The sequence below is a fragment of the Mixophyes fleayi genome, chromosome 9 (genome assembly GCF_038048845.1).
Source record: "Mixophyes fleayi isolate aMixFle1 chromosome 9, aMixFle1.hap1, whole genome shotgun sequence".
Classification (NCBI taxonomy): domain Eukaryota; kingdom Metazoa; phylum Chordata; class Amphibia; order Anura; family Limnodynastidae; genus Mixophyes; species Mixophyes fleayi.
The window spans coordinates 126,370,986-126,443,074 of record NC_134410.1 but is presented as its reverse complement, the minus strand read 5'-3'; the positions used below and the strand labels follow the sequence as shown (position 1 = coordinate 126,443,074).

Here is a 72,089-nt window from a genome sequence, read left to right as displayed (position 1 = left end):
AATAAATTTATTTCATGAAAACAATATTTTGAACTGTTTTATCATTAATTCCTTTATTATACCATGTGACATTAATTCAATATTTTATTTTTCCCTGAGTGTTCTTTTGAGAATTTATAATCCACATGCTTCAGTGCATTCTGTTTGATTTGTTTTTGGTATATATTTATTCAAGGCTTGTGACATAGATATTGTTTAGTTTTATTTTTTTGATTTTTTTTTTTCCTCAAACAAATCTATAATGAGACTGATGAGGCCACTTGTACCTTTTTTTAGTATGTTATAACTCTTTAGTGTACACACAAACTACAAAGGTTAAAGGCTGTTTCAGGCAGTATGTGTTATCCACCTACTTTTAATGTAAGTAATTGTTATAATCTGGTATAAATGTGACTTTTAAAGTCTTGGTTTTGTGAAGAATCCAAACAAGTGTATATTAAAAATAAAAAATAAAATAAAAATCCAAGCATCATAGATAATAAACAAAATTAGGAAATTATCATTTTTTTCTTTTCCGCTTGCCCCGCGGCTCTGTGATCTGCTTTTTAACCTGGCTTCTGGTTACCCATGACGTGGAAGGTTCTGTAGAAGAAGCAATGGTCATTGGGTCAGCAGAGAGTGAGCAAGGCTGGGCAGAGTGGGCTGGTGGGCGAGATGTGGCTGGTAGGGATGCCGAGTGGGCTGGTGGGCGAGATGTGGCTGGTGGGGATGCCGAGTGGGTTAGGGGTCCAATATATGTGGCTGGTGTGGAAGCCGATTTGGGTTAGGGGTCCAAGGTGGGGATCTGTGGTGGTTTGGGGACAGATTGATGATGATGCACTCTGGCTTTTTGGCTAACTTAAAGCATGCAGAAGAATAATTTTGCAAAAGTAATGAGAAAGGAATTAAACAATGAGCCTTCATACAAACCAAAAATCCTTCTTTACTTATATACATTCTAAAATTACTGTGAAAAATAACCTGACCTGTAATAGGGTTGTAGATAACAATATATGAATTTGTGGGCCAAACAACAAAAAATACAATTTTTTAATCATCTGTCATTGTGCGATGACCTGCATTGTTCTCATCCCAGAGTAAGAATACTCTGCCACTGTCCAAGTCTCACAAACCTGAAAGACCAACTAGCAGGTCAAATATGAAATTGGAGGGAGATAACTGCCAAGCATTAATAATGTGTGTTGGAGTAATGTCTGTGCTGAGGTCTACTATACAGTTGTCTCCTTCTGGTACTGCTTTAGGTCTTTTGATACATTGTAAATTTTTCTTCCTGTTGTTCATAGAATTTTCCCTTTATAGAGTATTTGGAGATACTCTATGAAAAACTTCATTGGAGCCTTGTGTAGTGTATCTATGCCGAGTTATCTTCTATCATACATTCACAATATGACAATAAAAAATAACAATATAGTAGAGGCAATCTTTACTTAGTCATGCTTTGATCAACTCCTGGATGCTGAAGATGCTTTAGAACCAACAATGCTTGAAGATAATACTAAATTTCTAAGTTTTTTGCATTTGTATCAAGAAACCTTTTTCCTTTGGCAACTGTCATGGCTCTCAGGAAAGCTATTATTGCCACATCTAGCAGTCTGCGACGTTATTGTGGTGTCTCCTAGTTGTCAATGCTATATACCTGTAAAACCGAAATTGTAAATGTTCCTGGTCAAACAGCCTTAGATACACAATAGTTTGAGGTTCATTTTGATAAGACACCATGTAAAATTCCAATAACTGTCAGCTCACACATTGGTATTACCTTTTTGCCGACAACTTCCCTGGATATTTCTGTACATATTCTCTTTTAAATGTCTTTAGTGACCTGAATGAAAAAGGTGCCGGAACCTTGTATTCTTTAGAGAGATTGATTGTCATTTGATAGGCGAGAGCGCACCGAGTAAGTTGGTCACTAATGTCTTTTTAAAATTCGGAGCTTATATATACAATATCAGGCTATTCAGGTAAGTAATTTGTGAGAACCTCATCTTTTTGGACAATGTGCCAATGTTTCTTTATAATATGACGTAAAGCTTGTGCCTGATCTGAATATTGAGCTCTAAAATAGATCTTATTGTGGTTTTCATCTTTGTCTCTCATTCTATATTTTAATAAATCGTTTCTATCTGACTTTTCAATTAATTCAAAGTCTGTTAATTATATGTTGGTTGTATTTCTTGTCAATACACTGTTTCATATAATTCTCTTGTATTCTATAGTCCTCTATATGAGTGCAGTTTCTTCTGACACGAGTAAATTGACCTAACGGGATGTTATTAATCCAATTGGGATGAAGGTGACTATCGGTTAAAATGTAACACTTTGCATCAACGACTTTCTAAAAGTCCTAGTAGCTAAAACCTGTTCTTTAATAAAAAATTCTGAATCTAAAAATTCAGCCCTGGTTTGACTAAAAGTGGATTTAATGATGTGAAGGCCACTTTTGTTGTTGTTCAAATACACTAAAAAATCATTTAAATCGTCCTGTTTGCCTTTCCAAATAAAATATTGTCAATATATCTTTTCCATAGCACCAGATTTGCTCCCCAGTTATGATGAGACATATGTACTTATTCTCCCAATGGCTCATAAATAGGTTTGCATAACTGGGGGCAAATCTGGTGCCCGTGGCTGTACTGTGTTGCTGTAAATAAAATTTATCCTCAAACCAAAAATAATTATGTGAGTATAAAGAGAATGTTGGTTAGAATTAATTAAATTTGGTCACAGTGTGATCACCATCTTCTTAAAAGGACCTGACACTATTTAAACCTAACTGGTGATCAATGACAGTATAAAGTGAAGTAGCGTCACATGTCATGAGCCAATAATCTGCATACCATACTAATTCTACTAAACATTGTAGCACCTGTGTGGTGTCCTGTAAATAGGATCGTTGTTATTGACAAACGGTTGTAGAAAGAAGTCTAAGTAATGAGAGAGGTTGGATGTAATGGCGTTTATTCCAGAAATAATAGGCCTACCTGGAGGATTGGTCATGCTTTTTGTATATTTTTGGTAAGTGATATATCACAGCGATATATCACAGGGATGACTGGATGTTTATTGAGAATGTAATTGTATTCTTGTAAATTTAGAGTGCCAAGATCTTGTTCTTTCTGTAAATTATCTTTAAGTTCTTGTTGGAATTGATTTGTTTTATGTAGTCTTGTTTGTCTAGAATGACTATTCCCCTGCCCTTGTCAGCTAGTTTGATTTACAATGTTGTCCTGATTTCTAAGGTTAGACAATGCTTGCTATTCTGCTTTGCTGAGATTACTTCTGGTGTATTTAAATTTTCTGTTCTCAATATTCTCTAAAACTAATTGTTCAAAAGTGTCAATAAGGTGGCCCTTAAAATATCTCTGGTAGAAGTTAGATTTTGGTTTTAAAACTGTGTTTTTGAAACTGTCCAAATTCTACCTTGTGTGGGGGCATGTACTGTTTAGTTTGTGTCTCCAACAATCTTATGTTATACTTTTTCAAGGTAAGTTTGCAGACAAACCTATGTACATCTATAAATGTTTCAAATTTATTGAGTTTATTGGTGGGGGCATATTTCCTCCCTTTATTTAACAGTGTGATATCAGCATTAATTAATGGTTAATATTCAAATTAAATATCCCTAGTGGTTCAACTGTATTATCGGAGGATTGTGGTTGTCCTTGGTTCTTTTTATCACCTCTTCTTTTTTCTCTTCTGATATGTTTAATTTTCGTTTGTTTGACCTTGGTGGTGTTGCTGTTGAGATCAGATTTGGTCCTAAAAAATTATCCTGAGTATGATCTGGTGATATTGTGATGTTGGTACTTCTCAATATCAAGGGTGTGGAGTAGATGGTGTTAGTGTGTGTTAATTAACCAGGAGTATTGGTGTCGGCTATTCCTGGGTGTGCTTCAGCAATTATGTTCCTATCATCATTAGGTGTGTCGGATTCTAGATTTATGCTAAAATCATGCGTTGTAATGTCTAATAAATTAGACCAACCTTGTTCAAAGGATTTAGGGGCCAGTGTGTTGTATTCAAAACTTGTGTCCTGATAAGGTGATTCTTCCTCACTACTCGAGTAAGGATCTACATGTTCTAATGTTGGCTCTTTGTGAACAGAATGAGGTACTCCTTACGTATGTATCTTTTTCATGAACTGTTGGTAGGTAAGTGTAAGTCCCATCTTTTTTTATATATGGGATATTTATATATATCCTATATCTATATATATATATATATATATATATAATATATATATATATATATATATATATATATATATATATATATATATATATCTCTATATATATATATCTCTATATATATATCTCTATATATATATATCTCTATATATATATCTATATATCTATATATCTATATCTTATCCTAAGTGCCATGAAGTTAATTTTGTTTTTAGATTTGGGTTGGTCTTTTTGGTCTAATGCCAACCAGGATTGTGGTTTTGTTTTTGTTTACGTTGGTCATTCTTGTATGTAACTTGTATGTATACCATATTTGTCTCAAATATTTGGATCTTTTTCTTTCTATACTGCGATTTTTCTTTTTTTGTAATCCTATTCTTGATCAGTGTTGTAAGGTTCTTGAAATTGTCCTAGTGCTTATATGGTGAGACTACCTCATCTATTGTGCAAATTTCGAATTTCAAGTTTCATCAATCTGGTAAGAGTAGTTATCTAAAATGTCCTGCCATTTTTATAAAAATTCCTTATTCTCCCTTTTATGAGTGGGATGTTAATTTTAAGTCATTTGGGGATGAGTTTCTCAGATAAATACTGATCTTGGTGGTAGTCACTTAAACGACTATCTAAACCTCGACACCAATTAGGCCTACATGAGAACACCGATGGAGGACTTACCGATACCGTTTACCCTCGACAGCTTGTAAAAGAGACTAGAGAAAAATGCGGCGCATCAAGAGGCCGTCCGGCCGAAATGACGTTAGAGAGCACGATACTGTCATTCCTGCCATTACGGTGGTTATTTAAAGAGGCGGCCGGTGTACCGGCGGTACAATCTACAATGCTTTCTAAAAAAAACCATTGTAGTCTCTGGTCAAAAGTTGTTTTTACAACTGGTATTTAGTGCAAAGATAAAATAGGCTGAATGATTTGCCCACAGAAAATGATCAGATGTTAACGGACATACAACAAGTAAATAAGTTATCTATCTAATATCTCCATAATATTTAAACGGCAAAAAAATAAGACACTTTCAATGTGTTACTAATGCTATCACCATTAGAATTTACGGCATAAAGGAAGCCGGTAATAACATTTACAAAGTAACCGGTTTCTTAATTGAACAACTGCAGCGTGCTTTGCTGTAAAGCATCAGCCAGTACTTTTCTATCAAAACACAGCAGATAAATTAAGAACAGGCAGAGCGTTTTAATATATCAAACATCTGATATTTACTATTGTTGAAGTCGTATAATTGGATGAACGAAAGTATATTGGTTTACTATTGGTTTGCCGTGCGTATTGCGAAGCGTACGCCAGGTAACACGTGGCGTGATGCGATCGCACGGTAAAATACGCACGCACACACTCGCATTACAACATTTAGTTATTTATACAATTCATATTGGTTCCGTTAAACTGTAATTTATGAGCAGATAGCATTTGGTTTATTATTAGTTTATATAATATGATTATATGTACATTCTAGTGTTATTAAAGGTTTAGGTTATAGGAAAGGTGTCATGCCTGATATCATATTGAAGCCCTAATCATCAGCAGCTGTCCGGTGCAGTCGGCGAAGAGATCGCACATTGCATACTTTAGTTATTGATATTAGGGAATAAACCTTTGTATGATGCTGGCTATGAAAGGAGCAGACCCCCTGGAGAGACGACCCCCTCCTTTGGATTCCTTAGATTGAATCAGCCTATGAACTGTTTACCCTGAAGCCACCCTGTGCCTGGACCTATGGAAGCAAGCTACGTCATCTCTATTGTTCACAATGAAACACTGACTGTATATATTAGCTGCATCCCCCATCAGGGTCAGTCAACTCTGACCACAGTTATCTAACAGATACACTGTTCCATTGGGACCCATGGAAGCGCAGCGGTATGTATGTATGTAACTTTTGGTATTGGCTGTGCTGTACTGTACTGTATTATAATATGTTAACGTATTGAATTGTTGCTTTAATCAGAAGCGTTTGCCTAATACATTAACAATGATGGCAATTTGATTTAACTGCAGCGAAAGGGCTCTATGAGAAGAGGGCACTTATGAACACAGTATACCATTATTTATGTAGCAACAGCCTCTCTAATTGAATTGCTCACAGCACATCTTGCTGTAATGCTTTAGTCAGCATGTCTTATCTAAACACAGTAGATTAATGAAGAAGAGGCATAACGTCTCAGCACAGTGAACATCTGATGTTTAATATAATAATGAAGTGTTTTAAATAACAGTTGCTTTAACAAGAGCCATTTGAGTATTAATATATAAACAATGAAGGCAATCTGATTTGTCTGTAGCGAACGGCTTTACAGATAGTCAGTATATTGTATTAATAGGTGTCCTCTGTCTAAATAATGGTACAGTCTTTAACTAACAGACGTGACAATAAATCTGCCCGTATTTAGAATATAACTTATATATGTGATGCTGGTCGCATGTGGGCATTCTACGATCGCTGTATTTTCTTTCATCATTGCAGGGCAAAATGAGACAATGTCTATATAAACAATTTTAATCAATTGTTGAATCTTAGAGTACATCCACCATCCACATGGGAGAGTCTTTATTTTTTTTTTATTTTTTTTACATATACCTTATTAAATTGCCAGCAGCTCTACAAGTTTAGGTGTTCGTTGGGTTCTTGAGCACAGTGATCCCTATTATATGGCTTGTCCTATATGCAGAACATTTGTTGCAGTAGAAGAATCCATTTGTATTAGTATTCAGCCAGGTATTTTTTGTCACTATCTCTTATTTGGGGTTAGTGATTTTCACCAATCTGTTCTTTAGATTATCTGCTCTATTATAGATAAATCTGGGTTTAAGGGGGATGGATGTCCCTAAGTTTATCATCCCCCACTAAGATATCCCAATGTTTCTTAATGATACCTTCGATTTTTTGAGTTCTTGCTGAATCTTGAATGGGAGATCCATATGGTTGGTTTGAGTTCCCTCTGCCAATTCTTACCAATTCTTTCTTTTCTTTAAAAAAGATCTTCTCTCCTTATATCCTAAATCTCAGTATAAGCCTCTTCAATTAGTTCCTCGATGTAGTCCCTGTTCAGGAATCTTTCTTTTTTTAAAATGTTCGCTTGTTCATTATACTGTCCTGAGTCTGAACACTTTCGTCTTAGCCTTGTGAACTGCGCCTTGGGGATATTTTCAGCCAGGTTTTATGATGGCTGCTGGATGTGGGTATGTTAGAATAAGTCTACTTTCTTTAGGAAAGTTTTTGTTGCTAGCTGGTGATTCTTAATGCAGATTTCCAAGAATTCTGCTCTGTGCTGATGCATGTAAATGAAAGGTTACTAATGTATCCCTAGAATTGTATGAGCTCCTCTTTGTCTCCTGACCATATACAGAGCACATCATTAATATGCCATTTATGTATTTTGTTAATGAAAGGATTATTCTGTATGTGTAGATCCTCCCAGTAGGCCATAAACAGGTTTGCGTAACTTGGAGCGAATTTCGTGCCCATTGCAGTTCCGCAAACCAGTCTATAATAGTTCCCACTGGACCAGAAGTAATTGTGCTCCATCACAAAGATGATACTCTAAGAGGAAGTCAGTTTGTGCAGTTGGGAGATGTGATTCCCTATCTAGTATAACCTTTACTTGCTAACAGCCTGCCTGATGTTCAATTATGGTGTAGAGGGACACTACATCACACGTCATTAAGATGTAATCTGCTTTCCAGTCGGTATCTTTAAGGATATCCAGTACATGCTCTGTCTCTTAGATAACTTTTGCTTTACCACAATGGGTTCTAAGTAGTAATCAATATAACTAGACAAATTAGTTGTCAATCCTATAGAGACAATAGGCCTTCCCGTTGGGTCAATCAGTGTTTTGTGAATTTTTGGTAGCTGATATATGAGTGACAGTCATGTTTTACTTATACATGAGAATACTCTACCTCATGGAGAACTCCTTTAGTAGCAGCCTTGTTGAGCAACGTTTCGAGATCCTTCTAATAACTTTATGTGGAGTCCCCCATGGGGTGCTCATATGTAGTTGTATCCTTCAATTGTCTCTTAAGCTCAGCCAGATGGTCTGTTTTGCTTAAAATTGTGATTCCTCCACCCATATCGGCTGGTTTGATTACCAGGTCTTGGATACTCGTTATATTTTTACTGCAGTTTTTTGGGTGGGGATTTGTTCCGAATTCCTTTCAACTAATTTCAACTAATGAAAAGTATTAATGAAGGGGTCTTTCAGGTGGGTGGGATAGAATGTAGACATGTTTTTAAGGTTCGTATGCCTAAAGCTATTTTAGTTCCTCCCTCTGTGTTGCTTTTTGTGGCATCCTCTTTGAGGGATTGCCAAAAAATCCTTTAAGATCATTTTCCTTAACTTGTGCAGATCTATAAAGGTTTCAAATTTATTCAGTAGTTTTTCTGGGGCAAATTTAGGAACTTCTCTAAAATGTTAATTTGAGGGGCTGTGAGGTCAACCTTACTGAAGTTGAAGATGCCTTTTACTTTTTGTACTTTTGTCTCGCCCTTAACTTCTCAGTCCTGTGCATCTTCTCCCCAAGATGGCTAAATCTTCCCTGGAGCCTTGTGAAGAATATTTCTGCTGAGTTCTTTTCTACCATATGTTTACCTAGGGATATCATGATAAAATGTCAGCATGGAGATCATGTTGTAAAATAGCAATATGGTAAAGGCAATCTGTTCTTAGTCATGGTTTTAACAACGCCTTGTTGCTGAAGATGGTTTAGAAGGTGCAATGTTTGAAGGTCATATCCAATTTCAAGTTTTGTATCAAGAAACCTTTTTCTTGTTGGCAGTTGAAATGGCTCTGAGGAAAGATCAATTTGCATCAAGCAACCTGCAACATTATTGTGATGTCTTTGTGCTAGTTGTCAATCAGAAATGTTTTTGAATAAAGATATCGTTTGAGGTTCATAGTAAAAAGACTCAATGTTTCCTGTTGCTGATAAGTTCCCTGAATATTTCTGTACTTTTCTTTTTTTTTTTTTTTAATGTTTTCAGTAACCTGAAAGGAGGAGGTGTCGGCTCCTTCGATCCTTGAAAGAGGTGGTGGTTGTTGTTTGACAGGAGAGCGAGCACCGTATAGGCGTTCTATACATATGTTATAAATAGTTTTTTAGCTTGCGTATAGTTTGGTTCAGTAGTTCTACAATTAAGTAGTTTACAATTCTTACAGGTTACACAACAAACCTTTAATATGGTTTGAAACTAAGGCTTTTTTGATGTTAGGGTTTTCTAAAAATGATGTCTGGATAGGTAACGTGTGCTAATATAGCTTCCCTTTTCAGTATGTGCAAACGTTTCATTATTCTGCTTAGCTTATATGATTTATTTGAACAACGCTAAGCAAAGTACATTGTCTCTGGGCGCATACTTACAATTACACCTTAACAGCAACCAGAGGAGCGCCGCGGTCGGCAGTGACGTCATGCAGAGTGGCCGGATTCTTCATTGGTCGCGATCCCTGCCAGTGGGCGGTCGCAGCAGTCACATGGTGGCCACAGGATTCTTCATTTATTTTCAGAACTTTGGAAAGCCAGATCACCGGGTACGAAACCGCGCGGACTCTGCTTTGTCCTCGATTACTGCTGCTTCACAGATACAAAGGGAGGAGGAGGCCGCCATCTTGGACATCCCCACTACCACGGACCACACATTAGCAGGCTGGCTAGCCCTGAGGAAGCCCCTGCTGCTGTCCTCTCTGCTCGGCTCAACAAGTCAAGCCTGTGGCCCTACACAGCAGCGATGCAACAACATCTGACATTTGACTCCTAGCTTCTGACTCCCGAAGTGGAGGGTAAGCAACATCCTCCCTCAGTAACTCGGTAACCCTTCCAACATAGGGAGTGAGATCCCCCTGACCCACAGAGACCTTGAGAAAACGGGAGTTACAGACCTGGGAGCAGGTGCACCTCTATAACTTTACAATAGTGGGATAGGCGTTCTTCCTTAGCCACCTACAATACTGATACTTGTTGGCTACAGTGACCCGAGTGGCAGAGATTATACTTCTTTTTCTACAGTTCATAACTCCTACTCCCACACTGACAGTGCTGTAACCAGTAGATATTAGAGGAGAAGCACTAGAATGTACTTAAGACTCACATATGCACACAGCAAACCAATCAACCCAAACCCCACGTAACAATTTCCTAAAAGAGAACTTGCAAAAACTGCTCAACAAAAACACTGACAAAATTGGAGCAATACCCCTGTCATGATTTATGTCCTATACCCCAATCTCTGAATTAAGACACATATTTTATTAGAAAATGATTGATTTTAAAAAGCAAACTATAGTTCTATTATTTTTATACTACTACTGCTTGCTTTGTTCAAAAAATAAATATCATGTTATACAAACTTTGACAAAACCCTACAGGTGTCTCTCCTAAGAATCATTGTGTAATAATTTATATTTGATACTGTGAGTAAAACAAATACATTAATCAAGTTGATTGGAAATTCTGACATGGGAATTAAAATGTATAATATTTCTAAAGTCTAAATAGAATCACATTGTTTTCCAATTCTCTAGAAAGTTGATTTTTTTTCAGAGACAAAACATAAAATATCTATAAATATTTATAAAGCTGTCCTCTTGCCGTTTTCGTCACATGCTTCCCATCGAGACATTTTCCCATGTCTAACCATTGTCTTGAGAAATATCCAATCATTTATTTATTTTTGGGTAAGAAAAGCTGCACAAAACTAACTTTTTGTACCACCGGGGTCATTTAGACTGGGGCGATTTGCGTCAAAAGGTTTAAATTTCACTGCACAAAAAATAGTGTTTATTTTGAGTTGCAAATATCTTATGCGGTGGTAGTCAAGATATCGATCATGGAAACCCCAACATCGAATACACCGACATGACAGTGAACGTCTAATCGTCGACAGAGTACAAATAGTGACAGCTTGAAAAACAGACGTCAAAGACTTCCGATGAATGAAGATCCCGGCAGGCTCCAATTACGTCACTTTGAAAGTCCACACTAAGATTCATGGTGTCAAGCTGGTAATTTAAGGAGGCGCTGGCTGTACAATGTTATTGTAGACTGTACAGCCAGCGCCTCCTTAAATTACTAGCTTCTGGGGTACCTCTTTGGTAAGTTAGCTCTCAATTTAAAAACACATATATGTATTGCCCAAATATACGGGACTTTCACAAAGTTTGCTGCTTCAGTGTTTTCAGACCTTTTGTCAGATGTTATGGTATACAGAAGTAAGTACAATTCCAAGCATTTCATAAGTGTCAAAGGCCTTTATTGACATTTACATTAAGTTTATGCAAAGAGTCAATATTTGCAGTGTAGACCCTTCTTTTTGAAGACCTCTGCAATTCGTCCTGACAGGCTGTCAATCAACTTCTGGGCCACATACTGACTGACGGCCGCCCATTCTTACCTAATCAATGCTTGGAGATTGCCAGAATTTGTGGGGTTTTGGTTTGTCCACCCTCCTCGTGAGGATTGACCACAAGTTCTCAATGGGATTATGGTCTAGATCAGTGTTGGCTAACCTGTGACACTCCAGGTGTTGTGAAACTACAAGTCCCAGCATACCCTTCCATCAATAAGCCGCTATATATTGGCAAAGCATGCTGGGACCTGTAGTTTCACAACACCTGGAGTGTCACAGGTTAGCCAACACTGGTCTAGAGAGTTTCCTGGCCATGGACTCAAAATTTCGATGTTTTGATCCCCCGAGCCACTTAGTTATCACTTTTGCCTTATGGCGAGGTGCTCCATCATGCTGGAAAAGGCATTGTTGGTCCCCAAACTGTTCTTGGATGGTTGGGAGAAGTTGCTCTTGGAGGATGTTTTGGTTCCATTCTTTATTCATGGCTGTGTTCTTAGGCAAAATTGTGAGTGAGCCCACTCCCATGGCTGAGAAACAACCCCACACATGAATGGTCTCAGGATGCTTTACTGTTGGCATGACACAGGACTGATGGTAACACTCACCTTTCCTTCTCCGGACAAATGTTTTTCCAGATGCCCCAAACAATCTGAAAGGGGATTCATCAGAGAAAATGACTTTACGCCAGTTCTCAGCAGTCCAATCCCTGTACCTATTGCAGAATATCAGTCTGTCCCTGATGTTTTTCCTGGAGAGAAGTGGCTTCTTTGCTGGCCTTCTTGACATCAGGCCATCCTCCAAAAGTCTTTGTCTCGCTGTGCATGCAGATGCACTCACACCTGCCTGCTGTCATTCCTGAGCAAGCTCTGCACTGGTAGTGCCCCATTCCTGCAGCTGAATATACTTATATATAGGGATGAGCGCACTCGGATTTCTGAAATCCGAGCCCACCCGAACGTTGCGGATCCGAGACAGATCCGGGTATTGGCGCCAAATTCAAAAGTGAAACTGAGGCTCTGACTCATAATCCCGTTGTCGGATCTCGCGATACTCGGATCCTATAAATTCCCCGCTAGTCGCCGCCATCTTCACTCGGGCATTGATCAGGGTAGAGGGAGGGTGTGTTAGGTGGTCCTCTGTGCTGTTTAGTTCTGTGCTGTTTAGTTCTGTGCTGTTTAGTTCTGTGCTGTTTAGTTCTGTGCTGTTTAGTGCTGTGCTGTGCTGTGCTGTGCTGTGCTGTGCTGTGCTGTGCTGTGCTGTGCTGTGCTGTGCTGTGCTGTGCTGTGCTGTGCTGTGCTGTGTTCTGCAGTATCAGTCCAGTGGTGCTGTGTGCTGTGCTCTGTCCTTCTGAGGTCAGTGGTGCTGCTGGGTCCTGTGCTGTGTCCTGTTCAGTCCAGTGGTGCTGTGTCCTGTGCTCTGTGCTTCTAAGGGCATAGTTATTTCCCCAATATTCCCCTGTGTTTAAAAAAATAAAAAAAAGTTTTTTTAAAAAATACCAAAAACTACTTTAATATTTTTTAATTACCACAAAATTTTCACAACCAATCCTGCAGTATAAGCCCATTGGTACTGCAATATTACCAAGTTCACACATTCAGCAGTAAAAGTCCAGTGGTACTGCAATATTACAAAGTTTACACATTCTGCAGTATCAGTCCAGTGGTGCTGTGTCCTGTGCTCTGTCCTGCTGAGTTCCGTAGTGCTGCTGGGTCCTGTGCCGTGTCCTGTTCAGTCCAGTGGTGCTGTGTCCTGTGCTCTGTGCTTCTAAGGGCATAGTTATTTCCCCATTATTCCCAAGTTTTTAAAAAATAAAAAAAAAGTAAAAAATAATAAAAAATTTAAAAAAAAAAAAATATATAATAATTATAACCAAATTTGCAAAACCAATCCAGCATTATAAGTCCATTGGTACTGCAATATTACCAAGTTCACACATTCTGCAGTATCAGTCCAGTGGTGCTGTGTCCTGTGCTCTGTCCTGCTGAGTTCCGTAGTGCTGCTGGGTCCTGTGCCGTGTCCTGTTCAGTCCAGTGGTGCTGTGTCCTGTGCTCTGTGCTTCTAAGGGCATAGTTATTTCCCCACTATTCCCAAGTTTTTTAAAAATAAAAAAAAAGTAAAAAATAATAAAAAATTTAAAAAAATAAATAAATATAATAATTATAACCAAATTTGCAAAACCAATCCAGCATTATAAGTCCATTGGTACTGCAATATTACCAAGTTCACACATTCTGCAGTATCAGTCCAGTGGTGCTGTGTCCTGTGCTCTGTCCTGCTGAGTTCCGTAGTGCTGCTGTGTCCTGTGCCGTGTCCTGTTCAGTCCAGTGGTGCTGTGTCCTGTGCTCTGTGCTTCTAAGGGCATAGTTATTTCCCCACTATTCCCAAGTTTTTTAAAAATAAAAAAAAAGTAAAAAAAAATAAAAAATTTAAAAAAAAAAAAATATATAATAATTATAACCAAATTTGCAAAACCAATCCAGCATTATAAGTCCATTGGTACTGCAATATTACCAAGTTCACACATTCTGCAGTATCAGTCCAGTGGTGCTGTGTCCTGTGCTCTGTCCTGCTGAGTTCCGTAGTGCTGCTGGGTCCTGTGCCGTGTCCTGTTCAGTCCAGTGGTGCTGTGTCCTGTGCTCTGTGCTTCTAAGGGCATAGTTATTTCCCCACTATTCCCAAGTTTTTTAAAAATAAAAAAAAAGTAAAAAATAATAAAAAATTTTAAAAAAAAAATAAATATAATAATTATAACCAAATTTGCAAAACCAATCCAGCATTATAAGTCCATTGGTACTGCAATATTACCAAGTTCACACATTCTGCAGTATCAGTCCAGTGGTGCTGTGTCCTGTGCTCTGTCCTGCTGAGTTCCGTAGTGCTGCTGGGTCCTGTGCCGTGTCCTGTTCAGTCCAGTGGTGCTGTGTCCTGTGCTCTGTGCTTCTAAGGGCATAGTTATTTCCCCACTATTCCCAAGTTTTTTAAAAATAAAAAAAAAGTAAAAAAAAATAAAAAATTTAAAAATAAAATAAAATATAATAATTATAACCAAATTTGCAAAACCAATCCAGCAGTATAAGTCCATTGGTACTGCAATATTACCAAGTTCACACATTCTGCAGTATCTTGTGCTACATATAATGGAGACCAAAAATTTGGAGGATAAAGTAGGGAAAGATCAAGACCCACTTCCTCCTAATGCTGAAGCTGCTGCCACTAGTCATGACATAGACGATGAAATGCCATCAACGTCGTCTTCCAAGCCCGATGCCCAATCTCGTAGTACCGGGCATGTAAAATCCAAAAAGCCCAAGTTAAGAAAAAGTAGCAAAAAGAGAAACTTAAAATCATCTGAGGAGAAACGTAAAGTTGCCAATATGCCATTTACGACACGGAGTGGCAAGGAACGGCTTAGGCCCTGGCCCGTGTTCATGACTAGTGGTTCAGCTTCACCCACGGATCTTAGCCCTCCTCCTCCTCCCCCCCCCTACAAAAAATTGAAGAGAGTTATGCTGTCAGCAACAAAACAGCAAACAACTCTGCCTTCTAAAGAGAAATTATCACAAATCCCCAAGGCGAGTCCAAGGGTGTTGGTGGTTGTCAAGCCTGACCTTCCCATCACTGTACGGGAAGAGGTGGCTCGGGAGGAGGCTATTGATGATGTAGCTGGCGCTGTGGAGGAACTTGATGATGAGGATGGTGATGTGGTTATTGTAAATGAGGCACCAGGGGGGGAAACAGCTGATGTCCATGGGATGAAAAAGCCCATCGTCATGCCTGGTCAGAAGACCAAAAAATGCACCTCTTCGGTCTGGAGTTATTTTTATCCAAATCCAGACAACCAATGTATGGCAATATGTAGCTTATGTAAAGCTCAAATAAGCAGGGGTAAGGATCTTGCCCACCTAGGAACATCCTCCCTTATACGTCACCTGAATAACCTTCATAGTTCAGTGGTTAGTTCAGGAACTGGGGCTAGGACCCTCATCGGTACAGGGACACCTAAATCCTGTGGTCCAGTTGGATACACACCAGCAACACCCTCCTCGTCAACTTCCTCCACAATCTCCATCAGATTCAGTCCTGCAGCCCAAGTCAGCAGCCAGACTGAGTCCTCCTCAATACGGGATTCATCCGAGGAATCCTGCAGCGGTACGCCTACTACTGCCACTGCTGCTGTTGCTGCTGTTAGTCGGTCATCTTCCCAGAGGGGAAGTCGTAAGACCGCTAAGTCTTTCACCAAACAATTGACCATCCAACAGTCGTTTGCCATGACCACCAAATACGATAGTAGTCACCCTATTGCAAAGCGTATAACTGCGGCTGTAACTGCAATGTTGGTGTTAGACGTGCGCCCGGTGTCCGCCATCAGTGGAGTGGGATTTAGAGGTTTGATGGAGGTATTGTGGCCCCGGTATCAAATTGGGTACCGGGGCCACCCCACTATGCAGTCCAGATACTTGTTTGGTGGAATTCCGACACGTGGAGGGTTTTTAAATTATATTGTGGCCTCGGTACCAAATTGTGTACCGGGGCCACCACACTACGCAGTCAAGATACTTGTTTGGTGGAATTCAGACCAGTTGAGGGTTTTATTATTATATTGTGTGGACCACTCTATCTATACCACACTACAACTCTATACCACTCTATTTCCTACTTTAATTCTATTTAATTCTATTTCCTACTTTAATTCTATTACTAATTAATTACCATAAAGAGGAACAAAAAAAACCAATTTTACCAAAAGTATAATATGACTTAGACTTACAAACACTACACTTTAAAGATCGTGCCTTTAAATGAAAAAGTCAGTCTTCATTGCACGACTATGTGCAACAGGGACATTTTTTTGGGTTTACAAAGTCAAACAATAACACTACGACCCTGTCTGTCTGGGGTCTGTCAATGACGAATTGTCTGGAGCATGTTTGGAGGAGGTATTATGGCCCCGGTATCAAATTGGGTACCGGGGCCACCCCACTATGCAGTCTAGATACTTGTTTGGTGGAATTCCGACACGTGGAGGGTTTTTAAATTATATTGTGGCCTCGGTACCAAATTGTGTACCGGGGCCACCACACTACGCAGTCAAGATACTTGTTTGGTGGAATTCAGACCAGTTGAGGGTTTTATTATTATATTGTGTGGACCACTCTATCTATACCACACTACAACTCTATACCACTCTATTTCCTACTTTAATTCTATTTAATTCTATTTCCTACTTTAATTCTATTACTAATTAATTACCATAAAGAGGAACAAAAAAAACCAATTTTACCAAAAGTATAATATGACTTAGACTTACAAACACTACACTTTAAAGATCGTGCCTTTAAATGAAAAAGTCAGTCTTCATTGCACGACTATGTGCAACAGGGACATTTTTTTGGGTTTACAAAGTCAAACAATAACACTACGACCCTGTCTGTCTGGGGTCTGTCAATGACGAATTGTCTGGAGCATGTTTGGAGGAGGTATTGTGGCCCCGGTATCAAATTGGGTACCGGGGCCACCCCACTATGCAGTCCAGATACTTGTTTGGTGGAATTCCGACACGTGGAGGGTTTTTAAATTATATTGTGGCCTCGGTACCAAATTGTGTACCGGGGCCACCACACTACGCAGTCAAGATAGATAGATGCGTATTGCGTATCATAGATAAAGTACATTCAGTGGTGTGGGGCAAATTGAAAAATATTCCAAATGCACTGACATTATCAAAAACAAGAGGTTGTCACACGCTAAAACTCCAACATGTATATGATGGAGAGGATGGAGGAGCAGCCGTATGTGTAGTGTAATGCAGATCTGTTGAAGGTTTTTTATATATTTTATTGTGGTGCCCAGTGCCCACTCCTCTACGCAGTCCAGATACATTTATTGGTGCGAATCATAAAAGTTCAGGGTTTTTAATATATATTGTGGTGACCCACTCCTCTACGCAGTCCAGGTACATTTATTGGTGCGAATCATAAAAGTTCAGGGTTTTTAATATATATTGTGGTGACCCACTCCTCTACGCAGTCCAGGTACATTTATTGGTGCGAATCATAAAAGTTCAGGGTTTTTAATAGATATTGTGGTGACCCACTCCTCTACGCAGTCCAGATACATTTATTGGTGCGAATCATAAAAGTTCAGGGTTTTTAATATATATTGTGGTGACCCACTCCTCTACGCAGTCCAGGTACATTTATTGGTGCGAATCATAAAAGTTCAGGGTTTTTAATATATATTGTGGTGACCCACTCCTCTACGCAGTCCAGGTACATTTATTGGTGCGAATCATAAAAGTTCAGGGTTTTTAATAGATATTGTGGTGACCCACTCCTCTACGCAGTCCAGGTACATTTATTGGTGCGATTCATAAAAGTTCAGGGTTTTTAATATATATTGTGGTGACCCACTCCTCTACGCAGTCCAGGTACATTTATTGGTGCGAATCATAAAAGTTCAGGGTTTTTAATAGATATTGTGGTGACCCACTCCTCTACGCAGTCCAGGTACAATTATTGGTGCGAATCATAAAAGTTCAGGGTTTTTAAGATATTGTGGTGACCCACTCCTCTACGCAGTCCAGGTACAATTATTGGTGCGAATCATAAAAGTTCAGGGTTTTTAATATATATTGTGGTGACCCACTCCTCTACGCAGTCCAGAAAGATACCTTGTTGCAACGTTTTGGACTAATAACTATATTGTGAGGTGTTCACAATACACTGTAAATTAGTGGAAATGCTTGTTATTGAATGTTATTGAGGTTAATAATAGCCTAGGAGTGAAAATAAGCCCAAAAACTTGATTTTTAAACTTTTTATGTTTTTTTCAAAAAAAATCCGAATCCAATACCTTAAATCCGAACCGAGACCTTTCGTCAAGTGTTTTGCGAGACAAATCCGAACCTCAAAAATAACGAAAATCCGGATCCAAAACACAAAACACGAGACCTCAAAAGTCGCCGGTGCACATCCCTACTTATATACTTAAATAAGGGTCCTGGCACTTGCTGGACGTTCTTGGGCACCCTGAAGCCTTCTTCACAACTATTGAACCTCTCTCCTTGAAGTTCCTGATGATCCGATAAATGGTTGATTTAGGTGCTATCTTACTAGCAGCAATATCCTTGCCTGTGAAGCCCTTTTTGTGCAAAGCAATGATGACTGCACGTGTTTCCTTGCAGCTAACAATGGTTAACAGAGGAAGAACAATGATTTCAAGCGCTACCCTACTTTTAAAGCTTCCAGTCTGCTGTTCTAACGCAATCAGAATGACAGAGTGATCTCCAGCCTTGTCCTCGTCAACACTCTCACCTGTGTTAACGAGAGAATCACTGACCTAATGTCAGCTGGTCCTTTTGTGCAGTGGAAAAGTTTTTGGGATAAAGTTTGTCATGACAAAGAGGGACTTTGAAATTAATTGAATTTCATCTGATCACTCTTCATGACATTCTGGAGTATATGCAAATTGCCATCATAAAAACTGAGGCTGCAAAGTTTGTGAAAAATATTTGTCATTCTCAAAACTTTTGCCCATGACTGTATGTATTTCATGAATAGGTGTATAATTAGGCGTTAGTGGTATATGCGAGACGCCAATTATCTTTCTCTTTCTTATATAAAAAAGTTATCTATAAATAATGATAAAGAAAAGGGACATGCCCCTCCCTCAAAACTGATACCAGCCCTCATAGATTGGGAAGAACAAGAGGGAATGAGATTTCCCTGAAACCTGCAGCGTGGGTCCCCCTGTCCTAATGACAACCAGCCCCAGCCTGTTCAGAATGGGGTAGAATCGGGCCCAAACAAAAATGGGGACAAGCACCTAGAAGAAATACAGCCTCATGCTGACGCCCTAGGGCTCATACCAACACCCTTTTCCCCTTGGCTGTTAGGGTAATATCTAGTTAAAATAAACATTTCTGAATTTGCCCCTGTCGTACTACTAGTCCCAGCAAGCCCTGGCAGCCCTAAACTGCCTGGGTGCTTGTAGGACTACAAGTGGTAGCGGTACCCTAGCATCCAGGGCCTTCTGAGACCTGTAGTGCACCAGGAAAAAACAGTGACATAATTTGGCCTCCCTGAAATTGCCGTAAGCAGCCGAGGCTAGTGCTGGTATCACTTTTGAGGGGAGGTGGTTTTTTTGTGTTTTTTTTTTAAATTATTTAAAACAAAACTGCAAAGGTCCATATCATCACCACATGCATGGTTCCTTACCACAGGGGGTTAGGTTTTAAACGTGCCTTGCGCCCTACTCTAAATAACCCCTGTTATGCACGTCTAATTGCTATCCAATAACGATTGCCGATTTGTGGTTCCAAAGCACAAAGTAATTTAATAGCCAAAAGTAGCAGAATTATAAGTCAGAATAAAATAAGTGCAGTGGTTACTTATCGCAGGCGCCCTGGATCCAGTGTACAGTCATTCAGGTCTGAAGGCTGTGGTCAGGAAGACTGTCCACTAAGTCCAGAGCCCCTGCTTATATACAGTCAGTGACTACAGTAAAACAATGCAGATGATGTGGCTTGCTTGAGGAAGGTCCAGTGTACTGCAGGTCATAGGCCAGTTCAAACCAAAATATCCAAAGGTGGGGGTCAGCTCTCCAGGGGATGCACTTGATTTTCCCACCAAGAATCCAGTTTAGTATAGAAAAAGTGTAGGGATAACAGCGCTGCTCTAAAGATATGTAAAGCTGCCAAGGTGGGTCTGTGTGGGATGAATTCCAAACTTCCCAATATAGATCAATGTAAGCATAATATTGACCCACGGCGCTATGAATTACAGTATTGGTAAACGGAAATACAATATGGCTAAAATGGCAAAATGAATACTAGTAAAATATAATGAGAACAGGAGGCACTTTGAAAATAACCAGAAGGGTTTATTTAGAACTAAATATCATAAAGGTAAGCTCAAAAAGGTAATATATGTATCATTGCATCATTTCAAACATATATTCCCTAACATCGCTAACTAGAGTATACAATGTGCGATTCCTTCGGTGAATGAACCGGACAACTGCAGATGAATAAATAAACGATTAAAATGATACCAAACATGACACATTTCCTGCAACCTGAACCTTTGCTTTGACTAACATGTATATAACTTATAATATTAAACATAAATACTACTATATTTCGACATAAATAACTATGTCATGCAACTACAATTAATGTGTACTAATTACAAATGTGTATGTTCGTGTAAATGTAAAAGTGTAAAACCTGTTACTGCTACGTGTTGCGGATGGATACGCTTCTCCACGCCGTAGCGTGGTCTACACATAATTTCAGACAAAGACAACCAAGTTTGCTCGATATTAATTGAAATGACTTTATCCAATTTGCTGACATCGACACCCCCATAGCCTTACTAATTAGAGGTAACTTTCTAACGCAAAAGCATTAGGACTTAAATGATGTCTAGCTTTTGGCAGCATAAATTTTCCCACGATGCACTGAAGGTTGTCACGCAGTTGTCTAGGCACACATCAGGCCATTAGGGACGCTTGTCACAATAAATTTGATATGAGAGAATATAAACAAACACACACAGTTTGCAGATGACATATTGATGCTAATAAACGGTCTGGAACTCTGAGAACACAAACAATGCTGGGGGATGTTGTCGTTTAGACAAACTGAAATAACTTGTATCCTAGGGAAGTGTCACATGTTTGAGGGATTTTAGGAATGGCTATATAAGTCCTACATATATTTAATAGAACTATTAGTATTGAGAACCACAGCTCAGAGTGCAAGAGGAGAGAATCTGCGAACTTACACAACCTACAGTACACAGGTAAGTGACCTGCAAGTTGCAGGTATTTGCCATGAAGCTTTGAAATTCTCCTGAATTGTTATAAACTCTAATTAAAATTTATTATAATTTATTTTATTAAAATTTTGGTTAAAATTTAAAATTGCTCCTTCTGGTCACCATTATTTGGGGACATTTTTATTTAGGTGTGATAATGGTACAGCAGGTAAATGAGATGCAACAAAGTGTGGAATCGCAGAGGATCTCATCAGATATAATAAAGATTTGTGGTTTTGAATATTCTTCACAAGTTTTGCAACGTTCACTTGTAGGTTTCGATCTAAATTTGTAGCAAGACATTTAGTAGGAATGGGACAGTGACTGAATAATAATAAAAATATTAAAAGAACCAAGTTGTACTATTTGTAAAGCAAAATGAATGTGGCAATATTTAAAGTACTTTAGTATGCAAGGGTGAATATTGTCTAACATTTACTAGTTTGTACTAATAAAAAAATTCCTTTTTAGGGGTTCAGAAACACTTTATTTATATCACAATTCAGGTAGATAACAGAATTTATAAATGTCTGCATGAGATCACTTTGTGTTGTTTTGTCTTTGTATTGACACAAAGGTCCAAATTTGCACTAAAACTACAGCCACCAATTAGCAATTACCTTATCTACCTAATGAAAGTGAGACAGAGGAAGGAATTTACGAAGCACAAAACACAGTACAGAATTAACTTTGGTCAATTTCTGCAAGTGTTCTTATATTTCTGCCATAACATATGATTGTGAAGCAAAATTGAGGAATTTCCTGAGTCACGGAAGTTTTTACAGAAAACAGGGTAAGAGTCGGGTAAATAGTAGCATAGTTGATGAGGTTGAAAAAAAGACACCAGTCCATCAAGTTAAACCTATTTGGATCTCCTGCGATCCCTCTTTGAAATTTATCCTGATAAAGCAACCCCCAATCTGTTTAAATCAGGCAAAATCCTTCCTGACCCAATATTTCAGTCCTGTTTTTCCCTGGATCCATTACTATCCTACATTTTAATTAATGGTCGTAACCATAGTTACCCTTTTCAGCTAAAATTTTGTCTCACCCCTTCTTAAACATATCAATTGAATCTGCCATCACAACCTTCCCCGGCAGTGAATTCAATATTTTTACTGCCCTTACTGTAAAGAACCCCTTCCTTTGCTGCTTGTGAAACTTCCTCTCCTCTAACCTTAGGGGGTGACTCTGTATCCTATGTACAGTCCTTGGGGTTAAAAGCACCTATGAAAGTTCTCTGTATTGACTCTTAATGTATTGACTCTTAATGTATTAGTAATCATCTCCCCTCTTAGACGCCTCTTTTCTAAAGTAAACATGCTAAAACTGGCTAACCTTTCCTCATAACTTAATGACTCCATAACCTTTATCAATTTTGTCACCCTTCTCTAAACCCTTTCAAGTAGTGCAACAATAAGACTTCAGTTTGTGGAGATGATAAAATATTGTTTTTAATACTAACGGAGGAGATCCTGGGCTAGTAGGCGACCAAAAATGAATAGAAAATTCATCCCAACTTTGCACGTAATGTCATTACACGAGGCTTCTACGGGATCTTGCACTGAATTGAATTAAGAATATCGGCAAAAAACGAAACAAACCCCAGTTAATTTTTTTTCTAGAATTTTCCTGATGGCTTCCACATCACACAAAGATCACCATGATGAGAAATATGACCCTCGAATGTTCCTAGAAACCTACGCTGGTCCTAATAACAAGGAGTTCATAGAGCTTTTGGTGGAATACCCTTTACAATTGCTCTATAAAACACTCTCCTCAGGTATGTTTCGTACATTTGACATCTATATAGTGCCAGCTGAACCAATGTACATGAGGATGTAGTCAAACACATATGTGCTTTTTTAATTATTTGTAATGCATGTGGTCACTTCCCAGGTGCCCGTAATGTTTGGTGCACATTGGGATCTGGTAGTTTGGCTTCAGGTCCCAAATGACTGCTGCTTGGCAATGGTGCACCTAGCTTCTACTCAGAGTACCCCAAGGCTAGCTGAGTCTCTCTCATCCCTGGTTCCTGTGGGATGGTATATAGAAAGGGATAGGACACATCACTGTTTGATTGAAAAATGGTCAACAGACCATTAACATTTCCACTCTTTTGCTGGACACCTCCAACACACAGTATTTAATGTACTTTATGTCTCTGCAACTCCATATGGCTCTTACTAATCTCCCACTGAGGGATCTGCCTAGCGTATCAGTCGACAGCAGCTCTGTTCCTATATGCTGGCTGTCAGTTTTCTGCCCAGTTAGCCTTCGATGAAATACCAGATAAGGTCAAGGCAATCTCAATGAGCTTGAACTCAGCTCAGATCCAAGGAGCTACGTAGACTGAGTTCTCGGTAAAGAGAGGATGGGTAAAATATTTGGAACTTCTGTACTTCCATCTCTCGCCAGGAGCACGGGTCATTACATTCTCGTCATAGCCAAACCTCATAAGATAGTCCAGAACCTCTTTACCCTCACAGAGAGAGACCAGAGTTGTCCAAACCCAGTCCTCAAGAGCTACTGACAATTCATATTTTAAGGATCTCTGTAGAAACAGGTGGGATAAGTACTGACCCAGCCAAATAGATTAACTCACCTACGCATGATTAAAGACTTCCTGAAAACAGGACCTGTTGGCAGCTCTTGAGGACTGGGTTTGGACACCTCTGACATAGACTATTGTTGTGGGACAGAATTGGACAGGGACAATTTTAACTCCTCTTCTCCCACCCTTAACTGCCTCTTCTCTCTGCAGTGGAAACACCGGTTACCTCTGTTAAAGGAAATACACAAAGCAGTGCTCACTCTGAAAGGTGTTCCATGTTTATACAAAAACTGAATGGGAGCAGGGAAAATTTGAAACTCCTCCTATCCAAATAACGATTTACGCAGAGGCCCCACTCACTGGGTTTCTAGAGTGACACCGACTTCTAAAGACAAAGAACATTGTTCTACAGACAAATCGCCTTTGGCCAGGTCGAGGCAGGTCAGGGCTTCAAACTGTATAGCTGCAGCACGTGTACAGTCGATAGTCAAATGTCATTTACTTCTGTGCATGTGATCCCTCCCTACATGACTGTCACACATCATTACATTAGCAGAGATCCACATTCCTGGTTAATACCAGGACCCTTCTACACTTGGTTGGGAGTTTCCTAAAACTGTATTCTCATTATTATATATTTATAGAGTGTCAAAAAGTTCTACAGTGCCATGCATGGCGATGGTACAAACATGATAGATATAGTTCACATAAACAAAATTTCACAAGAAGTTACATACACAAGAACTACTGAATGGAATGGTAATATAAGTCGCATTATTATAGAGGGCAATTGCATGAATGGCAAAATTGGCCAATGGTGACTATTGATTGGTAGGAAGCAAGGATGGGAAGGAGGTGGAGGAAAACAAGAGGGAGAAGGGGCCCTGCTTGTGAGTGCTTACAATCTAATTTTAGTGTAGGTTAAAGGAGGTCTAAATATCCCCAAAAATGGAAAATAGCTTTAATCGAATAATATTTCTAAAATTATAAAAAAAAAATTACATCAAAATATCCCACCCACAGATTAAAAATATAATATAACCATATGTCAAATTATGACACATCACATCAGGACATTATAATAGCCAATAGAAGAGATCTATCTAGATCTTGCCTGGACTTGAGCAGTGCCCCTGAAATCCCAATCTGAAAGCATTTAGATCTATTTGTACAGCCTTCTCCTGCTTTGTAAAAATCAGTTATCTTTGTTTTCATGTTCTGAAATCACCTGCGTCGATGACCCTATGGTGGTTGAGAGCAGACCCACCATCCTGAGTGGTTAGAAGGAGCAGAGTATTTATTAAACTCTGGCATTGTCTGGTTTATCATCTAGTTTACGTTAAGGGCTGAGACCATTCAATTTTGAGGCTTCAGGACAGAAAATTCTGACCATTTGTAATACTTTGAAGGTCCGTCAGAGAGGCACTATCCGAGTCCATCAAGTTTTGTTTCCCAGTTTTAAATATGTTTAATATTTTATCTAACAAAGACAGAAACACATGTCGTCTTTGCCACCATGTAAATGTACGCCATACTTATGGACGGGCCAAAGGTACGCTTCTTTGAAGGTGCACTATAAAAATACTTGCAACTGAAATTGGAGGCATCTCATCAGGGGTAACTTGCGTGTGCATGCCCTTTCTGACCGGTACGTGAGCACCCCGATCCGCCTCTCTGGATGCATGAGGCTGCAACTACAAGATGTATGTAATTTTAAATACGGACGCAAGTTTTGCCACATGTACAGCGTATCTATGATGCACAAATGGACTTCTATCCAACACTAAATGAGGTCCACTGTTTCTGACTGTCCTCTGCTATGTAAATCAGTTATCAATACAGGGGGCAGTAATACCCAGGGTTGGCCAGTACAGCAGTGAGGGGCCCGGGCAGACTAGGGGCCCGGACAGACCTCTCCGTATGACTGGGCTCCCTGGACTGTCTCAGCCCGTCAGTCTGAATGACCATTCTGCCGATTCTTCTCCGCGATGCTGCAGCTCCCAGGCTCTGATAGGCTGGGAGCGCGGCGTGGTGACGTCATCACTGCACGCCGTGCTCCCAGTCTGTCAGTGACCGGAGCTGCAGCATCGCAGGGGAGAAGGTAAGTAGTTAATCGGGTATTCGTTTGATGGTGCAGAGGCGGGGCAGATAGAAAAGGGGGATATTAAATGTGATTGGGGGGAGGGGCACATTTACTGTGAGTTGGGGGAGCATTCACCTTGGGGGAGGGGAGGAGAGAGGGGTACATTTACTGTGATTGCGGGGAGGGGAGAGGGGAACATATATACTTTGGGTTGAGGGGAACATTTAATTAGTGGCGCTATATAAATAGGTGGTGATGGTGATGATGATGATGAAATGCCTCTCTCTGTACATCATGTACAGTGATGCTAATAGATATTGTGAGTGTTATAGTAGAATTTCTTTTATGGATTCCTTGAAAGTTGACAATGTCAAATACTGTTGTCAAATCATGTGAAATATTATTCATCTATCCATCTTGTTCAGGTGTTTTGAATGGAAATACATTGATTAATCTCATAATTTCCCCAACGTTTGTCCACCTGCCGTTGTTGGTGGATTATTTCAAAGAGATCATTATGGTGGGATCGTCTGATGTCACTCTGCGAGAAACCGAAAAATGGCTGAAAAAGGATCCTGGAGCTGTGGATTGGTCTCATTGTGCAGACATTATCAGTTCCTTTAAGGGTGAAAGGTAAATAGCAACAAGTATAATAATAATAAAAATAGTATCATTAATTCAACTATTAATAGATATTGATTTACCAAAGGAGGATAGAATTTTGTCACCTTATAAATACCTAGATACCTGTATGAAAATTGAGGCACTAGTCCAAAGGACGTTAAAAAGTTTGCAATAGTTAAGCAAAAAGAGTTAACTAAAGAATAACTTAATTTAAGAATATTAACCATATTCAAATGGGTTCAATTCTAACCAAGACCCTATTTGTATCGAGCTTGCAAGTTCTTCACATGTTTGCTCCGGGTGCATATTTTCATCATCTATTTATGTAGCACAACTAATTCCGCAGCGCTGTTCAGAGAAATCACTCACATCAGTCCCTGCCCCATTGGAGCTTACAATCTAAATCCCCTAACACACACACACACACACACACACACACACACAGCAAATTATTAGCAGCCAATTAACCTACCAGTAATTTTTTGGAGTGTGGTAGGAAACCAGAGCACCCGGAGGAAACCCACACAAACTCGGGGAGAACATACAAACTCCACACAGATAAGGCCATGGTTGGGAATCAAACTCATGACCCCAGTGCTGTGCAGCAGAAGTGATAACCACTAAGCCACCGTGCTGCCAATTTCCTTGCACGCTCCATAAACCTACTGCGAAATTGGACTCAGGTGTTTGTGTTAGGAATGTAAGCTGTAGTGGGGCAGGGACTGATGTGACTGACCAAATATTCTCTGTACAGTGCCGTGTACCACTTCATCCATGATGGGGAAGTTTTATCTCTTTTACTGTGCAGTAATGTGTAGCATCGGGCTATAAATGGATTTGAGTCGTTTGCCTTTTACTAGACCCAGTTTTGAATCTCTGTAATCTTTGTGAATAAGTAATGATATTTGATAATGAAAAGTTGTAGAAGTGCATGCAAAATATTTTAAAAGGTCAACGTGTTCATGTTTTTCAGTACATGGAAGGAGCATGAAGAAAAAGTGAGAGGGGCAGTACGTGTCCTAAAATGTGATTTCACCAAAGACAAGCCCTTGGACCCCGTGGTTTTGGACCCAGTGGACTGTGTGTACAATGTCTTGTATCTGGAATCCATCAGTAAAGATCGTGCTGCATACGTCAGTAATCTGAAAAAATTTACGTCACTTCTGAAGGTCGGAGGTCACCTTGTCTTGTTTGTACCTATTAACATGTCCTATTATATGATCAACAATGACAAGTTCTTCATCTTGACGATTGATGAAGACTTTATAAAAAAGGGTCTTGGAGATTTGGGATTCACTATTGTGAATTCTAAGCAGTACCAGAACACGATAGATACCCATTTGTTGGATCACAAGCATATATTGTATGTTGTTGCTTGCAAGAAAAAATGAATTTAATTGCAACAAATTTACATAGAGCTCTTAGCAAGAGTTCTGCTTGTAGACATCAGTGACTTTCATTTTCCTAAAGTTTGTCTTATGGAATTGATGCTCTTCTTAATTATTAATTTCATTGTCTTAACTTTACTGCAGCAGATATTATGTTTGTGTTGTGTTATGTAAGTGCATTAAAAAGTTTTCAATCCCTGAATTTAAACCACATTTGACATCTTCCTGTTCATTGCATGTCACTGATCAATACCAGCAACTATGTAGCCATGGAAAATGCAGTAAAAGGAATAACAAGAAAACAGAACCGTGCAGTTCACAAATCAATAACAAGTAACAACAATACTGTGGTATAGAACGAAGCTTAGTCTAGATTTCGCACTAACTTCAACAGTTTAGTAATAGAACAGGGTTCCGCTCACACACCGGACTCTATCTCTGACTCCTAGATACACAATTTGTAATTTATTGATGTGGTTATTGCAGATGTTGGTATACATGTGAAGTAAAGCATTATGCCTCCTTCAGCCAAGATGAGCCCCATCTCCAGTCAGTGGCCTTGCGTTGGACACAAGCAAGCAATAGCACCACATGTATCCACTCTTGACTCCACATACAATCCGAGCAATGCAGGCTCTGGTCCTCCACCTCTACACTTATTACACAGGCTTTTACAGTACACTGTAATGCTCAGTGCTACTGACGTTTACTCCCTACTCCTCGATGGAGACTTTCAGTCTTTGCTCTAATTCTCAGGCTGTTGTCTCACTCATTACTATGGCTTTGACTTGGCCTGGTGCTATCTCCCCATGCAGAGCTCATTCCCCTGGTGCTCCTCCGATACTGTCCCATGCAGAAGAGAGCAAGATGACTGCTCCACAGAAGGGTACTGTATAGCTGTGTTTGTTAGGATGTTGGTAAACAGGAGCAAGTCTTGTATTTACAACCGGACCAGAAGGATGAGAGGACCAAGTCAAGAAAAGGCAAAGGGTGGTGGATGCAATGAATTGGGAGAATGATGAGCTTTGTTCAGGCCACATAGAGTAAACAAAAAGTCAGGATGGCATAGAATTCTCGGAAAACAGCCTACGGAGTATAAGAGGCCAACTCAGTTAGACTTCACACACACTACAATACAGTATACATTTTCTTAATACCAAATAATCAATGTTGTTCATATACTTTTCACTAAGAATTTTCCCCATGGTACAGGATTTGAATAACGGTCAGGGTACCCCAGGTCCATGCTTACAGTGATGGCAGGGAGCAATTCAATGATGCACTACCCACGGATTGGGTAGTGCATCTTTTCATGGCTATTATAACCATCCAGCTAGTCATCTCAGGTGTTTGCCTAAAGAGGTCCTAATTAACATTTCCTACATTAGTCCTGCACCTAAGGAGAATGAAGTGCTACCGGGTAAGGATGAAGACTGTATAAAAAGACATCTGCAAACACATCATCCTTCCCTTAACTCCAGACCCTAGAGCCGCCACACCCATGGTAGTTACTCCCCTGCTCAAAGACAAGGAGCCCAGTTACAAGGTGGAGCAATAATCTGCCATGATTCATGACACTATAATGTCAGTCTAAATGATCATACATGGGTTATTGGGCATAGACAAGATGACTGATGGAGTGTAAATTATTATGATTAATTTTTTTATTATTAATTTTTATTTATAGGGCGCCACAAAGTATCCGTAGCGCCATACAAGGTGAAACAGCACAGTACAAGTAACAGTAAGCACTATAACTCTGGGGGCTCAGGCACAGCATGAAAGAGAGGGAGGGAGGGGAAAAGTGAGTATAGGCAGGTAACTATGGCCCAAGAGGGTGGGCACAGATGACAGGTTGAGAGTCACTGAGGGGAGCGGAGAGAAGCGAGAGGAGACAGAGGGCAGAGGGACTGAGAGGAGGAGAGCTGAGTAGCTGGAGAGCGCAGTTAAAAGTGATGGAAACAGAAGGTAGGAGAGCCCTGCTCAAAGGAGCGAACAATCTAAAGGGAGGGGAAGACAGACAGACACATGGATGAGACAGAGAGACGGGAGGAAGGGGGAGAAGGGAAGAAATAAATATTGCTCCTATTAAAAACTAAATTATAATTGGATTTGCACTAAGTATCAAAACTTTTTTCAAAAATGTTCAAGGCAACATGAGAATCAAGGAGAAAATGAAATAAAAACAAAACAGTATATAATAAGTATATGTATCGATTACAACATTATTACTATGACGAATGTTCGAAATATATGATTCATTGATGGTACTATGGATACATTTTAATAAAGTCCATTCAGAACATTAAATTTATTCCACTGAGTTCTAGGCATTAGCGGGTATCTTTACTAATTGCTTTCTTTAAAAATAAATATCACATTATACATAACTCAACAGGTGTTTCACCTAAATAATTCTACAGATCAACTCAACATTTCTTCTCCTGACCCCCCCCCCCCCCCCCGCCCTCTCTCGAGTTTCCACCATCTCCTCCTGGATGTCTTCACACTGAGCTCATTGTTTTCCCTTCTTCTAAATCTTCTAACAACCTTGATCCCTCCATCACCGTTAATAACACCACCATCTCTCCTGTCCCCCAACTCCGCTGTCTGGGCATCACCCTTGACTTCCCCCTCTCTTTTGCCCCCACATTCAATCTCTTGCCTAATCCTGTCGTTTCCAAATACGGAATATTGCCCGCATCCGGCCCTTCCTTTCTCAGGATGTCGCCAATACTATTATCCACGCTCTCATAATCTCCCGTCTTGATTATTGTAACCTTCACCTCACGGGCCTCCCTCACTCCCATCTTGCCTCCCTTCACTTTATTCTCAATGCAGCTGCGAGACTCCTCTTTCTTTCACGCTCCTCTTCCTCTGCCTCACCTCTCTGCCTTGCCCTGCACTGGCTCCCTTTCCCCTACAGAATCCTCTTTAAACTCCTCACCATCACCTACAAGGCCCTCTCCCATTTCACTGCCCCTTATATCTCTTACCTCCTCTTGATTCACACTCCCGCCCGTTCCCTGTGCTTGGCCAATGACCGTCGCCTTTCCTCTGCACTGATTACCTCATCCCGCACCAGAATTCCTGTGCTGCCCCCCTTCACTGGAACGACCTTCCTCGCTCCATCCATCTGTCCCCTAATCTGAACACTTTCAAACGGGCTCTCAAAACCCATCTCTTCCTCAAAGCCTACCAGCCATCCACCTAACCTTCACCAGCCTTGTTCTCCTCACCTCCCTCTTCCCTGTCTCCTCTTACACCTGATCCCCTCCACTGACTCCTCTTGTGCCTCCTGTTTCCCCTCCCTTTAGTATATAAGCTCCTACACACAGGGCCCTCTTCCCTTCTCTCTCAATACCATTTCTTCTTCTCCAATGTCACTGTACTTGTTATGCTTAGAGCTTTTGGAGTCTTGGTTCTACTTGTTTTGCTCTGTTTTACCCTGTACTGTTTGTTGTATCTGTACGGAGCTGTGGAAACCTTGTGGTGCCATATAAAGATTAATAATAATAATAATAATAATGATAACTCAATGAGATGTTCTCAGTTCATTGGGTATCATGTGATCTGATGTTGGGAGTAAAATAAAATGATTCATCCAGCAGGCGTATAGGTTTGTAGAGCAGGATGGTATCATTTGTGTATCAGCAGAACCATGCACAGGCTATGCTTAGGAGTTGGGCAAAGGGATGGAAGTTTGCAATAAACGCACCTAGTTCTGCAGAGCAGTGAAGAATGGAAATTTCCTTTTTGTGGAGCAAGAATATTGAAAGGAGATGAAGAGGTGGAGAGGGTACACTTTTATGGACATTACCCCTTCCTAAAAAGAGTTTACTTTTTCAATTAAGTCTGAGTTGGTGGAGTGGGGATTTTGCTCTTTACTTTTGATTTAATTCAATAAACCAATCACTTCACTCTCATGGTTAATAATAAAAACTAAGCAATATTTAAGAAAAAAAAAATGAAGAGTTGGTTAGAATGAAAGGAGAGGCTCTGAAGTATCAGGGGGTAGGTGGCCCTGATGCAGAACAAAATAGTGTTTATTTTGAGTTGCAAATATCATGGAAACCCCAAGATCGAATACACCGACATGACAGCAAACGTCTAATCGCCGACAGAGTGCAAATAGTGACAGCTTGACAGACGTCAAAGACTTCCGATGAATGAAGATCCCAGCAGGCTCCAATTGCATCACTTTGAAGGCCCACACTAAGATTCATGGTGTTACGCTGGTAATTTAAGGAGGTGCTGGCTGTACAGTCTACAAGAACATTGTACAGCCAGTGCCTCCTTAAATTAATAGCTTAACACCACGAATCTTAGTGTGGACCTTCAAAGTGACATCAGTGGAGCCTGCTGGGATCTTCATTCACGTCAGTTTTTCAAGCTGTCACTATTTGCACTCTGTCGGGGATTAGACGTTCGCTGTCATCATGTCGGTGTATTCGATTTGCATTCTATCAGGGATTAGACGTACGCTGTCATCATGTCGGTGTATTCGATGTCGGGGTTTCCATATAAGGTACCCAACCTATCTTACGATACAGGCAATTCAAATGAAAATGCTTAAATGGCTCTTTACAGACATGACCAAAAGTTTTGAGAATGACACAAGTATTGGTTTTCACAAACTTTGCTGCTTCAGTGTTTTTAGACCTTTTTGTCAGATGTTGCTCTGGTATACTGAAGTAAAATTACAAGCATTTCGTAAGTGTCAAAGGCTTTTATTGATATTTACATTAAGTTTATTCAAAGAGTCAATATTTGCAGTATTGACCCTTCTTTTTGAAGACCTCTGCAATTCGCCCTGGCATGCTGTCAATCAACTTCTGGGCTACATACTGACTGATGGCACCCATTGTTGCCTAATCAATGCCTGTAGTTTGTCAGAATTTGTGGGTTTTTTGTTTGTCCACCCGCCTCTTGAGGATTGACCACAAGTTCACAATGCGATTAAGTGAAGAGATTCCTGGCCATGGACCCAAAATTTTGATGTTTTGATCCCCGAGCCACTTATCACTTTTGCCTTATGGCAAGGTGCTCCATCATGCTGGAAAAGGCATTGTTCATCCCCAAGCTGTTCTTGGATGGTTGGGAGAAGTTGCTATTGGAGGAAGTTTTGGTACCATTCTTTATTCATGGCTGTGTTCTTAGGCAAAAATGTGAGTGAGCCTACTCCCTTGGCTGAGAAACAACCCCACACATGAATGGTCTCAGGATGCTTTACTGTTGGCATGACACAGGACTGATGGTAGCTGTGAGGATACCGGGTTTAACGTAACCTCCTACACCACACAGCTGGCCTACCCAGTACCTATCCAAGGTTCAAAATCACACAGGCAAATATCCAAAATAAAACAAATACATTTATTTAAGAAAATGGTAGCACAAAACAGCAATAAACATATTTAAATAATAACTTGAAACACTACAGTCTGGCACAGACAACATACAGGGTATAATGCAAACACCTCACCAGTATCCTTGTCACTTTCAGGGACTGCTGTCTATCAATCCAAGCTTCTCCCCTCTCTCTAAGACTACCAGCAAACGTAGCAGCCCTAAGTCACTGTCACTCCGCTTTTGGTGGACACACAGCTCCCCAAGACCTGGAGAGGTAGATCAGGGCAACAGCAGTACTCCAGGGACCGATTGTCCCTTTCCTGTCAAGGCAGAAATCGATATCTCAATGCCAGCCTGACCTCAGCTATCACTTTGTAGTGAATGCCAATTTGCTGTCCTCTGTAGCTGTCTTTTAAGCCCAAAAATGACCTCATCAGCAATTCCAGGACCGGCTTGATTGGTCCTTTTCTGTGTTTACCTTTTCAAAGGTAAACATACAGACAAGGAGATAGCAGATGAGTCACTCCTGATTAGGAACAGGTATTGTTATGTGGCTATACAGCAGAGTTTGTTTAAACAGGAAAGATCACACTCCAGACACACTTACATTTAAATACACAATGCATTCTTCTGTAATTAACATAGAGCTCTGTCTGTGGACACTTTTCCTATGCTAGCGCACATAGACCCACTGATAAACAAAGACAAGAGACCCCCCTGGTGTGATGTACATTCATACAGGACTGGTAGTCAATAATCATTTTTGCTTATGTCCCAAGAAATAATATTAGCCTCCAGCCAAAACTAAAGATGAAAATGTTCCTATTCGTGCCAGAGTGAAAAAGACCGTGCAGTCATAATAATGATGGAAAAAGAACCAGACAATTGAGGGCAAAAAAATTTTGCTCGGAAAGCGTGAGTCTATTTTGGTAACAAATAGCCATGCCCTAAGTTCAACCGGGCTTTAAGGACATGCAGATATAATACAAAAGCAGGGCAATGAATGACCAAATGTGGATAGATGATACTTGCTGTTATTGTTCCTGCGGTTTCCAGCCGCGCGGCGGAAGTGAGATTATGCTTGTTTCTGTGTGGTACAGCTGCACAAATGTGACATCTGTAAGGAGGTCTCCGTGATGGGTATCGATGGGCTGTTACGTGGAATGGGTGTGCCCAACGTGTTTCGTCCCATACAGGACTTTCTCAAGGGTTTAGGTAAACATTCATGGTTAGGTGATTTAAATAGAGCATGACTTAGAATGATTGGTTGTTTGGCATCTCTGTATCCATAATAAGTATTTCAATAGCGGCCGGAGGCTGACAGTTAAGGGAACCAAATAAAATCAATCATAATCATACAGAGTAAAGAATGGTTCTAAAATGATAAACCCATTCTAATGATGATGCATAAAAAAGAGCAATACATATAACTCAATTAAACAAAAATGTTCAAAACCTATTGTGTACAAACGATATGACTAATATTGAATACATAAGTACAAAGCATATAAATGTCTATAGATCATACCATAGTTGCTATGAAAAGTTATTACTTAAAAGGAAAAGATCCAATTCCTAGATGTGGGCAATTAGATTTGAGAGATATATATATAAGAAACATTGATCTGATATTGTAGCATGATACCCCCATAAGCATTTTACAGGGTCCAATGATGACAGATAAATATATTAACAGGTAATAATCTGTATCTAATCAATATTGGTTCATAACCAGCAGTCCCATTATATTAACGGGTATGGCACTTGTTTGTATATATTCCTGTATTGGTAAGCACAAGAACAAAGATATGTCAAGGTTAGAGATGCAAGACCTACAGTACCAGGTATTCGCAGGTAGTCCCCAATCCTGCTACTTACCTGGCCCTCTCTGTTTCGCTTCCAAGGTCAGTTGAGATTGGGCACAACCAGAGAGGTATGACTGTAGGTACATCATACTCACCTCCCAGAACAATCTGTCCAGAGCGCCAATCACTATATTGGAGAGTGCCAGATTCTATCTTCGATATGAATAATACCTGTTTTTCACAGAGACAGATCGAAATCAATGTTCAGACACATAGGGGTAAATGTATGAAGCTCCGGGTTCTTCAACACCCGCGAGTTCGGCGTCTTCAGCGCTTAAATTTAAAGCGGCGCTGCCTTGTAAAGGGAAACTTCACTTTACAAGGCAGCGCCGCTTTAAATTTAAGTGCTGAAGACGCCGAACTCGCGGGTGTTGAAGAACCCGGAGCTTCATACATTTACCCCCTAGTGGAGCTAGTGTTTTAAGGTAATAAATGGCCCTAGTTTCTTCTTTATTCAATTGTTGCATAAAGTTACCCCCTCTCCAGTTATTTGTGACCTTCTTGATCCCCAAAAAGTTCATACCATCATACTCGCAGTTGTGTATATCTTTGAAATGTTTTGAAACATGATGATTCTCAAACCCGATCTTTATATTCATAAGGTGTTCTCTAATTCTTTTCTTCAGTTGCCTGATGGTCCTGCCTACATATTGTTTGCCGCAGTTGCACTGTAGTAGATATATTACATTATTGCTGGGGCAAGTAATGAATTCCTGAATTTTGTAGGACTTCCCACTAACCATGGACCGATACTCCGTAATCGGCCTAGTGCTTCTACATCCTAGCCTGGTGCAATTCGAGCATTGTCCACAGTAGTAGAAACCCTTCTTGGTATTGTGTAGCCAATTGTTGGTTACAATGGAATTTTTTGTAGGGATGTAGCTAGACGTCAGTGTGCGTTTGAAATCAGGGGCTTTTTTAAAAACCATAAGTTGTTCTTTTTGGTAGTGCCCTGATCCCGCAGCTGAATCAACTTTAGGAGACGGTCCTGGTGCTTGCTGGACATGGGCTCCCTGAAGCCCTCTTTGAACCTCTCTCCTTGAAGTACTTGATGATCTGATAAATGGTAGATTTAGGTGCAATCTTACTAGCAGCAATATCCTTGCCTGTGAAGCCCTTTATGTGCTAAGCAGTGATAACTGCACGTGTTTCCTTGCAGGTAACCATGGTAAACAACCCTCCTTTTAAAGCTTCCAGTCCGTTATTCTAACTCAGTCAGCATGACAGAGTGATCTCCAGCCTTGTCCTCATCAACACTTTCACCTCTGTTAATGAGAGAATCACTGACCTGATGTCAGCTGGTCCTTTTGTGGCAAGGCTGAAATGCAGTGGAAATGTTGTTTTTGGGATAAATTTCATTGTCATGGCCAAGAGGGACTTTGATATTAATTGCATTTCATCTGATCACTCTTCTTGACATTCTGAAGTATATGCAAATTGCCATCATAAAAACTGAGGAAGCAGAGTTTGTGGAAAATAATATTTGTGTCATTCTCAAAACTTTTGCCCATGACTGTATGTATTTCATGAATAGGTGTATAATTAGGCGTTAGTGGTATATGCAAGACACCAATTATCTTTCTTTCTTTCTTATATAAAAAAACTTATCTATAAATAATGATAAAAAAAGTGACATGCCCCTCCCTCAAAACTGATACCAGCCCTCATAGATTGGGGGGAACAAGAGGGAATGAGCTCTCCCTAAAAGAGCTGCTATGACAGGATGGGCTAGTGATTCTATATCAGGTAAATCTGCAGCGTGGGTCCCCCTGTCCTAATGACAACCAGCCCTAGAGCCTGTTCAGAATGGGGTAGAATCGGGCCCAAACAAAAATGCGGACAAGCACCTAGAAGAAATACAGCCTCATGCTGACGCACTAGGGCTCATACCAACACCCTTTTCCCCTTGGCTGTTAGGGTAATATCTAGTTAAAATAGACATTTCTGAATTTTCCCCTGTGGTACTACTAGTCCCAGCAAGCTCTGGCAGCCCTGAACTGCTTGGGTATGCTGGTGCTTGTAGGACTACAAGTGCTAGCGGTACCATAGCATCCAGGGCCTTCTGAGACCTGTAGTGCACCAGGAAAAAACAGTGACATCATTTGTCCCCCACCAAATTGCTGTAAGCAGCCGAGGCTAGTGCTGGCATCACTTTTGAGGGGAGGTGGGTTTTTTTTTTTTTTAATTATCTATTTAAAGTTTTTTTTTATTTATTTAAATTTTGTTTTAAACTGCAAAAGTCCATATCATCACCACCAGCACGAATCCTTGCCCAAAGGGGATTATTCACCCGTGCTTATAAACGTGCCTTACGTCCTACTCTAAATAGCCCCCATAGACTCTTAATAATTAGAGTGAACTTTCTAACACAAAAGCATTAGGACTTAAATGATGTCTAGCTTTTAGCAGCATATATTTTCCCACGATGCACTGAAGGTTGTCACGCACTTGTCTAGGCGCACATCAGGCCTTTAGGGACGCTTGTCACAATAAATTTTATATGAGTGAATGTAAACAAACACACACTGTTTGCAGATGACATATTGATGCTAATAAATGGTCCGGAACTCTGAGAACACAAACAATGCTGGGGGATGTTGTCGTTTAGACAAACTGAAATAACTTGTATCCTAGGGAAGTGTCACATGTTTGAGGGATTTTAGGAATGGCTATATATGTCCTACGTATATTTAAGACAACTATTAGTACTGAGCATCACAGCTCAGAGTGCAAGAGGAGTGAACTTACTCAACCTACAGTACACAAGTAAGTGACGTGCAAGCTGCAGGTATTTGCCATGAAACTTTGAAATTCTCCTGAATTGTTATAAACTCTAATTAAAATTATTATCATTTATTTTATTATTAATATTTTGGTTACAATTTAAAATTGCTCTTTCTGGTCACCATTATTTGGGGACCTTTTTATTTAGGTGTGATAATGGTACAGCAGGTAAATGAGATGCAAGTGTGGAATCGCAACATCGCCCGCATCCGTCCCTTCCTCTTTCAGGATGCCACCAAAACTATCATCCACGCACTCATTATCTCCCGCCTGGATTATTGCAACCTTCTCCTCACTGGCCTCCCCCACTCCCATCTCTCCCCCCTCCCATCTCTCCCCCCTCCACTCTATACTCAACGCGGCTGCAAGACTCATCTTCCTCTCACGCCACTCCTCCTCTGCCTCGCCCTACACTGGCTTCCTTTCCCCTATAGAATACTGTTCAAGCTCCTCACCACCACTTACAAGGCTCTCTCCCACTCTACTGCCCCCTACATCTCTAACCTCCTCTCCATACACACTCCGGCCCGCTCCCTGCGCTCAGCCAATGATCGCCGCCTCTCCTCCTCTCTTATCACCTCTTCCCACTCCAGAATCCAAGACTTTTCCAGTGCAGCCCCCCTTCACTGGAACAACCTCCCTCGTTCCATCCGTCTCTCTCCTACTTTGTGCTGCTTCAAACGTGCACTGAAAACTCACCTCTTCCGCAAAGCCTACCAACCATCTACTTAACCACCTCGATCTCCCTTCTCTCTTCTGGCTCCCCTTGTGCCTGTTTCTATCTAACCTCCTTTAGGATGTAAGCTCACATGAGCAGGGCCCTCTTCCCTCCTGTCTCCTCACCTGTTCTTCTGCTCCGTGCTTATTGCAGCAGCCTGCATGGAGTTTCTGAAGTATTGGTATTTTTGTTTATTGTTCTGTACTGTTATACCCTGTATAGTCTACTGTTTGTACTGTGTATAGCGCTGCGGAAATCTTGTGGCGCCTAACAAATAAATGATAATAATAATCGCAGAGGATCTCATCAGACATTATAATAAAAATTTGTGGTTTTGAATATTCTTCACAAGTTTTGCAACGTTCACTTGTGGGTTTCAGTCTAAATTTGTAGCAAGACATTTAGTAGGAATGGGACAGTGACTGAATAATAATAATAAAAATATTAAAAGAACCAAGTTGTACTATTTGTAAAGCAAAATGAAAGTGACAATATTTAAGGTACTTTAGTTTGCACGGGGGAATATTGTCTAACATTTACTCTTTTGTACTAATAGAAAAAAAATTCCTTTTAGGGGTTCAGAAACACTTTATTTCAATCACAATTCAGGTAGATAATAGAGTTTATAGATGTCTGCGTAAGATCACTTTGTGTTGTTTTGTCTTTGTATTGTAGTTTTGCAGATTTATTATTTTTGGTGTTTTTTTTGCTTACATTGCGCAAAGGTCCAAATTTGCACTACAACTATAGCCACCAATTAGCAATTACCTTATCTACCTAGTGAAAGTGAGACAGAGGAAGGAATTTACGAAGCACAAAACACAGTACAGAATTAGCTTTGGTCAATTTCTGGAAGTGATCTTATATTTCTGCCATAACGTATGATTGTGAAGCAAAATTGAGGAATTTCCTGAGTCGCGGAAGTTTTTACAGAAAACAGGGGAGGAGTTGGGTAAATAACATAGTTGATGAGGTTGAAAAAAAGACACCAGTCCATCAAGTTAAACCTATTTGGATCTCCTGCGATCCCTCTCTTATCTTTGAAATTTATCCTGATGAAGCAACCGCCAATCTGTTTAAAATCGGGCAAAATGACCCAAAATTTCAGTCCTACTTCTCCCTCGATCCACTACTATCCTACATTTTAATTAATGGTCGTAACCATAGATAACCTTTGCAGGTAAAAAAACCCTTAATTTGCTGCTTGTGAACCTCTCCTCTAACCTTAGGGTGGACTGTGTATCCTGTGTACAGTCCTTCGGGTAAAAAGAGCCTATGAAAGTTGTCTGTATTAACTCTTAATGTATTTATACATAGTAATCATCTCCCCTCTTAGACGCCTCTTTTCTAAAGTAAACGTGCTAAAACTGGCTAACCTTTCCTCATAACTTAAAATTGATAAAGGGTATGGAGTCATTGTCACCCTACTCTAAACCCTTTCAAGTAGTGCAACAATAAGACTTCAGTTTGTGGAGGTGATAAAATATTGTTTATAATACTAACGGAGGAGATCCTGGGCTAGTAGGCGACCAAAATGAGTAGAAATTTCATCCCAACTTTGCCACATAATGTCATTACATGAGGCTTCTACGGGATCTTGCACTGAATTGAATTGAGAATATCGGCAATAAAACTAAACAAACCCCAGTTCATTTTTTTTCTAGAATTCTCCTGATGGCTTCCACATCACACAAAGATCACCATGATGAGAAATATGACCCTAGAGTGTTCCTAGAAACCTACGCTGGTCCTAATAACAAGGAGTTCATGGAGCTTTTGGTGGAGTACCCTTTACAATTGCTCTTTAAAACACTCTCTTCAGGTATGTTTCGTACATTTAAGACATCTATATAGTGCCAGCTGAACCAATGTACATGAGGATGTAGTCAAACATAGATTATCCATAATTTTGTTATTTGTTCTTTTTTTTGCATTATGTGTAATGCGTGTGACCAGTTCCCAGGTGCCTGTAATGTTTGGTGCACATTGGGATCTGGTAGTTTGGCTTCAGGTTCCAAATGACTGCTGCATGGCAATGGTTGCACCTGGCTTCTACTCAGAGTACCCCAAGGCTAGATGAGTCTCTCTCATCCCTGGTTCCTGTGGGATGGTATATAGAAAGGGATAGGACACATCCCTGTTTAAATAAAAAATGGTCAACAGACCCTCAACATTTTTACTCTTTTGCTGGACACCTCCAACCCGCAGTATTTATTGTACTTTATGTCTCTGCAACTCCACATGGCTCTTACTAATCTCCCACTGAGGGATCTGCCTAGTGTATCAGTCGACTGCAGCTCTCTTCCTATATGCTGGTTGTCAGTTCTCTGCCCAGTTAGTCTTCAATCAAATACCAGATAAGGTCAAGGCAATCTCAATGAGCTTGAACTCAGCTCAGATCCAAGGAGCTGTTTAGACTGTGAGCTCTCGATAATGGGAGGATGGGTAAAATAACTGGAACTTCTGTACTTCTTTATCTCTCGCCATGAGCAAGGGTCATTACATCGTCATAGCCAAACCTCATGGGATAGTCCAGAACCTCTTTACTCTCAAACACATGGACCAGAGGTGTCCAAACCCAGTTCTCAAGACCTACCAACAGGTCATATTTTGAGGATCTCTGTCTGTAAAAACAGTTGGTATAAGTACTGACCCAGCCAAATAGATTAACTCACCTACGCATGATTGAAGACTTCCTAAAAACATGACCTGTTGGTAGCTCCTATTATTATTATTATTATTATTATTATTATTATTATTATTATATTTATAGAGTGTCACAAAGTTCTACAGTGCCATGCATAGCGATGGCACAAACATTATAGATATAGTTCACATAAATAAAATTTCACAAAAAGTTACATACACAAGAACTACTGAATGGAATGGTAATATAAGTCGCCATATTACAGAGGGCAATTGCATGAATGGCAAACGTGGCCAATTGTGACTATTGATTGGTAGAAAGCCAGGGTGAGAAGGAGGTGGAGGAAAACAAGAGGGAGAAGGGGCCCTGCTTGTGAGTGCTTACAATCTAATTTTAGTGTAGGTTAAAGGGGGTCTAAACATCCCCAAAAATGGAAAACCGCTTTAACCGAATAATATATCTAAAATTATAAAAAAAAAATATTAAATACATATACTCATACATATCCCAACCACAGATTAAAAATATAATATAACCATATGTCAAATTATGACACATCACATCAGGACATTATAATAGCCAATAGAAGAGATCTATCTAGATCTTACCTGGACTTCAGCAGTTCCCCTGAAATCCCAATCTGAAAGCATTTATCATCATCATCATCATCATCATTTATTTATATAGCGCCAACATATTCCGCAGCGCTTTACAATTGGGGACAAACGTAATAAACTAATAAACAAACTGGGTAAAACAGACAAAGAGGTGAGAAGACCGCTGCTCGCAAGCTTACAATCTATGGGACAATGGGAGATTGACACATGAGGTTAAGTATACATTTTGCATCTTGGCCCAGCCAGACTGCAAAGGTAGGGTGACTCATAAGCTAAATGATCCTGTCACACAACAATGTTATTCCGGGGGTAGTTGTCTTGTGTGAAATTGTGTAACAGGCTAAAGGTAGTGAGGTTAAGATGGTGGTTGAGGAATATTATAAGCTTGTCTGAATAGGTAGGTTTTCAGAGAACGCTTGAAAGTTTGTAGAACAGAGGAGAGTCTTATTGTGCGAGGGAGAGAGTTCCATAGAGTGGGTGCAGCCCGAAAAAAGTCCTGTAACCGGGAATGGGAGGATGTAATGAGGGTGGATGAGAGACGCAGATCTTTTGCAGAACGGAGTTGCCGAGTTGGGAGATATTTTGAGACAAGAGAGGAGATGTATGTTGGTGCAGCTTTGTTGATGGCCTTGTAGGTTAGTAAAAGTATTTTATATTGGATTCGGTAGAAGACAGGCAGCCAGTGTAGAGACATACAGAGTGATTCAACAGAGGAATAGCTATTTGCAAGGAAAATCAGTCTTGCCGAAGCATGTCAAATAGATTTTAGGGGTTTGAGTCTGTTTTTGGGAAGACCAGTAAGGAGGGAATTGCAATAGTCAATGCGGGAGATGATTAGTGCATGAATTAAGGTTTTAGCAGTGTCTTGTGTGAGATATGTGCGGATTCTGGAAATGTTCTTTAGATGTATGTAACATGATTTAGATATAGAGTCAATGTGGGGAACAAAGGATAGGCGTGAATCAAGGATTACACCTAGGCAGCGAGCTTGTGGGGTGGGATTTATGGTCATGTTATCAACAGAGATAGAAATGTCAGGTATGCTCTTGTTGGCGGGTGGGAATATTATTAACTCTGTTTTAGAAAGATTAAGTTTGAGTTGACGAGAGGCCATCCAAGATGAAATGGCAGAAAGACAGTCAGTTACACGGGACAACACAGATGTCGAGATATCAGGAGAGGATAGATAGATTTGGGTATCATCCGCATAGAGATGATACTGAAAGCCAAAGGAACTTATTAGATTTCCAAGAGAAGCGGTATAGATAGAGAACAGCAGAGGACCTAGCACCGAGCCTTGTGGTACTCCAACTGATAGGGGAAGCGGAGCAGAGGTGGCTCCAGAGAAATTAACAGTGAAAGAGCGATTAGAGAGGTAAGATGAGAACCAGGATAGAACTGTGTCTTGAAGACCTAGGGATTGCAGTGTTTGTATGATAAGAGAGTGGTCAACGGTGTCAAATGCAGCCGAGAGATCAAGGAGAATTAGGAGAGAGTAATGGCGTTCAGTCTTAGCAGTGATCAGATCATTAACAACCTTGGTCAGCGCAGTCTCTGTGGAGTGTTGAGAACGAAAGCCAGACTGAAGAGGATCCAACAGGTTGTTTGCGGAAAGAAAGCGTGTGAGGCGAGTGTAGGCAAGTCTCTCTAGAAGCTTGGAGGGGCAAGGGAGCTGAGAGATGGGACGGTAATTTGAGAGAGAGTTTGGGTCGGAGTTTTGTTTTTTTAGAATAGGAGTAATCACTGCATGCTTGTATAGTGATGGAAAGATGCCAGTAGAGAGTGAGAGATTACAGATTTGAGTTAGAGGTGAAATGAGCACAGAAGACAGGGATCTACCAATTTGCGAGGGAATAGGATCAAGAGGACAGGAGGTAGAGTAGGAAGATAAGAAGAGCGTAGAAATTTCCTCTTCATTTGTGGGGTCAAATGAAGAAAGGGTGTCAGAGGGTAGTGGGAAGGAAATGAGCTGATGGCTTGTTGAGGAAGAGGATACCATTTCTAGTCTGATCTTGTCAATCTTGTCCTTGAAGTAGGAAGCAAGATCCTGAGCACTGATAGTAGATGGAGGGTTCGGGGTGGGAGGATTGAGAAGATGATTAAATGTATTGAAAAGGCGTTTGGGGTTAGAAGCCTGAGCATAGATAAGAGATTGAAAGTATGTTTGTTTTGCAGTGTCCAGAGCATTTCGATAGGAGTGGTAGACAGAAGTATATGTGAAGAAGTCATTAGAGCTTCGAGATTTACGCCAGTGACGTTCTGCTTTACGGGACAGTTTTTGAAGATTTCGTGTTGCTTTGGTGTGCCACGGTTGACATCGAAGTCGACGTGTAGTATGAAGTGTCGCTGGAGCCACTTGATCAAGGGCCGTTGCTAAGGTTAGGTGAAAATGAGGTACTGCCATCTCAGGGGATGAGAATGTAGAGATAGGGGAGAGAAGGTGTTGGAGAGAGGTGGAAAATTGTTGAAGATTAATAGAATTAAGATTTCTACGAGTATGAGGAGGCTTGGTTGAGTCAGACAGTAGAGAGGTTAGAGCAGTGGGGGTGAGAGTGTAGCTGATAAGGTGATGATCCGAGAGGGGGAAGGGTGTATTAATAAAATTAGAAACTGAGCATAGTCTAGAGAAAACAAGATCAAGGCAGTGGCCATCCTTATGAGTAGATGATTCAATCCACTGGGAGAGGTCAAGTGAGGATGTTAGAGAGAGTAGTTTGGAAGCAGCTTTGGAAGGTGGGTTATCAATGGGGATGTTGAAGTCACCCATGATGATGGTGGGGATGTCTGAAGATAAGAAGTGAGGGAGCCATGCAGAGAAATCCTCAATAAATTGTTGGTGTGCTCCAGGGGGACGATAGATCACTGCAACACGTAGGGAGAATGGATTAAAAATGCGAATAGCATGTACTTCAAAAGATGTGAACGTGAGTGATGGGACATTTGGTAGAACTGTGTATGTGCACTGTGGGGAGAGAAGTAGTCCAACCCCACCTCCTTGTCTGCCTTCAGGTCTGGAGGTGTGGGTGAGATGGAGGCCACCATGTGAAAGTGCTGCAGGTGAGGCAGTGTCTGATTGCATGAGCCATGTTTCTGTTATTGCCAGAAGGTTGAGGTTTTTTGAGAGGAAGAGATCATGAACGGAGGTAAGTTTGTTACAAACAGAGCGTGCATTCCAAAGGGCACATTTAAAGGACTTGGGAAAAGAGGGGAGACAGGTGATGTGTTTGAGGTTTGCTATAGAACGGTAGTGTTCTGATGTATGTGTGTGTGAGGAGTGTGGGGGACCTGGATTAGGTGATATATCACCAGCTAATAGAAGCAGAGTGAGCGAGAGATAGGCAAGGGGATTGTAAGATGTGTGGCCTTTTATTTTCTGGCGACAGGTGGAGGCTGTACTTGTTAGAGATAATAAATAGGACAACAGTTCATGGGTGTTAAATAGAGGTGAGTGGAGTAATGCAGGTGCAATATGAACAAATTTGTGTGTTGGTGGAGGGGTGAAAGATGACACAGTCCTAAAGATCATGCCATGAAATGAGACTAAGAAAAGCAATTTGTGAAACATTGTGATAAAAGGGGTAAAAGCAAAAAGCAAGGGTATTTTAAGAATTACCTCTTAGCAGTATTCCATATAAATAGACAAGTAGTGCTGAAATAGGCTGTGGCAGATGTTGCTTATTGATGGGAGTAAAAGCAAGTCAAATGTAGTCCAATGTTTGTCTAACTGTGCATTTTCGTCCACTTTGTGAGAAAATCCCACTTAGTGCAGAAATCACACACGTCTAACCCCACATACGTCTCCCCATAGAATGAAGCTAAGATGTAGTCAGTCTAATTTAGGAATACACTACAGATGTGCTAATTGGTCAGCTAATCAAAGGAAAAGAAAACATTTGTGGGAAAGGATAGAGGCCAGATACCTATCATAAATTAGGCAGCAATAAAAGACTGTGCCAACCTAAGTTTAAACAGATAACAGTTTCCTATAACATACTTAAACACAGATTGCAGGGATGAAATTCACAGAATAATGATCAGAGCAGTAGTAGCAGCATGGATGAACATACTTAAACACAGATTGCAGGGATGAAATTCACAGAATAATGATCAGAGCAGTAGTAGCAGCATGGATGAACATACTTAAACACAGATTGCAGGGATGAAATTCACAGAATAATGATCAGAGCATTTATATCTATTTGTACAGCCTTCTCCTGCATTGTAAAAGTCAATTATCTTTGTTTTCATGTCCTCCCTCCCGTCACCTGGGTCGATGGTGGTTGAGAGTAGACCCACCATCCTGAGTGGTTAGAAGGAGCAGAGTATTAATTTAACTCTGGAATTGTCTGGTTTATCATCTGGTTTACGTTAAGGGCTGAGACCATTAAGTTTTGAGGCTTCAGGACAGAAATTCTGAGCGTTCTTAATACTTTGAAGGTCCGTCAGAGAGGCACCAGCCCAGTCCAGTCCATCTTAAGTTTTGTTTCCCCAGTTTTAAATATGTTTAATATTTTATCCAACAAAGACAGAAACACACGTCGTCATTGCCACCATGTAAATGTACGCCATACTTATGGACGGGCAAAAGGTACGCTTGTTTGAGGGTGCACTCTAAAAATACTTGCAACTGAAATTGGAGGCATCTCATCAGGGGTAACTTGCGTGTGCATGCCCTTTCTGACCGGTACGTGAGCACCCCGATCCGCCTCTCTGGATGCATGAGGCTGCAACTACAAGATGTATGTAATTTTAAATACGGACGCAAGTTTTGCCACATGTACAGCGTATCTATGTTGCACAAATGGACTTCTATCCAACACTAAATGAGGTCCACTGTTTCTGACTGTCCTCTGCTATGTAAATCAGTTATCAATACAGGGGGCAGTAATACCCAGGGTCGGAATCAGGGGAGTACGGCCGGTGCAGCTGTGAGGGGCCCGGACAGACCTCTCCGTATGTCCGGGCTCCCTGGACTGTCTGGGCCCCTTAGTCTGACCGACCGTGCTACCGCTTCTTCTCCACGATGCTGCAGCTCCCAGGCTCTGATAGGCTGGGAGTGCGGCGCGGTGACGTTATGACTGCGCGCCGCGCTCCCAGTCTGTCAGTGACCGGAGCTGCAACATCGCGGAGGAGAAGGTAAATAGTTAATCGGGTATTCATTTGATAGGGGAGAGGTGGGGCAGATTGAAAAGGTGGAAATTAACTGTGATTGGTAGGGAGGGGCACATTTACTGTGATTGCGGGGGGGAGGAGGGGGACATTTACTGTGATTGCGGGGAGGGGAGAGGGGGACATTTACTGGGATGAGGGAGTGGGGGAGCCATGTACTGTGATGAGGGATAGGGGGAATGTACTGTGATGAGTGATAGGGGCGCATGTATGGCAAAGGGGGAGTGGGGGCACATGTATGGGGAGCGGGGGCCCTGCCAGATTAATTAGTTACGGGCCCCACAGATTCTGATGGGGCAGCACTGGTAATACCAAAAAACATATGGTGTGATGGGTGTAGCAGGAGTATATATCGGGTAACAGGACTTCTGGATCCTACAGGATTTTTTAAAAACTGGGCACAGTGATGCAATAATGGACTGGCCAGGTAAAAACCCAACAAGTGCCTCTCTCTGTGTTCTTCAGATAATAACTTAATGTACAGTGATGCTAATAGCTATTGTGAGTGTTATAGCAGAATTGCTTTTATGGATTCCTTGAAAGTTGACAATGACAAATATTATTGTTGTCAGATCATGTGAAATATTATTCATCTATCCATCTTGTCCAGGTGTTTTGAATGGAAATACATTGATTAATCTCATAATTGCCCCAACGTTTGTCCACCTGCCGTTGTTGGTGGATTATTTCAAAGAGATCATTATGGTGGGATCGTCTGATGTCACTCTGCGAGAAACCGAAAAATGGCTGAAAAATGATCCTGGAGCTGTGGATTGGACTCATTGTGCAAACATTATCAGTTCCTTTAAGGGTGAAGGGTAAATATAAACAAGTATAATAATAATAATAATAAAAATAGTATCATTAATTCAGCTATTAATAGATATTGATTTACCAAAGGAGTATAGAATTTTGGCACCTTATAAATACCTAGATACCTGTATGAAAATTTAGTCACTAGTCCAAATGACGGTAAAATGTTTGCAAGAGTTTAGCAAAAAGAGTTAACTAAAGAATAACTTAATTTAAGAATATTAACCATATTCAAATGGGTTCAATTCTAACCAAGACCCTATTCTCCCCCCGGCTCCCTACACATTGGGCTCTATCTCTATCTTTTTCCTTCTTACCTCACATGGGTCTTAGAGTTCTCTCTTTTAATATAAAGGGCCTTAACACCTCCCAGAAGCGCGATAAACTCTTTGCTACTCTCAAACTCCATACAGGCGATCTAATTTTCTTACAAGAAACGCACTTTCTACACAACTTCCACCCGGAGTTACGCTAAAAAATGTACCCTAACACTCATCATGCATGCGACCACTCGCAACGCGGAGAGGCGATTATGTTTTTGCGTCACCTTACATTTGAACTCATTGACTCACTCGCTGATAAAGAGGGTCGGTTCCTCATTTTAGTAGGTAAACTTAACAATAAACTCTATACCCTGGTTAACATCTATGCCCCCAAACAAAACCAACATCGTTTTTTCTCAAAACTGGATACTTTGCTGACACGACTCCGTCAGGGGGGACCTTATAATAGCGGGAGACTTCAACACCGTCCTAAATAGCTTTCTCGACCGCTCTTCCCCTGTGACTGCAGCCCTACCCATTTCAGACCCACTCTCCTCTAAATCTCTCCTCAGTCTCATGAAGTCCCAGCTTCTTAATGATTCCTGGAGAATAAAAGACTCAACAGCTCGAGACTACACGTTTTACTCCTCACCTCGCCAATCTTATTCCCGCATAGATATGATCCTGCTCAGCCATGACTTTGCCTTAAACCTCCAGGAGGCTCGGATCCATCCTCTGATTTGGTCTGACCACTCCCCCATCTCCATTGATCTTTCTGGCCTCACACCTCGTCCACGCCCCGTGACATGGCGCCTTAACCAATCTCTTCTCCACAATGTAGACATAGTATCCCAGCTCAGATCACACCTAGAGACCTACTTCGAATTAAATGACTCTCAGGAGATCTCTAAGTCTACTCTCTGGCTGGCGCATAAAGCGGTCATGAGGGGACATCTGCTTAGCGTGGCCTCCAGGAATAAAAAAGAAACTCTCTCCAATATCAATAAACTCTCACTCCAACTGCATTATTTAGAAATCCAACATAAAATGACCCTTGACCCTGCCACGTTAGTGGCTTTATGTAAAACAAAAGCTCAACTGGATCTCCTTCTCTCCAAACAAGTTGCCAAGCGACTTAAATGGCTTCGCCAAACTTTCTATGAGAAAGGAGACAAAGCAGATCACATCACGTCTCCGCTCCGCTAGGACGAATAATAATATTGTCTCGATCCGTAACTCCCACAACCGGCTTCTCTATGATCCTGCGGCCATCAGAACATCCTTCCAAAAACATTACACAGAATTGTATAACCTCCTACCCTCCCCCACCTCCCCAACACAACAATCCAACACCACTCTGATCTCAGAATTTCTAGCCAACTCCAAACTTCCAAAATTACCCCACCAAGCTCTTGAACATCTCAATGAAATGATCTCGATAGAGGAAATCCAGCAAACCATTAAAGGGCAAAAAAAAGGCAAAGCCCCGGGCCCCGATGGCTTCACGGCCGCTTATTATAAGAAGTTTTCGGGCTTGCTTGCTCCCCACCTGTGCTCCCTTTACAACAATGTTCTTCAGGGAGACTCCTTCCCCCTGAAATGCTCGAAGCTAGAATTGTAGTAATCTCCAAAGAAGGGAAGGACCCGCTCCACTGTGCAAGTTACAGGCCAATCTCCCTCCTTAACCTTGATTTGAAAATATATGCCAAAATTCTGGCGAATCGTTTAAACCAAATCCTCCCTTCCCTAATCCATTATGACCAAGTGGGGTTTATCCCAGGACGCCAGGCGAGAGATAATACCAGAAGAGCCATTGACATTATCCACGTTGTCAACTCAAGGACCTCCCCAACTATTATGCTCTCTCTTGATGCTTAAAAAGCATTTGATAGGATCTCCTGGGACTTTATGAGGGCCACCCTTGAGGCCTTTGGATTTACTGGTGGCTTCCTCACTGGCGTCCTGGCATTATATACAACTCCTCTTGCTAAAGTTTTGATTAATGGTATACCTTCAGAACCGATCTTCATCCAAAACGGCACAAGGCAAGGTTGCCCCCTATCATCCCTTATATTCGCTCTGGCTTCCCAGATTAGATCCAATCCCAACATTCAGGGGGTGCAGGTGGGTAGCATCAACTCTAAAATTTCTCTTTTTGCGGATGACGTCCTCCTCTCTCTATCCCAACCAGCGATCTCCCTCCCCAATCTCTATGAAATTCTTCAAGCCTATGAGACCATCTCTGGTTATAAAATAAACTATGCAAAATCAGAGGCCATGCTGCTTCATGTCTCCTCTCGGGAAACGGATCTCCTCCAGACGACCTTCAATTTTAAATGGCAAAAAAGAAAGATCAAATATTTGGGAGTTTTCCTCACCGCACAGTATGACCTCCTCTTTCCTGAAAACTTCCCACCCCTTTTAGCTAAGATGCTCTCTGACCTGACCTCCTGGAAATGCCTCATTATCTCCTGGCTGGGCAGGATCATAGCAGTCAAAATGTCTATTATACCAAAATGGCTATACCTCTTTCAAACACTGCCGGTCGCAGTTCCTGCCTCCTTCCTTTCCAACATACAAAAATCCCTCACATGTTTTATTTGGAATCATAGACCCTCACGGATCTCAGCCAGCATTCTCAAAAGGCCAATCTCTTCTGGCGGCAGAGGTCTTCCCGATATTAAACTATATTACCTGGCCTCCCACTTTTCACAAATTGTTACCTCATATGCCCCCCCAGGCTCCACTTCCTGGCTCGATATAGAATCGGCTTATACTACCTTGCCCTATCTTAAACCCTTATGGGGTCTCTCCCCTGCACATCGTCCTCCTGCATCTAAAATGCTCCCTACTATCAAGTTTGACATCAAGCTATGAGATTTTTACTCCTTTAAACTGAAGCTTACCACACAACTATCCCCCTTAACCCCCATTTGGCACAATCCTGTATTCCCTCCTGGACTCTCCGCCGCGAGAGCTCGTCTTTGGAATAAAGCTGGCCTTAAATTCCCGATAGACTTCTCCAAAGCAAACCACTGGCTCCCACTGGTGGAACTTCAGCGTCACTCCCCATCCCGCATACTCAGTCCGTTTGAGTTTTTACAAATTAGTCATTTTCTGCGGTCCCTGCCACCTAGTTATGTTTTGCGAGATCTAACCCCCTTTGAAGATCTTTGTAAAAATCACCCTAGGGACAGAGGCATGATATTCCAACTTCATGGTATATTTTTTTGCACTTGTCTTTCCTACTCCGAGGGCACATGAGGCTGATTGGGAAAGGGATCTAGGTCCCCCCCCCCCCCCCCCCAGACGACGAGGCGTGGGATGACATGAGACTGGGGATAGCCAAAAGCTCTATATCCACCAAATATAAAGAAACCTCTTATAAAATGTACTATCGTTGGTATTATACTCCTGCTCGACTCCACAGCATGTTTCCCTCCTCTTCACCTTATTGTTGGAGGGGCTGTGGCCACAGGGAAACTATGCTCCATATATGGTGGACCTGCCCAATTATCTCCTCCTTCTGGGATGCGGTTTGTGGCATTCTAAACTCTCTATTTGAGGCTCCCGTTGCAAAGGACCCCTGGGTGTTTCTACTATGTTATCCTCCTCCAGAGCTCGACAAATTTTCCAAAAAACTAGCTTCACATATACTGAAAAAAACTTCCCCTCCCTCTCTAACAGCCCTTAAAAAACAAATCTGGCATGTTGCAGCCATGGAACAGATTGCCTATTACCTCCATGATAGAAGCCATGTTTTTAACCAGGTTTAAGCTCCTTGGCAGTTTGTGTAAAGCTCGCGTCCCCCTAACACTTAGCCCCGTGATAAGGACCCATGAGGGGTAAGTCCGGCTCCCTTATACGCTTTGCCCCCTTATCTTCTTGAGTCATCTACACACTTCCCCTCTTGAGCTCTTTCATATCCCTGCTTTGTGGTCTCCCCCCCCCAAACCCCCCACCTCCTCTCTGACTCCCTTCCGCCCGCCCCATTCCCACATTTCACAGTTTCACTACAGTTATATACAATTTGATACCGCAGATAAAATTGTAAAAATGGTTGTCTTTCATTATAAGCTTCTATGTACAACATGTTGATTCGATTGTTCTGATTGTTTTTATACGTCTGTTCAATAATAACACAGTGTTATTCCCTTTATTTGCTGATATGACCAACCAAAATAAAGAATTTTAAAAGGAGTTAATTTAAGAATATTAACCATATTCAAATGGGTTAAATTCTAACCAAGACCCTATTTGTGTCGAGCTTGCATGTTCTTCCCATGTTTGCTCCGGGTGCTCCATTTTCATCATCATCAACTATTTATTTATGTAGCACCACTAATTCCAGAGCGCTGTACAGAGAAATCACACACATCAGTCCCTGCCCCATTGGAGCTTACAGTCTAAATCCCCTAACATACACACACACACAGAACAAGGGCAAATTCATAGCAGCCAATTAACCTACTAGTATGTTTTTGGAATGTGGGAAGAAACCAGAGCACCCGGAGGAAACCCACACAAACACGGGGAGAACATACAAACTCCGCACAGATAAGGCATGGTTAGGAATCGAACTCATGACCCCAGTTCTGTGCGGCAGAAGTGCTAAACACTAAGACACTGTGCTGCCTATTTCCTTGCACACTCCATAAACCTGCTGCCAAAATTGGACTCAAGTGTTTGTGTTAGGAATGTAAGCTTCAGTGGGGCAGGGACTGATGTGACTGACCAAATATTCTCTGTACAGTGCCGTGTACCACTTCATCCATGATGGGGAAGTTTTATCTCTTTTACTGTGCAGTAATGTGTAGCATAGGGCTATAAATGGATTTGAGTCGTTTGCCTTTTACTAGACACAGTTTTGAATCTCTGTAATCTTTATGAATAAGTAATGATATTTTATAATGAAAAGTTGTAGAAGTGCATGCAGAATTCAAACATGGCAAAATATTTTAAAAGGTCAACGTGTTCATGTTTTTCAGTACATGTAAGGAGCATCAAGAAAAAGTGAGAGGGGCAGTAAAACCTGTCCTAAAATGTGATTTCACCAAAGACAAGCCCTTGGACCCCGTGGTTTTGGACCCAGTGGACTGTGTGTACAATTCCTTGTACCTGGAATCCGTCAGTAAAGATCGTGCTGCATACATCAGTAATCTGAAAAAATTTACGTCACTTCTGAAGGTCGGAGGTCACCTTGTCTTGTTTGTACCTATTAACATGTCCTATTATATGATCAACAATGACAAGTTCTTCATCTTGACGATTGATGAAGACTTTATAAAAAAGGTTCTTAGAGATTTGGGATTCACTATTGTGAATTCTGAGCTGTACCAGAACACGATAGATACCCATTTGTTTGATCACAAGCATATTTTTTATGTTGTTGCTTGCAAGAAAAAATGAATTTAATTGCATTAAATTTACATAGAGCTCTTTGCAAGAGTTCTGCTTGTAGACATCAGTGACCCTCATTTTCCTAAAGTTTGTCCTATGGAATTGATGCTCTTCTTAATTATTAATTTAATTGTCTTAACTTTACTGCAGCAGATATTATGTTTGTGTTGTGTTATGTAAGTGCATTAAAAAGTTTTCAATCCCTGAATTTAAACCACATTTGATATCTTCCTGTTCATTGCATGTCACTGATCAATACCAGCAACTATGTAGCATCTTACCCCATTAATAGTCATGTAGCCATGCCTATACCGCAGGTTCCTCACTGGCTGCAACCTCTTTATCTTTCCCTTGATGTCCTAATTTTGGAATCACGGATGGTAATGCCCATGGGTCCTTCAGTCTGTTGACCTTCCAGGCTAAAATGTTTCACCACATCCTGATTTTTCTTCTAGCGTTTTGTATTACCCTCGTTGTTGTGATCAGTATATAGTATGAGCCTTACACAGATGACCAGCATACAATATGATCCCCATTCCGATATATACAATATAGTAAGAGAAACATTCTGAAATTCATTCTGTACTATGAGCCTCATTCTGATGTCCAGTGTAGTGGATGAGCCCAATTCTAATGGTCTATATACAGTATAATGTGATCCATTTTCAGTATATACTTTCAACCCATTTCTGGTGTCCAATATGTAACTCCTTGACAGGAGACGGTAATTTGGTGAAAGTGATACAACCTACATTTAGTGTTCTCATGTCCTCCACCCTAAATATTGGATGAGGTTTACCAAAGCAGCAGATGTCTTCAACTCTTCAAAGGTTGACCGGGAAGAACCCCTGCCCGTCTCACCCTACACCAATAATAAGTGCAAATTTTAATGGCCCATAAATCAAAGTGGTGGGTATATTTGGGTAGAATGTTGAAAAGATAGAGGTGGTGATGAGCAGCAACTGGAAAATGCAGTAAAAGGAATAACTAGAAAACATAACCGTGCAGTTCACAAATCAATAACAAGTAACAACAATACTGTGGTATAGAACGAAGCTTAGTCTAGATTTTGCTCTAACTTCAACAGTTTAGTAATAGAACAGGGTTCCGCTCACACACCGGACTCTATCTCTGACTCCTAGATACACAATTTGTAATTTATTGATGTGGTTATTGCAGATGTTGGTATACATGTGAAGTAAAGCATTATTCCTCCTTCGGCCAAGATGAGCCCCATCAGTGGCCTTGCGAAAGACACAAGCAAGCAATAGCACCATATGTATCCACTCTTGACTCCACATACAATCCGAGCAATGCAGGCTCTGGTCCTCCACCTCTACACTTATTACACAGGCTTTATTACAGTACACTGTAATGCTCAGTGCTATTGATGTTTACTCCCTACTCCTTGATGGAGGCTTCCAGTCTTTGCTCTAATTCTCAGGCTGTTGTCTCACTCATTATTATGCTGTGACTTGGCCTGGTGCTACCTCCCCATGCGGAGCTCATTCCCCTGGTGCTCCTCCGATACTGTCCTATGCAGAAGAGACCAAGATGACTGCTCCACAGATGGGTACTGTATAGCTGTGTTTGTTGGGATGTTAGTAAACATGAGCAAGTCTTGTATTTACAACCGGACCAGAAGGATGAGAGGACCAAGTCAAGAAAAGGCAAAGGGTGGTGGATGCAATGAATTGGGAAAATGATGAGCTATGTTCAGGCCAAATAGAGTAAACTAAAAGTCAGAATGGCATAGAATTCTCGGAAAACAGCCTACGGAGTATGAGAGGCCAACTCAGTTAGACTTTTGTTCCCACACACTACAATACAGTATCCATTTTTTTTAATACAAAATCATCAATGTTGTTCATACACTTTTCATTAAGAATTTTCCCCATGATACAGGATGTGAATAACGGTCAGGGTACCCCAGGTCCATGCTTACAGTGATAGCAGGGAACATTTCAATGATGCACTATCCACCGATGAAACATCTGTGGCTTAGGAGTCTCTTTTCATGGCTATTATTTAGGAATAAAGCCCATCTCTCTTTGCTGGGTACCCGTTCCCTTTCCTCCAGACCCTAGAGCCGCCACACCCATGGTAGTTACTCCCCTGCTCAAAGACAAGGAGCCCAGTTACAAGGTGGAGCAATAATCTGCCCTGATTCATGACTCTATAATTTCAGTCTAAATGATCACACATGGGTTATTGGGCATAGCCAAGATGACTGATGGAGTGTAAATTATAAATAAATATTGCTCCTATTAAAATTAAATTCTAATTTGATTTGAGCTAAGTATCAAAACTTTTTTTATAAATGTTCAAGGCAACATGAGAATCAAGGAGAAGATGAAATTAAAACGAAAAAACAAGACAATATATAATAGTATATGTATCGATTACAACATTATTACTATGACAAATGTTAGAAATATATGATTCATTGATGGTACTATGGATACATTTTAATAAAGTCCATTCAGAACATAAAATTTATTCCACTGAGTTCTAGGTATTAGAGGGTATCTTTACTAATTGATTTCTTTAAAAATAAATATCACATTATACATAACTCAACAGGTGATTCAAGTAAATAACTACATATCAACTCAACATCTCTTCTCCTGACCCCCCCCCCCCCCCCGCCCTCTCTCGAGTTTCCACCATCTCCGACTGGATGTCTTCATGTTTTCTCAAAATCAATATTGCTAAAACTGAACTCATTGTTTTCCCTTCTTCTAAATCTTCTAACAACCTTGATCCCTCCATCACCGTTAATAACACCACCATCTCTCCTGTCCCCCAACTCCGCTGTCTGGGTGTCACCCTTGACTTCCTCCTCTCTTTTGCCCACCACATTCAATCTCTTTCCTACTCCTGTCGTTCTAATTGAAACCTCATGTATGTAAATAGGAATGAGGCGTCAACGGGCTGCCTTTATTCCACATTTGGCAAATGTACATTTTGATCTTTTATTTATATTAATATGTGAACATTAATAATGCAATTCCACTATGGAACGCACCCAGATAGTGACAGAGGTTTCCCATTGACAGCAGCGGAAGGGATCTCATCACTACTTCATCTAAGGTGGCGTTAAATCATTCTCTTCTTACATATTTTTTGTCCCTGTATTGTATCTCTCTAACCCTAACAGATAAGTAAATATATGTAATTATGAAGAGACTTGTACTGGGATCCTTATAAATAAATGTATCATGACCATCTTACCAAATTAATATAATGTAACACCTTGTAAAGTAAGACAACTCTACAAAATGACTACTAATCTCACATCCAATTAAATAAAAATATAAATATAGGGTTCCAGTTACTCACCTAGTGCTTCACATCACTCTCAGCAGCCAAAAAGCTGCAAAATATCACAGGCAACTATTACATTTCCTGCTACCCTAAAGTCATAAACACCAGAGCCAAAACATAAGTAAGAACAATAATGGTGGCCATTTTGTTGAAGCCAGACTTCATTAAAACCGATGCAGATCCCCACAAAAATCTTAGACTGCAGACTGTTATAGATTTAAATGCAGGAAGTAGGCGGAGCTTTCTAGTAATTCATTCTAAATCACTCATCTGTAGTGAATTTTTGGGTTTCTGGGCAATTGGAACACCCCCAACCCCTAAGACCAACCCCATTGTTCTGCCACATGGTATCTCTAATGCATAGTCATATTTGTTTAACGCTTTGCCTTTTTACATAGAGAAACAAATTCAGCAAATTGAGAAGCTCAGAGAGATCAGGGAAATTGGGGGTCTCTCATCAACTCTGGGCACCATAGCCGCTGCACTCATGATAGTTTCGCCCCTGATTTAAAGCACATGTCCTATTACATTATCAACATGGAAGCAGCATTGATCATTGTCTACCAAGTTCTACAGGTGAATGCAGAATTCTAACCTAGCTAATAATTTTAGTGGCGAGTTCAACATTTTCATGTTTCAGAAGGAAAAGTGAGAAGGGTAATAAAACATGTCCTAAAATGTGATTTTACCAAAGACAAGCCATTAGACCCTGTGATTATGGACCCAGTAGGCTGTGTGTTTCTTATACCTGAAATCCATTAGTAAAGATCATGATAAATACATCACTTAATGTCACTTGAAGGTCGGAGGTCACCTTGTCATGTTCGTACCTATTAACATGTCCTATTACATGATCAACCATCACAACTCCTTCATTGAGGAACAATTAATAAAAGGTTTCTTAGAGATTTGTGATTCACCATTGTGAATTGTGAGCGGCACCAGAACACGCTAGATACCCATTTGTTTGATCATGAGATTATATGCTGCTTGCAAGAAAAAAAATATTTTCACCTCAGAAAAGATAAGTTTGTCCATCTCAGAGAAATGTGTATATAGCAATCACGGTTAGGTTTCAAAGACCACCATAGACCAGGGATATAAATAAAAAGGGGTCCTGGCTGAGAGACTGGGTTCTGCTTGGGACAGTTGAAATTTTAGGCTTCTGCTAGACTGAGCATCCTGTTATTGCTATTGGAGACCCTGAAACCCTGTGAGGCCTGTTACTTGGTGGGCCTCCAGGAGCAGGAAGACATTGGGCTTGATCCCTACCATGCTGGTAGATGGTAGAATGTTGGGCCAAGTGGACAGGACTAACGGACTAGAGAACTAAGGTTACTGCAGTCCTTAGGCTAGTGGGGTAAGGGACAGTGAGTGTGGTAAACCTGGCTGCATTTATATAATAGCGTATTTTCTAGCATTTGTGTTTTTGTACAATAAAAGTAAGATTGTACTTCCTAAGTGTTGTCTGAGTGCCTTAGTACCTGGTACCTATTAGGGGACATATAAGGTACCTGCAGGTCGCATGTCAGCATTAACCCTCACTTGCCCCTCTTTCCAAATCCTTAACCAGCTCCATTGCTAAACAGTCAGGGCTGGTTTCTGCTACAACAAGACAGTTGGGCTATACTGAAAACCGGTTGGTTAGCGAAGGGCTTTTCCTACCACTAGGTGGGAAGAGTGTCAACCCACAACTCCTTGGGCTGTAGGGGCCAACAACATGAGGACCCTTGGGATTAACAATGAGCAGCACTCCCAGTATATATATTATCTAAACCCCCCCCACCCATTATGTGAATAGAAAAAAAGATGCACACGCAATTTAAAAAAAACAAGGAATTGAATAACATACTTCCCCAAATCCTAATTCACTTTTTTGTTGATCTGTGCTCCAAATGAAAAGAAACAAAGCAAAACCTCCAAGAAATATGCATAAAAAAAGACTCACCGCCTCACTACTGTTGACCGTGAGTTCACAGGACTTCCCTTCAGTGGTCAATGTGGCATAATGATTGTAGCTGGCTGGCTGGTAAAGCGGAGGTCATCCCCATAGAGGCACCAGGCCTACACTGACCACCCTGGTGCCCCTGTCCTCCAGTAACTCCCACCTTTAATGGACTGAAACCAGCCCCCCCAATTCTCCCAAACTCTGCTCGATCTATCTAATCATGCTCACGTTTACTTAAGGCCATGCCAACTTTCCAAAACCCCTGGCCGTTTAGGGGTCCACAAATCGGGATAAAATTAGCACTGTCTGGGAAGTAATATAAATATTGGTTCTGGTCTCAAAAGTGGGTTTCTCCACTGTGTCTAGCCAACTGTTAAAATCTATTGTTCATTTAATGTAACAAGGCATGCCATCCACAGTGATGGTATAGCCAAATAGACAAAGCAAGTGCAAAGAATTTATACCCCTCTGCTAATGACCACATAACAAACAAAGAGTTCAATATTTTACTAATAATTCATTTGAGAGGGGGCTACAATGCCATGAGCAGAATATCCCACCCTCAGACAGTTATGTTACACACACACAAATTCCACCAGTGATGCACACTATTATATATTTAACCCTCTCACTATTAGGAAAGCAGTAACCCTTCTCAATATACAGCCACCACATGGAATTCTATGCTTGGGATTAGCAAACAATAGCATTGTAACACATTGTGTGTCTATTTTTAGTTTTCCATGTGGGATTTTATTGTTTAATCATAAAAACTAGACATTTACGGTATGTAATATTTATGGCAATAAAAAAAACCAATCACAGCTCTTACTGATTTTATAGCTGCTGAATCCGGTTGCAGAAAAATATTTGAGTTGATATGAATGTTCCTGTTGTAGAGAGGGGTTCTCAATGCACAATGCAAAACTATTGACAACATTCCATGCCCACACAAACAGCCTGGCCGTGGTATAGCTGTACAATATTACGGCTGCTATATCGTTATATAACATTAGAAGTTGAAGACACCATAAGTGATCATGTGTCCCTCAGACATGAGGATCTCCTGTACACTCACCGTCTTATTGCTGAGCGTTACGCTCTGTGCCGCAGAGAGCACCTGCCCAGGTAAGTCACAGCAGCAAAGAATAAGTCTTTATAGCAGCTTTTCTACATGATGTCATAGAGCCTAAACAATGGGACCCTAGTCATTACCATTATTATTTAAACAACATAATACAATTAATTGATTACTCCATAGGCACAAACATTTCATAGTCTTTATTTTGAAGACAGGTGTTGCACTTCAAAGGGATTCATAAAGAACCCTTAACAATGGTGTACTTGAATACACTGCATAGTGCAATAATAGTTGAAGGAATTTCAAACTCAATATTTTCAGCACTGACTGTGGGACAGGTTGTGAAGAGTAATGGTCCATGTTTTCAAGATTTCCGCAGAGAACTATATGGGGGATTAACTCTTAGCAGAGATGGATCTCTCCTTTTAGCCAAATCAATGATTCCAGTGCTAGATTTGCCAATCCTTTGAAAAGAACCCTTGAAAACAACTGATGTGTTGCTTCATGCAACCTATAGTTTAGTGGTCTTTGTTTGTACTAATCTCTACATTTTATTAGTGTTGGGAATAAATATAGCCCATCGTTTGCTAATGGGCAGTAATTCCGATATCAGCCGTGGTCTGCAAATTAATCCTAAAACAAGGGGGCTTATTTGATAAAGCAATCCTACGGAATGCACACCACCAATGTGTTGTAACTCATAGCAACCAATCTGATCTAAACTGTACTGGGAAATGACAACTACAATCTGAACTGGTTGCCGTGAGTTACAGCACATTTGTAGACACAGCACCGATGTATAAACCCTAATGTGGATCGTAAGAACATGATTAGACAGAACTCCGATGTGACACAAAGTTTTTTTCAATCCCTGAAAGCAACATGTTACTGCCTATTTCCACCAATGAATTCTAGAAATATAGAACAATTAAAAATGGAAAATCCCCGGACTGTTCGTGGTGGGGAGAGGGGACACTCAGGGGTCCTATGTTTAATCAATACTTTCTTAGTGACCTAATAAACAGGAGGTTGAGTTTGATTACATCACATGATTGATAATATATCTATTTAATGACCTGGAAACAATGGTGTGTCTATTGAACATTACTAGCATATGATTGCGGGATAAGCAGTCACGATGGTTACATGCAGTATCAGACTCACTCTATTTTACGAACTAAATCTACTTTGTCCCTATGATCTCTGACATTGTGTTTGTCGTGGCTGTTTGGTAGATGTGAAAAATTTGGGGACCGGAGAATCGGACAAGTTGATGGTCCTCAGAGGGTGCCCAGGTGCCCCTGGACATGATGGATTGAGAGGAGATCCTGGACAACAGGGAGAGAAAGGTCAGATCACCTTCATTGATGTATACAAAAAGCTCAGTAAGGTTTATGTAATAATATGGTACAAATACAGGAGCACAAAATGTGCTGTAACCCATCATGTTATTTACCATGATTCCAAAATGTGTTTTAATGTAGAGAGGCACAAAGCCTGCTACACCCTCAAGATGGTGTGTTTGGAGGGTATAATATAGATAGGAGAATTGGGAGGAGTATACTATCAGAGACAAAGCAGCGTCTTACTAACGAATGGTAAGCTCTACAAATAGATTTATCAACACCTTCATAAAAGTAAAGTCCTGCTACATGAACATTATTATACAGTCATCTCTTCATATTTACATTGAACACAGCTAAAGGATGAGCATGATATATTTCCCTGCATATGTGAATTAATTAAACTGAATGGAAGTAGCCATTGTACATTTCTGGGTGGTGGTAAAGTAATTTCTAAAATGAATTCAATATGAAAACTGTTGGAATAATTTAATTGGAAGATCATTGTTAATGTGCTTATTTCACATTATTCGGTTTAATTTTAGGAGAGGTAGGATCTATGGGACAACCTGGGAAAATCGGGCCACCCGGCAGCAAAGGTAACTCTCAATACCAATGAGTTTATTACCAAAATATTAACTAATAAATATTCATGGTCTATACTAAACTTATGTAACAGACGGAGCTACAGCTGTTGTGGGTCTCAATTCCCAGCATGCCCTGGTGGCTTTTGTCAGGACAAGCTGGGACTCACAGTCCTACAACAACTAGAGAGCTGCTAGTTCTGTAAATTTGTAAACTTTAGATTGTAATAATCTGCTGTAAATTATTATAATGGGAGAGTAGTGACATCATCACATTGGTACTCAGGATAAGAAACACTGTTTCAGCTTATATGTTATAAGATTCCACAGCACAAGTGAGAAGACCTTAAATTTATTATTTTGTTCTGTTTTTTTTATGAGGTTGCTGAATATTTAATATTTCTAACATATTTCCACCTCTATCGTCTGTATTTTCTACCCTAATCCTTGTAATGTTAACGTTCGAAGTTTGTCCTTCTCTACTTCCTATGTCGTCATCCTCTTTGTGTTGTTTCCTTTGTTCTATTTATGTCGTCTTATATAGCTGCTTTCTCTATTGTCTCCTATATGTATTTTTACTGATTTTATTGTTTCTCTTGTCCCTTATCTGTATTTGTTTCTGTTTATTATTTCTTGATTGTGAGGCGCCATATAAATACAGATGATGATGATGAACAAAGTAACCCATAGTAATTAATCATTAATCAGAGACTTGTTTATACTTGACGAGGTTCATTATGAGCTGGACTCATTTGCGCTCAAAGTGCAGGCATAAAATTTGTGGCGTAAAAATGAGATAAGTGCAATTCAAAATAAACACGTAAATCATCATCATCATTTATTTATATAGCGCCAACATATTCCGTAGCGCTTTACAATTGGGGTCAAACATAGTAAACTAATAAACAAACTGGGTAAAACAGACAAAGAGGTTAGAAGGCCCTGCTCACAAGCTTACAATCTATGGGACAATGGGAGTTTGACACATGAGGCTAAGTCTACATTTTGCATTTCGGCCCAGCCAGGCTGCAAAGGTAAAAGTGGCTCATAGGCTTAATGATCCTGTCACACAACAATGTTGGTCAGGGGGTAGTTGTCTTGTGTGAAATTGTGTAACGGGTGGTAATAGGGTAATGTAGTGAGGTTAAGAGGGTGGTTGAGGAATATTATAAGCTTGTCTGAAGAGGTACGTTTTCAGAGAACGCTTGAAAGTTTGTAGACCAGAGGAGCGTTTTATTGTGCGAGGGAGAGAGTTCCATAGAGTGGGTACAGCCCGAAAAAAGTCCTATAACCGGGAATGGAAGGATGTAATGAGGGTGGATGAGAGACGCAGATTTCCCGAGTTGGGAGATATTTTGAGACAAGAGAGGAGATGTATGTTGGTGCAGCTTTGTTGATGACCTTGTAGGTTAATTAAAGTATTTTATATTGGATTCGGTAGAAAACAGGCAGCCAGTGTAGAGACTGACAGAGTGATTCAACAGAGGTAAATGGACCCGCATGAAGATGCATTGAAAGCACATTGAGACAGGCGCTAAGCATATTATGATGCGGTGGCGTATTTGAGACATAATCATTAACTTCATGATAATGAATTTTGTTTTAGTGTAAAAAAAACCCATAAATAATTAAATAAGAAATTAAAAAGTAGCAATCTTATTACATACCCGAGGAGATCTTCTGGTTGCAGCTTCTTAATATAGAAGCATTTGCTATAGTTGAGATGGACGACATCCCAGGATAGATCTTGTGTAGAAGTCAGCCCTGTTATACTACATATAAAATAGGTCTCTGGCTTTCGCATGGTCACCCCTCTATGGTGCATCACCAACCAATCACAGGGTCACAATCTCGATTAAACTGACTTCTAAATTGTCTATTATCATTATGGGTCATCACTGTGGCCAAACACCTCCCAACATTCTGATTGGGCAAATGTGTGACAAATTGAACCACACCCATGATCCAATCACCCACACCCACTATTCACCCAGCGACGCCCCCAGTCAGCCTCTCCTATAGAATCCACTGGTCGAAAGTAGACATGTCCTTTAAATTTTATTTAAATAAGTCTATTGTTATGTGTGGGGGACGTGGATAAGAAATGAACCTACCCAGAGTGTACTGTTATCACTGTCCGAAAATTCCTACATAATACTAGTATTATCAGCCTTCTACTAGCTGTAGCGTTAGCCATCGTATTCTGTTGTGTGTCTCCTGTACTTTGATCCCCTAGAAAAGACAAAACTAATACAAAGGAAAATTGATAAACTAGATAACCCGAGAGTGTGACTGGGTAATGAGTGTGATGTAAGGGCCCATCACTCATATACAGACACTGGTATTTGTATAGTGCAATAGCTACTACTCATTGTTATATGTCATTTTACTGCAGGAGATCCGGGTGTTCCAGGGCTACAAGGACAAAAAGGTAAAACAGTGATATAATAGATATTATTGTAGATTGTAATTACATTGTTTTGAAATATTGTCACATTTGTCTTCAGTCTATCCATCATTGCCTGCATTTTTATTTCTGTCTACAGGGGATAAGGGAGACCCGGCCCTACCCGAATCTATGTACGGTGAGGTTTTCTGGAACATTGATTTCTGTGGCTATAAATGAATTAATATTTTGTTTAGTCGTAATAAACTGATATTTTTAATTACTTTTTATGTTGTAGCTTTCTGTAAGGAAATGTAAGAAGGTAAATATTCCAAAACCTTTCTGAAGTCACCGGCTTGACTTGTTTTTAGATACTGCCCTGTTGGTAGCTTCAGTCCATGCTGTGACTGATTATTGTGTAAAAGGACAAATAATCCCCAATGCCGTGTTTTGCCTCACAGCAGAGACAGAATGTTATCTGCTCATGGTCAATGCCTCTTATGTCCCGTCTACCCTGAGATTGTATAGGAGGAGAGAGGATAATACTGAAAAGCCGTTCCTAAATCCAAGACGTCTGAAGGTAACAGGGAAGGCATACGATATTCCAGACTGGCAGCATCGGAGCTCAAATTCCTTCCATCATTTTTAGGCTCTTGGAGCCTTTGACTCATAGAATGAGTTATTTATTCACTGTAATATTCTGCTTCCTATCTCTCAGCTGCCAGGAACTGTAAGGAGCTGCGGGATCATGGAGTGCTTCTCAGTGACTGGTACACAATATACCCGGATGGGGAGACCCCACTGAGAGTCCTGTGTGACATGCACACTGATGGCGGAGGCTGGATTGTAAGTCTGTCTGCAGAAATCTCTACATTTCATACAAATATACAGTTCATGCCTTCAGGGAATTTCTAGGTCTTCAAAAAAGCAAAAAAACCCAATTGCCCAAAACACAGCCCCTTTATCTACATAATATAAAGTCACAGATGACACTAATACTAAACTTTAAATAAATGTAAATGTTACTAATAAACATACCACCAACCTACTTATATAACCTACAAGGTTTCCGCAGTTGGGACTTGGATGGGTCAGTAGTTACTCACCTTGGTGGCACCTGTGATGGTGTAATGCTGATAGCTGGGAAGTTTTGAAAGTAAAGTTTGGTCATGGAAGGAGTTGATGGGACAACCACCTTGAGCATGAGGACCACTTGTAATCAGGTCACTCAGCCGGACTGATAAATGATGAATCTGTCTCTTCTGAGCCCCATCTGTGTCGACGCATCTCAGTTTATGTAACTTTTCTTCACCCAATATCTGTAACACGGTCGATTTGGTAAAACGATCACTGACAGTCAACTTAGCGTAGAGTTTCCAGTCTATTATAAGGTGCACAGTTGTGGCCACTTAACCAAAAGGCACATGAAGTCATATAAATAGAAGTTTGCTTATTAAAATTGAATACACTATAAGCAACGCAGGCTCAACCCATTAGCTGATTTATTTGGTGATGCAAGAACGACTGAGGTATGTACATACCTATATTAACCGTAAAGCAGCGTAAGTTGATTCCTACAACTTGAAGTTGTTTGAGAATGTAAAGTCCAGCAACTCTTGGATAGAATAGAACTTCAACAACCCAATGTCACACAGCAGGGAGTGACTTCTATGTACTTTGTTATACAAAACGGTCACAATCTAGGTAAAGGGTCAGAGGCCGATATCTGGAACAGAAAGAAAGCAAACTAAGTAGTTGCTCCTAGGTAAGTAAATGAAACACATCAGGTTTGGAGTAAAGGTGTAGTACCTAACAGGCCACATTCACTTCCCCCAGGTAGCCCAGTAATAAAATCTAGAACCGCACAGTCCCTGGGTTTGATTCCTGACAAATGTCGCCACTGTGTAGCGTTAGGACTCATTTCCTCTCTCATTTTCTTAATATAGGTATTTCAGAGACGTTACGATGGTTCAGTTGATTTCCTGCGTGACTGGAAGTCCTATAAGACGGGGTTTGGCAGCCGCCTGACTGAGTTCTGGCTGGGGAATGACAATCTTCACATGTTAACATCATCAGGTAATGATCACTAGGGGGTAAATTGGCTAAAAATTGTGTTTGGTGGCGGTTTTAAACCACCAAACATTGCCGGCGATTTAGTGGTCCAAACCACAGCATTTACTACAGGGCAGTTTGAGGCTGCGATGTAAAATTGTCTGGCGATTTGTGGCGGATTGAAAACGTCTAGTAAATCTATCCCTAGGACTTCATATGATTTATTTGTAATTTTCTCTTGACTGTGGGAGATTACAGAATAGGATGGTAATATTTAAGATGCATTTGAGACTAGATGAGGGGCTGATCTTGGGGGACACAGTGAGTGACCTGTTAACTGGTTTAGTTGTTACAGTGAGAAAGAGCTGCATGTAACAGGGGCAGTCACATGATGAGAGGAGGGGAATGGAAGCAGCAGAAAGCCACAGACTGAGTGTTATATAGTGGAAGGAGCAGGGTCCCCAGCAGTACAGAGTATATCAGCAGATGAGTAATGTGTTAGTAAGGACAGATCTACATGTGACAAGGACAGTGACTTGTGAGGAGGGGAATGGAGACAAATCTGAAGATACAGACAGAGGTAGATAATGGAAGGAGCAGGGTCCTCCAGCAGCACAATGTAGTGATGTTAGCCTCCTGTCAAACTGATGCGGGAACATTGTGGTGTTAAGAGTACCCTTCTATGACATGAAGTTTGCACATAACTCCTGGTTACTTGTTAATGTTGGATGTGGTCAGAAAACAATTTGGAAATTATTTTGTTTCCTCCCATTGCAGGTTCATGGGAACTACGTGTTGATTTGCAAGACTTTGACCTTAAAAAATATTTTGCTAAATACAAATCTTTCAGTGTTATGGGAGAATCTGAGAAATACAAATTGATCCTTGGAGTCTTTCTGAGTGGTGATGCAGGTAAGGAACGAGTGTTGATAGTGATGTATAAACAAATGACATTGGCGCGTAACGCATGTTTAGCTCTGGTTGGCAGTGTCGTAACTTTGTACCACATTGGACCAAACAGCATTGTTGTATTACTGTGTTTGTTCCAATTGTAAAGCGTTACGGAATATGCTGGCGCTATATAAATAAATGTTGATGCGTCCCTTGATGAGTCAGGCCCAAGATGTCCAAATTCCCAGGAAGACTGTCCTGAGTCTGACCAAGATGTCTGGGAATCCTACAGACCTGCTATTTATTTCGTGGTGGTTCAATTACCATCCTGTTTACACTAAACCAATGTTCATTACAAGTAACACATGGATTTGGCAAACATATCCACTTGAAAGTTATGAACCCATCTGTTGCGTATACATGTCCGCAATCATTAAGAGGTGTGAACAAAGTGAATAAATTTTCAGTCTCTCTGACACTTACTCTCTAAATTCTAGCAGCCCATTCCCTCCAGTCGGAAGCAGTTGTGCATATTTATATATAACCCTTATTGAACTTTTGTTTAGGAGATTCTCTGACATACCACAACGGGATGATGTTCTCCACCGTAGACCAGGACAACGATGCAGATGAAAGAAATTGTGTCCAGCAGTTCAAGGGACCCTGGTGGTCCAATAGCTGTCATTATGCAAACATGAACGGACAGTACCTTCCTGGAAAGCATGACTCCTATGCTGATGGCATTAACTGGCACTCTGGCAAGGGGTATAATTACTCCTACAAACAGTCTGAGATGAAAATTAGGGCCGTGTAATGAAACACACAGAATTACACAGATATTATCTTCCTCTAACTGCTATAATTAATGATGATTGTGTAACTGCATGTTACTATATGAATAAATCACGTACTGATATACGCATCTATATAAATGTCCTTGTACTTACAGTAACATCCTGGTATTCTACCCTTCCTGTGAGGTCATTGTCCCCCTTATGTCACATCTGGGCGTCACTGGTCTCCGCAGTCAGACATTACTATTAGTGGGTTTATTACCTCCTAGAGCCTTCCATAAAATATTACCAACAAACATCATTAATGCTCTTCTATTGGGCAATGGCTTGGTTGAGAAACCACAATTATTATAACAAGATTACGGAGTATACAACAGAATAATATATGAGAACTGAAATACCCCCCTCCCCCCGAAATATCCCAACAGAGACAGAATATCACACACTGCTGATTAATGTTAGACAAACATTATGTTACATTAAAATAGACTATAAATTATCAGTTTCTTTTCAGCACTAAGGATTAGCTGATTTGCAGAGAGTTTAAACAATAGTTGTGGTTTGGGTGGGTGGAGGTTTGGGTTGAATAGGAATAGCCTAAATTGTCCTGATTTTCCAGTTGGGAATGTTGGCAGGAATGGATGTGTGTGGTATAATTTTAACTCTATATGTTATATTGTAACAGAGGTAATTTCCGCTGCTCCCAGGTTACTGGAGTAAAGGTGTGCATAGCAAACACTAGGAGTAATTATATTTTATTAAATAACTCCAATCTAAAGTGTGTTTAATCCTATTTACTGGATATGACTGCTGTTAGTAAGTATAGATTCATCTTCACAGGTCCATCATAGTGCGGTTTTTCAAATTCACGGTTTAAAATACATATTTTGGTGTGGCCTTCACACGGTGCCGATTATCAAAGTAGAAACCACAGATCAAGAGGCATTTTTTCATCAAACCTGCAGATCCCAAGACACAGTGACCTGGGATCCATACAGCCAGTGCCATATAACAAATAGCAATTTACAGAAAACCATGGACAAGATCTGTAAAATCACATGTGCTTTGTGTCTGATTTACAATTGGTCACTACAATGTGGACACGAGGTAGCTGCAAAACTATGTCTACACACAAATCTTAGGAAAGTACAATTTTAAATCTAGCATCCAACGCACAGGAAAAGGAATACCTTAAAGCTACATATAAGTCAAAATTGGATGCAAAAGTTTAAATATAAACTGTTTGGTTTTTAAACCAGTGGTTTGCTACTAACTACAATAAGCTTTGTTCTAATCCGCGTGCAGTTTGCATCTTTTAAAACTGCTGCACGATGGATGCAATTTTAAAATCACAGCTGAGGGAGCACCATTGTATCTTGGTTAGTAAGTGCGCTGCGAGCACGGGTTCCTCCATCTAGTAACCTAGAATAAACGTTATACTTAACTGTCCCGTAGCCGCGGAGCGCTGCTTCCAGGAGGTTGGCGTGGGAACAATATCTAATATATTACAATATAATATATAGATAATATCATGAACAATATTTCTTTTCTGTTCATTACAGCAGAATTGTTAAATTACATTATTAGTGATATTATTAATTTTAATCTTCTGTATAAGATTATTTCCTTTGGAAGCACAATGCATGTTTGCAAACATAGGTATCACACATGATGCAGGGTTGTTACACACATACAATATCTGAACTGTTTAGATACACTTGTTTACAAACACAGAACACAATGTAAGCAATGATAAGTGTGGAGCGTGTCTTCAACATACGTTTCCTGTAAGGCCAGACATCAATTTTCTGGGAACTAAACTCTGAGAACCAGATAACCGTGGTCTTAGCCTTTAGCAGCCTCCTTTTCTGTAGAGCGAAAGATGCTCACCGATCCTCGGCTGCCCCCAGGTCTTAAACACGAAGTTGTAAGAGCTCAATCCCAAAGCCTCAGTTTCCACTTGTCAGGTACAGTTGAACTATATTTTTATACAGTAAAAACAGAAAAAGGATGGTGCATCAACCCGTAATAGACAATGTAATTCTGAAATTAGATGCTATTAAATGGAATGTATCCTAATCCCCATGACAATATAATCAGTTACAATATTACAGCGCTCAAATTACAGAGTCTGTGGTATTAAAGTAATTCTATCGTTTTAAAATAAGCATTGCCCAATCAATTGTATGTGTTTCCAAAGCACATGGTGGTTTGTTTTAGCAGATGTAAATAATCAAAAATTCAATACATTATTATATTATGATAAAGTACAGTACAGCACAGCCAATACCAAAAGTTACATACATACCGCTGCAATTACCGCGCTTCCATGGGTCCCAATGGAACAGTGTATCTGTTAGATAACTGTGGTCAGAGTGTCCTGACCCTGGTGGGGGATGCAGCTAATATATACAGTCAGTGTTTCATTGTGAACAATAGAGATGACGTAGCTTGCTTCCATAGGTGCAGGCACAGGGTGACTTCAGGGTAAACAGTTCATAGGCTGATTCAATCTAAGGAATCCAAAGGAGGGGGTTGTCTCTCCAGGGGGTCTGCTCTTTTCATAGCCAGCATCATACAAAGGATTATTCCCTAATACCAATAACTAAAGTATGCAATGTGCGATCTCTTCGCCGACTGCACCGGACAGCTGCTGATGATTAGGGCTTCAATATGATATCAGGCATGACACCTTTCCTATAACCTAAACCTTTAATAACACTAAAATGTACATATAATCATATTATATAAACTGATAATAAACCAAATGCTATCTGCTCATAAATTACAGTGTAACGGAACCAATATGAATTGTATAAATAACTAAATGTTGTAATGCTAGTGTGTGCGTTCGTATTTTACAGTGCGATCGCATCACGCCACGTGTTACCTGGCGTACGCTTCGCAATACGCACGGCAAACCAATATTAAACCAATATACTTTCGTTAATCCAATTATACGACTTCAACAGTCCACCCTTTGATAGTATAATAAACTATCACCTTAAAGATGTTATATGCAGGATCTCAGTACCACGTTTCATTGTTATGTAATACAAATCTCCCTTGGTGTATGACCACGCTGTTTGTAGATCTAAACAAGTTATTATAAGAGAGAGTCTTAATCCTCTAAACGATTTCTTCTTTTACTATAAACCGTACACTTCTGGAGCTTGGAGATAACCTTTTGTATGCCCTTCAAGGGTGCAATAAAACACTTAATACATTATTTGGAAAGGTACAAGGTACAATAGAACATGTATCAGCTATACAGAATTCTCTACTACAGTTCTTCAAGTTTAACAGGTTCTTCTGTCCAACGCATATCTTTAAGCTCAGAATACATTTAAACACTTCATGTTCATCAATAGCATCATCCTATGTCTATAAATAATGTCATATACAATCTCCTTCAGCTTGCGTTAATATACACTTCTAATAATGTCATCAGTTCTTTTCATCAACACTTGTGGGCAGGCTATTGTCTGTTCGTTCTTCCCAGTCTCCCAATACTCAGATTTAACAGTGATCGGCTTGCAAAGCATTGGGAGACTTCAGACTAAGGGACCTAGGTGTCCTACTTTTTCCCTTAGTGACCTCCCGCCTATAGTTCGGGTACCTCAAGAATATTTAGTGGAAAGAGAACTAATCCTACTTGATATAATCACTGAGGCACGTGTGAGCACGCCCAGCACTTTATTTGGTCTAAAACCTTACCCTCCCAAGAATGATAATCATTCTCAAGGATGCCTGCTCAAGTCCGAATATTACTGGACTGGCATCGCTGGGTGTATCTCTTTTCTAACCATGGGGTCGCCGTACTTACGGACGTAATGCTACTCAGACAATAGCCCCTCGCACTTTCTCCAAGCTCCAAGGTTTCTAAATTTTCCTTTACCCCTGAATTGAATAGAGTAATTGGCTGAACTGATTATGCTACTAACTTCTTCCTCCCCAATACCTCCTTATCATTACCCGAACCAGTCTCTGTCACCTGCTAATAATCAAAAGAATTAACCGCCCTAAGAA

At 40.5% G+C, this 72,089-nt stretch overlaps 2 protein-coding genes and 1 pseudogene across 4 annotated transcripts; 2 read left to right on the top strand and 1 right to left on the bottom strand.

Moving 5' to 3' along the window:
- Positions 1 to 21,152: 21,152 nt before the first annotated feature.
- On the top strand, positions 21,153 to 53,868 carry LOC142101298 (nicotinamide N-methyltransferase-like). 3 transcript variants are annotated; one of them, XM_075185658.1, is made up of 4 exons: positions 21,153 to 21,365; positions 40,410 to 40,567; positions 47,789 to 47,996; positions 53,243 to 53,868. In XM_075185658.1, the coding sequence occupies exons 2-4, from the start codon at positions 40,420 to 40,422 to the stop codon at positions 53,661 to 53,663; spliced, it is 777 nt and encodes a 258-aa protein (XP_075041759.1). In that variant the 5' UTR covers positions 21,153 to 21,365; positions 40,410 to 40,419; the 3' UTR covers positions 53,664 to 53,868. The 3 variants fall into 3 exon arrangements, with proteins under 3 accessions (XP_075041759.1, XP_075041761.1, XP_075041758.1); XM_075185660.1 differs by lacking the exons at positions 40,410 to 40,567; positions 47,789 to 47,996; positions 53,243 to 53,868 and adding exons at positions 23,006 to 23,163; positions 26,443 to 26,650; positions 27,615 to 28,223 and having other exon boundaries at positions 21,289 to 21,365; XM_075185657.1 differs by lacking the exon at positions 21,153 to 21,365 and adding an exon at positions 37,811 to 38,009.
- On the bottom strand, positions 35,208 to 35,325 carry LOC142102562 (5S ribosomal RNA; annotated as a pseudogene).
- Positions 53,869 to 59,924: 6,056 nt separating the features above from the next.
- Positions 59,925 to 68,198, top strand: LOC142101297 (ficolin-1-A-like). Its single transcript, XM_075185656.1, has 9 exons — positions 59,925 to 60,057; positions 61,246 to 61,359; positions 61,899 to 61,952; positions 64,333 to 64,368; positions 64,484 to 64,522; positions 65,042 to 65,169; positions 66,270 to 66,399; positions 67,153 to 67,287; positions 67,833 to 68,198. Exons 1-9 carry the CDS (start codon positions 59,970 to 59,972, stop codon positions 68,078 to 68,080), a joined length of 972 nt encoding a protein of 323 aa, XP_075041757.1. The 5' UTR covers positions 59,925 to 59,969; the 3' UTR covers positions 68,081 to 68,198.
- The last annotated feature ends 3,891 nt before the right edge of the window (positions 68,199 to 72,089 follow it).

Bases quoted from the DNA above. Each gene is read 5' to 3' on its own strand.
- LOC142101298 (XM_075185657.1), top strand. From the start codon at position 37,909: ATGGCTATATATGTCCTACGTATATTTAAGACAACTATTAGTACTGAG. The intron at 38,010-40,409 runs GTAAGTGACGTG...TTTTTTTTCTAG, and splicing joins ACTCAACCTACAGTACACAA to AATTCTCCTGATGGCTTCCA. The intron at 40,568-47,788 runs GTATGTTTCGTA...CATCTTGTCCAG, and splicing joins CTTTAAAACACTCTCTTCAG to GTGTTTTGAATGGAAATACA.
- LOC142101297 (XM_075185656.1), top strand. From the start codon at position 59,970: ATGTGTCCCTCAGACATGAGGATCTCCTGTACACTCACCGTCTTATTG. The intron at 61,953-64,332 runs GTAACTCTCAAT...ATTTTACTGCAG, and splicing joins CGGGCCACCCGGCAGCAAAG to GAGATCCGGGTGTTCCAGGG. The intron at 66,400-67,152 runs GTAATGATCACT...CTCCCATTGCAG, and splicing joins TCACATGTTAACATCATCAG to GTTCATGGGAACTACGTGTT.